A 72089-nucleotide genomic window follows, 5' to 3' on the forward strand; every position below is an offset into this window, starting at 1 on the left:
AGAGAAAACCAAGCAAGACTAACAAGAACATCATGCTGTCCTTGGCATCTAGAGGGTACTCAATATTTTCAAAAACTGCTGCGTCATTCCTGAAAAGCTGGAAAAAATCATTCTTTACTCCTCCCCACAGGGGCTGGGTGAGATTGTTGAGGCTCCAGACGTAGCATCCTAGACTAGAACAAGAATACAAAACTGGGTATATATTCTGAATAATGTTCATTGCCTCAGATTTTATCAAGCAATGGACATAATAGACCAGTAAAGCAATTTTAGTACCATACCCCGGTCTATGCAGGAGTATTAAGGCCGGCAGATAGTGCCCCACGTTCGGAAAAATATAGAGAGATAGGTATATGACACATGTAAGCATGTTGGGCATCATAACAGACAGGTGTCTTCTTCAATAAAATTGTAATTTCTGACTTTTTTATTGCCTCTGCCGCACGTTGGGCACCAAAAATATGTTGTGGTTTTGAAAACAAACCAAGTGAGAGGCTCTAAGTCAGAAATAAAATTTAATGAGAAGAAAAGGAAAATAAAATAGAATAAAATAAAATAAAATAAATACAAAAAGAAAAAACACTGACAGAGTCAGAATACAACCTGATCAGGGTGATGGAAACAGTCCAGACGAGGTGGTCTTCCTGAAACAGAAATCTTGTAGAAAGGTCTGGTAGCTCCGGTCCTCTGGGAATCCAGTGGGTGAGGGCTGCTTCTACTGTCCCAAATCCCAGCTTATATCCAGGTGAGAATGCTTGGCTCTTCCCCATGGGCGGAGCATCTCACAATGGGATGATGAGTCATGGAAGAGGGCCTTAATGGCCCATTAAAGAGAGAGTCATGCAAAAGGCATTGATGGGCCATTAACTGAAGATGGTGATAGAATACATCCTAAACTACAACCCAGGACACATGAGCAGAAAGTTTGCATTCCAGCTGAAGATATAGACACTCTCCCTTTACCATGAACAGACACAGACAGGCATTAGACATTCTAGCAGTAATAAGTCAGCAAAACACCTACAATCACGGTGCTTATAACAACATAACTGTTGTATACTCAAAAGAGGAACTCTAGATAAACTCCTGTTTGTATCTGCAGGCAGTCTTTAGCCTATATTCTGCCAAATTCCTGCTGATGCAGTTTCAAAACTGGGTAACCAGGAGGTATTTCACAGCTGCTTATTTTTCAAAACCTAAGCCTCAGGATTGCTTCTTCACATGCCTGATCTTTTCTCTTTAGAAGCACCAGGTAGGACGCACTGTATTTTTCCAGCAGACTCCCAAAACAATTTCACAACCCTTTTTCTGGGAGACCAGTGTCAAGCTGCCTGACTGAGGAATGCCCAGGAACAGCAATGTAGATGTACCCCAACAGGCCTCAGCACTTTGGCCAGGAAGCCTGACCCCAGAGAGCTTCTCAAAGGCAGAATTACTCACAAGACAGAAATTTTATCCAGCAGATCTAGACACTGTGAGGACATAAATGAACTTCAGGCATCTTTCTGCTGTGTGCTGGTAGTACCTAGGATTGGGATTCCTAGTAATTGTGGATAATAAACAAGCAACAATCATCACTGTGTGAATTGCATTAGCTCTGGGAAATCTGCAGGGAGCAGGCAGGGCAGCAGTGCCTCATGGCAGGGAGCTCTTAGCCAGGAGACAAGGCAAGGCTGGTCCTCCAGCCCCTGTACCATCATCATTCCAGCTAGAGACAGAGACTGGGAGGGAGAAAAAACCCTGGCCATGCTCGTAAGGGCTGCAGTTTCCCATCCTGCACTCAGAAACTTAATTAACAGCCTGCACAGTAAGAGGGGCTGCTCAGGGATTTTTCCTGGCAACCCCTTTCTGGTCCCAGTGAGGGAGCATCTAGTACACACTACACCTAATACCCATGGGTATTAGAGATTGTGTTAGCACTACGAATAATGCTTATATTCACTTAAAATGTCTCCCCTATGTAAGCCAGAAGGTGAAATATTGTGTGAGTAGGCAATGCACATTTTTTGATGAACCCATACTATATGGCTAATTGATCCCAAGTACCACAGTACATATCAGGGTTATCTACTGTAAAAATTTTCTGTGAGTTGGATCCAGCTTGAAAAGTGTAGGAACAGACAGTATTATTCTGTCACTTTACATCAGATGTCATCAAAGAATAAAGTGATAGTATTCTCTTACCTCCCCTAGGAGCTGAACTTTGACTCATATTTTGTAACCTTGCAGGTCCAGTCATACAAGCAGAACTTGAATGTTGCTTCATGGTGCATTCTTGCATGGATATTAAGCACCTTTCCTGTTGCAGAAGGCCAAGAAGAGAACTGTATTTCCTGTCAGAGATCAGCTCATCAGCTGCATAGAGGTCAGGGAAGATGTGAGGATACACTGAACTGGTGACACTGGGAGTCCCAGTTGGAGGGAAGGACCAGAAATCTGCAGGTTGAGCCGGATGACTATGCAGAGATGATCGCTGGCACTGGCCTACCACACCAGCAGCAGAAAAATTCAGAGCAGAATTTGCCATGCTTGTTGAAGAAGATGATGGATATGGTTTGTAGCAACATGAAGAGAAATACCACTGATGGGGAGACATGCTGTCTACTTAAAATAAGAAAAAAAGCATCTGAAGTCTCATAAATTTTTACTTTTTTCCCAAGGCAAATTTCAGTGGACTTCTAAGGGCATGCTACCAGATTTCATACTAATTTTTACAGAAATATATAATCACTTTACTATTGCTTATCTTAAAAATCAACCACAAATTCACACTAAAAGCAGATTAAACCACCACCACCAATGTTTCTACTAAGTATTAAATGTGTACTACACAACCATCAGCTTAGGCAGGTTTTTGAGAGCTGTAAGCTTAGACAAATATATTTTTGTGAAGATGACAACTTAAGTCATAATGCACTCATTGCATCCAGCAGTGATGGGGAACACTTGGCTGGAAAATGATGACCTAGTCCTGCCAACAGGCCCATGGAAAGCTTGGGAATCACTCCAGCAATCACAGGGATTTACCCAAGAAGTCCCAGCTACATAACCTAAGGTTTTACAAGTATGATTTTCTTGCTTTCTGTTTGCACACAATTCCAAATTTAAGCTCAGTTTTTTAGGATCTTAAATTCCTTAGTGAAAGCCAGTCACCTCCATCCAACACCAGGCTCACATATAGAAAGGAGCTCACCGTTTTTCAGGACAACAGTCTCACCCCTGTGCTCTGTGCTCAGGTCTTGGGGGTTCTTGGCATTGCTGAGAGCTCTAGAAAAATGTTCATCTACCATGCTGTTAATGTCCTCTTGGAAATAGGTGAACACCATGCTCTGAGATCCCCATTCTGTTTTCACAGGCTCTTTGCTTTTATTTAGCTTTGGGGAAAGCTTCCTTGTTTCTTCCATTTTCAGTGACCAGCAGTCCCTGTAAAAAAAAAAAAAAAACAAAAAAACAAAAAAAAAAAAACAACCAACCAACAAACAAACAAACCCCCCAAAAAACCCCCAAGCAAACCAAACCAAAAAAACACAAACCAACAAAAACAGACAGGTCAAAGAGACAATATTCAACTTCAAGTACCTAGTGAGTGGTGAGCCCAGCTTCCTCCCAAAAATGGTAGGGGCCAGAAAAACACTTATTAGTAGGATTAGATTCTGCTTTCTCCGTGCACCTCTTCTTTACTGATTTCCTTATTAAATACTTCTAAAATAAAATACTTGGGCAAAATGGGCACATCTACCCAGCAGCTTTCATTCCTCACCCTGACTGTATAAGTCCGGGCTTAAGACCTAGTACTGTGGGAATGTGCCCCCTGGAAGAACTGAAACACTTAAAAAAATAATTCAGAGGTGGCACTATCCCTGAATGAAATTCAGGGTGAACTTGTCAAAATGCTTTGTCCAATTTAGGTTTTTGTGTTGTTCAAAAAACATAACGACAGAGTGAAAAAGAAAACCAAAACAAGAGGAACAAAAACCCCAAACCCCACTATATGACATTAGAGCTGAAAATAATAATTTTAGATAAGGTAAAATCTGAAGTACCTTAATCACTGTCAGCACAGATCTCCAAAACAAAGACTTCTAAGAGTAATTAGTTGCTTCACCTGTTAGAAAAAGGCATTCAGATTAAATTATAGGAAATTCAAATCATAGCAAATTCAAGTTAAAAAAACCCCAAACAACAACAACAACAAAAGAAATAACCTTTTCTTGTTTGAAACAAGTTACCTAGGAATGCGGTGGGTCTGCCATCTGCTTAAAACTTTGGCACAAGACTGCTAAAACACACACTGTGGGTTGACCAGAATTTACAGGTTTAAGGTAGAAACTACACTAAAATAGTTTGCAGGAAGTCAACAGAAGACTATAAGACTCCTTTTTGTTCTCTTTAAAAATTTCTGCTGCCAGATATGGCAAGAGCAGAACAAGGAATGTCACTGCTTGCCTTGGAGAAGCATAATTTTCATGCATTTGTACGGTTTCTGGCCACAAGGGAGCAAGTTCCCAGCCAGAGCTCACAAGTCCTGCTCTATTCAAAATCATATTTAGCAAGGCTCAGGCTACAAATGCAGTGAAGTGCCTGCTGTTTCTATTCAATTTTCCATTCTTATTGTCAGCTCATGACACTGCATAGTGTAATTGATTTACCTTGGTAGCAAAAGGAAAGCTGTTATTTTCAGAGATCAGGACAACTTTTGGCCAATAGCCAGTTGTACTGCATAAAACCTCATGAAACATTATATATATTTCCATCCAACTAACCCTGAAATACACAGCACTGCTTAAACTAGTTCAACAGATTTATCTGATTTCTTTCCTAGTCATATATCCCCCAGCCCTCAGAAGCTTCCCAATAAACATTGGGCTCGTCTGTGTCTCAGGATACTCTGAAGAGTATCCAGTCTGTGAAGACTGCCTTCAAATGGTTTCTCAGAATTTTCTTACACATAAAAAAACTGCTCAGGCTGTAAGACAAGTATCCAGATATTAAGAAATATGAGGATTAAGACTGTCAAACCATAATCTATCCCCATTCTAATGCTTAAGCCTTCACCTACTAACTTCTTGTCCATGTTTATTATTTGCTTCCATGTTTAGTTTTGCTTGTTACCTCCATCTCCCACCACCATGTGCTCTGTTGAATTCTCCCTGACTCATGGTCACTTGCTCAACCAGCCCTAATCTCCTGTCACCAACTGCTAATTCATGTCTAAACTCAAGAGCTCCTTAGTCCTTATTTTAGAATTTCTATTGCTTTGCCCCATCCTCCTAGATTCACCTAAACACAGCAGTGGGAACAGGACTGCAAGGTCACACTATCTGATTCAGAAGACAATCTTTCCCAACTTTAAAACTGACCCAGCTTTCCCAGACATGGAAAACTTAAAGAAACACCTCCCCTCAATTTACAGGTACCTTCCCAAGGCCCATTAGGGGAAGCAGGAACTAGCACAACCCAATCACAGAACTGGAGGGACTCTGAGCACAGAAAGAGACACTGTTTTTTCCCACTCTTGTTTTAGAAAGCATCCCGCTGTTTGGGTTAAGGAACTTTATGATTGCTCAGCTGGGGGCCAACATTTGCCATTAAAAATTCCAACCCAAGGAGTGAAAGCTTGGCAAAGACATGAGCAACCAGATGGCCTGAGAAAGAACAAGTCATCTTGACAGCAAGAAGCAAAGCAGCTTTTCCTACTCTGCTCCAGCACTACACATCAACATACAATTTAGAAAGCATTAGCACCAGCCCAGAGGATCACTTTTCTCATTCTTCACTCAGTATAAACCATTATGTCTTTGTACCACTTTATTAACATGCTTAACTAGCTCCTGACATTAATTCTGCACTCCTTTAGCATCATTTATTTGTGTGCAGAAGCTTGTGTGATTGTGACCAGTTAAAATGCTGGAAAAATACTATATTTTAAAGAAAAAAAGGGCACCTATCTCTTTTTTTCCACTGTTTCCCTTAAAAATCTCTTGCACTTTCGAACAAGTAGCCAAAGGAAGGCTGGGTATAACCTAGGTGACATCAGTCCTCCCAGTGATCATATGGGCATAAGGATTCTAGCATCCCAGGAGACAGGATCTAAATTTGGAGCACTGTAATCTTCATTACCTGAACTTCCTATTATCCCATCATCCAGCACAAAGTCTGCAAAAGGCAGAAATCCTTCCAACTTGTGTCTGCCACAAACCATTGCCAAAACAGAGTACAAGTGGAGCTCAGGGTGAAATGGACTCAGCTCATATCACGCTACTCTTCAAATGGGTTACTAATAGCAAAATAGTGCAAGTATTTGTCCAAGTTATTTTTCCTTCAGGTGGACAAGGACCCATGGTCAACATAGGCTTAAGAGTGGTGGCTCTTGACAGCTCACCCACCAAAAGAGCTAATACTTAACAATGTTTTTCACATTCCCCACCCTTACCAGCAGTATTGATTTTGTACCACTGGAGCATCTGACAGGGAACTCTTCATTCTTGATTTCATGTAGCTCAAACCAGTTTTAAAAACAAAAAAATTCCCACTTCCCAAGTATTAAACAACAATTTAACAAGGAGGCATTCCCTCTCATCAAGTTATCCCTCAAATAATCGAACATTTGAGGAAGTCAGTGAATTCTCCTACCTTAACTCACTGTCAGCAGCAGTGTCACACCAGCCATATTTTCCAGATGTGAGACACTCATGTTGTGTCCAGCAGGTCAGGATTCTTCTTGGGCCCGGCCAGCTCTGAGCACACTACAGCGACTGCAGCAGAAGACAAGCCACATTCATGAACTCCCCACACTTTCTAGCCTCCAGTTGCACAGAACGAGGCGTTTCCTTCAGCCTATCTGCTAAGAATGCATGAAATGCACTCCAACGAGTCAACCAGGTTAGGAGGCTTCAGGAATGAGGAAAATAGGACTGCAAGTAGGTTTAGGTTTGTTTGTTTGGCTTTTTTTTACAACAATGTGTACACAATAAAAAAGACACTGAGGACTTTGGAAAAGTTTGGAATAAGTTGATAAACAAGTTATGGCAGAGAACCAAACTTGCCCAGGATAATAAAGGACTTTTCCTATTGCCATGTTACAGAATATTCACACTTAAGTTGGTAACTACAAGCACCTACAAGAAAAAGATGACCTGTTTCCAATCCAGATAAACTGGAGAATCAATTTTTTCACTTTTCTTTGCTGGATCTGTTTTAATAACTACAAGGGGGAAAAATTTTTCTTGTTCTGTAAGGGCTGTAGCAGGAAAGTTTGGGGTTTTTTGTGTCAAATTTACTAAAATTAGAAAATTGCAGCCATTCCAGAAATGCTGAAACAGGGTCAAACTTGCTAGTCTCAGCTGGAAAAAACACACTGGGGAATCAGTCACTAAACTGGTGACATTATGTCTTTTATAGAGTAGCTTAGGAGTTAGTTTACTCACCCAGAAAGCTGGAGAGCACAATCCAATTCCCTCTGCCTAAATTGGTATGAATCCGCCCTCTGCCATTCCCAGAATAACTTAACTACCAGGCTGGGAGAGTTCCCATGATGGTGCTTAGTCTTTTATTGACACACTGTTTGTGTAAACACATTTTCATTGTGAGACAGACTGGATTCCAGACCACCAGCAGGCCAAGAGCCCTCAACATCACCATCACTCTTTCTCTGACTCCCTTTTCTAAACTCTCATATGGCAGAGATTTGCTCTGCTAAAGCTTTTCAAGACCTTATTTGAGATCTTCCTCTCATACTGACAGTTTAAGATCTCCTCAGATTAAGATGGCATCAATTTAAAGCTCCTAGAAAGAACTACAGGGTAAAATGGGATTATAATCTCTATTCTTCAGTACAGGAACTGAATGACTTATTTCAGTGCTTTTGAAGCATTCGAAGTGTCAAAGCTTTGAAGAAAAAAAATTTAAAAAAAAACCTTTGAGAATAAAAATTAAAATTCTACTCTAAAATCCTTATTAAAAACATCTTCACAATCTCAATTTTAGCTATGGTGTCTGCAGTGATCTCTTCTGCTCCTTTTCTCTCCATGCAGGTCCATTAACAACACAAGCCAGGAAGAAGGCTGAGACCAAACCCATAAATAGGGAACAAATACCATATCCCACTTAGTTCCAGCAACGTGTCAACTGGGTCCAACTGGAAGCTCTGGCACATTAACACATGTGGTTTATAAACTGAAGCCCCTGCGCATTAAATGCTATGGTATCTTTTACTGAGGAAAAAAGACAAATATGTTATCTTAAAACTAATCAGTAAAGGCTTGTTCTGTTCATGAGTTTGTTTATTAAAAAGGTAGTATAAAACAAAACCCCTTTAAGAAACAAATTGAAGACAAAGGGTATTCTCAGATGCTGTCACAAGTCTAGATATTATTCAAATACCTTTTGCTTTGTAATGCTGCTTTTCTAAAGTATAAATAAAAATGATTAATTTATTGAAAGGAAATCATCTGTCAAAAAAAATTCCAAGTCTACTTAATGAAAAGTTTAATCTAACAATATACTTTCATATTACAGAATGAGCAAAAAAACAGTTTGCTGCAAAAGGTTTCATAATTCTATAAATATTTTACAGAACTTTCAGAGTATACTGACAGTAAGATGTCAAGCTATAATGAGCACTACAGTATACACAAGTCAAATCAACACAAATACACAACTCACAGAATTCATTTACCATACTGCAGTATGTTTCCTCAAATGCAGAAATAAAAATAAGAATTTAAAATCCAATTAAAATCTATAGGAATGTATTTTTTCCCCAAATGTGGTTTGGTTTAGGTTCAAGAATTCAGGGTATGAATATTGATGAAAGGCAAGTTTGGGTTTCTATGAAGCAACCAACACCTTCAAGTTTTCTTAAGTGAATTAAGCTAATTATTTGTAATTGCTAATAGGTTAACCTTAACTTAATAATGTCTAGGACATGTTTTAGCAAAAATGCACTGCATTTAACATACTAAATATTTTAAGTGAATTGCAATCCTTATACAAAACCTAAGCTGTATGAGGGACTGAAATTCAATTTAAAAATTTTTTAAAAGCCAGAAGGAGAAACAGATAAACAAAATGATGCAAAATTAAACTAATTCTCTCTACATCTGTATACAAACATTCAAGAACTTGCAAAGAAAGAGAAAACCTTCTAAAAAGCCTTTTATTTTGAGGCTTTTTGTTTCCAGGTTTCTACTCTGGCCATGCTCTTCCAGTCATGTCATCTCTGGTGAATACCTGTAACTCCATAAAAATTCCTTCCCAGCAAACCACTGAACAGCATTTAATTCTAAAGCAAACTACCAATTTATCCTGAAGCTAAGCAATTATTTTGGATTGTTCAGAAAGTGATACTGCCAAATTAAGCTGAAGGATCAGTTAATACTTTGTCATATTGTATTTAAGCAGCTTTACATCCATTTTGGTACATGGAAAATTGGTAGAAACAACTATTTCTCTAGCTCAAAACTGAGCAAAAATAATTATCCACAAATTGTTTCAACCTGCTGCTAGCTATTCTTTTCATCATACACAGAAGAAAGGAGACAGATTCTCTCAAAATGAACCTCTCAACAAAAGCACAGGGATGGAGGAACATGCAGTATACTGGAACACTGGAATGGGACCTAAAAAAACCTTAAAAACTGAGCAAAAAGGTTGTTTTTGTCACTTCTAATGAGCAAGAAAAGTAATTAGAAAACACTTTAAATTGAAAAAATAAAGTGAAAATTCCTTTAAGGTTTTAATTTCTTACCAATTTATGTATGATGCTGATCAGTAAGAAAAAGACAAAAGTTTAAAAAGCAACTCAGCTTGTTCAGATTTGTTAAAATTTCTTATTAAACATTACTGCTCTATACTATAAGAATTCCATAATCGTACTTCAAAACAGAAATTTTAACTTCTGTGAAAATTTTTGATTTTTGTTCAGACAGATTAATAAAAATTTCATAAATAATTCCAAAAAGTAAAACATCTAAAGAATTTGGTTTTAATGAAAATCTGCTGAAAAGAGTCACAGCTGCATTAACCTCTCCTTGGACTACTAAATGCCTCAATAACTCAATGAATAGTTTATAAAAATATATTTTTACATTTTACTGGTGAAAATGGAAGTAGACAAACGGAAAATACAAGTTTGAGTATAATCCCACAATTGAAAGCAACATATTTGCATGAAAAAAAAGCTTTTATTTCTTAAGAATCCTAGCTAATAGAAAAGCCAGTAAAGCATTTGGTCTCAGTCTTTGTTGGTGTTCTGCTTTAGTGTGAAGTCTAAAGGAGAAGGTGAAAAGACTAAGAGCACATTGAACTTCTGCAGAAAGCCAGTCAAATTTGCACATCAACTGGAGAAAGGAAGGTTTACTGCACATACAACTCCTCATTTATCAAAGTCTTATTTCAAACACTAACATTAACCTTGTTTTTCATATCTGATACCATGAAAAGGCTTCATAGAACTTTACAAGTTTTATATATAAATTACACAAGTTTCCCTATATCAGTTGTACTTCCACTGTAAAACAAGTGATTAAACTGTGTAGTGTTACACAACTGGGCTCCGTTTAAAAAAAAAAAGCAAACAAAATACAAGAGTAAGAGATCTAAAGCCTGGAGTCTAGAAGCTGGAAGAAAAAAATGGAGCACTGAAATCAATACTCACCACACTAAACTACATTCCTCATATGCAAACATTTCCAGCTCTCAAAGGTCTGTGGTGCATCATACCAAGAAAAATAACTAAGGCAGAACCAACACAACCCAGAAATGTATCTGAATATGCCACTACGTGCAGCTACTAACCAGGCAGTGTTCCAGATTCCCTGAATTTTTCAAACACCTGCTTTGCTGAAACACACAATCCACACACTTGGAAAGATGAGAAAATGGACTTTTTTAGCTGGCAAGAGCTACGTCTCTTCTTTATAATGCAACTCAAAATGGGAAATTTGTCATATCAGCGTATTATGAGCCCCCAGACTTTTAACCCCTGAATTCAAATATGACAGCTATTTTTGTCACAAAATATGTAATTTATAACCATGATGGCAAATGATAACTTAGATGTTCTTGTTGGCATAGCCACTCACACATATTGACTATATATCAAAAAAAACCCAACAAAATAAACTTAGACAACCATACAGAATTCAGAAAAAAAATGTGTATGGTAATCTCAGAGCACAAGGTTTGAAGATAACATTTTCAGAGTATTCTAATTACCTCATGATGGAAACACAGGAATTAGCATCTATAGTTTCTTGCAATCCAACATGAATTAAAAAAATTCAAAGGATCCTCCTTGCAAATGTGTACTGGTAACCATCCATATGAACGGTATGCTATACATTTTTAATTGCTTAGTGCCTAAAACCATGTTCTTCTAGCCTTACTTTTCAAAATAGTGGAATTCTAAATTAAGAATGACTATGCCCAAAACAGCTTCCCCCAGTTATTTTTGAAAGCCTGCCACTTATTAAGATATTTAAAGTTAGAATATCTTCTAAGTCCTTGTTTTTGGAAATATTTTGAAGAGGACTAGCATTTGCTTTTTCCATATAATAGCATTATTTGAAAGCATATTTTAAAGTATTCTAACTTTTGCACAACAAACTGCAGTTTGAGCTGCCAAAAGCATTTAAATTTTATGAAATAGGGAAGATCCTCCCCACTATGAAGAGCACACAGAGCTAAACAAAAATGTTGAGAACTCACATTCACCATGCTAACAAGTTAACGAAAAACTCTTTAATATAAAAGCATGAACTAACAAAGCCACCACAAAAATCAAAAGCCTATTTTGATACCTACTGCATACAGACCATGAGAGTGTAAAACCAATATTATTATGGCCTACAATACATGTGTTCATGCACTTCTAGTCTCCTTGACATAATTCCAGCCTCTATCCAACATCAACAGAAGATCTAAACAGGGGAAGGAAAAACTAATCTGCTGAATCCTGTGATTTAATAACCTCTCTTCACTCAGTTTGCCTTAGGGTTGCTATAGCAACACTGTCTGCCACTTTCTTTACGCTTATGACCTGATACTACTAATCATCTGCCACCTAATACATAGCAACACATCCAGTCCATTCACCCTATATGGATCGCAGCACCTGTTCCATAAAATGATCCAACATATCAAGACACAAATTATTGAAATACTGAGTTTCAAGGGCTACAGGAAAATTAACAGTACAATTCACAAATCTTGTAAAAGCTTTGCATTACATAAGTTATATAAACTTAAGGGTTGGAACATATTTCAAACTCACATGATGAAACACTGACAAGCATAGTTATAATAAAAGAAGCCTGATGAGTTTTACTGTGTTCTTGTCAACTTGAGTTAACTTTACCTGAACAGCTAATTAATACAAACTTTTAGAACTTCATTAAATACTGCTTTTAATGAAAACTTCAAAGCACACAGTTGATGACATTCTAATATATCTATAGTCATATAAATATTGTCTGCAGTCACCCTGAAGAAAGGGATACACTCAAACATCACCCTAAAAATCATGCTTTCATAAAGTATTAAAGATGTTATGTATCAGCTTCACCATCACTGCCTGCAAGGCTGCTGTCTGTGGATGGAGCCCCATCTTCATTAATACCCTCACCATTATTCTCCCTCTTATGAGCTTCATCATTTGCATCCTCCTTAGGTGTGTCATTAACCTCTGGAGGTTGTTTCCCTTCGGGCAGTTTAATACTACTTGATGCAGAATCCAAATCAGACATAGTTTGCTGCTCCTTTGCATCCGGATCCCCTAAAAATGACTCCCACACCTTAAGCCTTTCTTCCCTTTCTCTTGCAGTCTCCTCCACCTGTTGAAGAAGTGTTTATACACATCGTTATAGAGTCATACTTGTCAAAATGAGTATTTACACAGATAAAATTAAACAAATATTTATATTACAGAAATATCTCAATGCTGTCTATGAACTAAGGATCTGTACATCCAGTGGCTAATCCTCCAAGTTGACACTTTCAGTACTCAACAGGTCCTCTAGTTTTTTGCTAAGTTGAATAATTGAGAATGATTTTTTGAAGATATTCTACAGCTTTTGAAGAGAAGCAAGATAATGCAGGCATGGGCAGGGAGAGGTATGGGGACAGGAATGCCAAGCACTCCTAAAATTCAAGCAGATTTACTGTCTGGAAGACATATTTGATAAAACAGAACCATGAAAGGCTACCTGATAATCTGTTACACCATCCCATGTTTCAGCACTGAGCTGACGGCCACCAAACCACCTTCCATTTAGAGTCAGCTTGCATAGATCAGCTTCTGTTGCTTCTTTAAATGACACAGAAGCGATGCCATCAGGGTGCCTCTGTAAGGACAGGCAACTTGCATTTAATAATATTCTAACTAATGCATTCATTATATTGTCTTATAAAATCAATCAGGATATAGCTCCATTCTGATAATACATAATCATGTTTGAAAAGTTCAGTTCTCAAGTTTCCATACATTGTTCTATTGGCACACAGAACACAATTTTTTAACAATGACCAAAAAAAAAAATTTCAGCTAGCTTAGCTACAAATAATGTATCCATACACTTTCAAACTTCTAACATGTATCCAAACTCCTGGGAAGAGTTAGTTAGCCTTTACATAGTCTGAAGTCGACAGGTACTTAAGACATTAAGTTCCAAAAGTTTTAGAGTACTGAAAGATTAAGTCAAGTTTCCATGAAGTAAACACACCTAAATGAATGCTCCATTCATATTTAAAGCAGCCTAAATGTTTTGCACCTTTGCACATTCACATCAATTCTGCCAACACAACATGTAAAAATACCTACATCAAATATGAGAACCTTCTTTACTTGACCAAACTTTTCACACTCTGTCCGCAGATCTTCTCTTATCTCATTTAGCACTAAAGGGTCCTCCTACAAAGCAATTACACAGCATTAATTAAACACAAGCACTCACTTCTCTCAGCTTTTTGTTCCATCGCCAGTGGTACACATCTGTCAATCTGTTAAAAGTCTATAAATTGAGTGCTGTTATGCTGCATTTTCAAAGCCATGTGGGAGTTGGCAGACAGCTCTTATCTGAATTTAATAAATTTAATTTAATAAATTTAATACTTGTTAATAAAGCTATTTTGTGCTAGTTTCTCCATTCTAACCATTACTGCTGTTTATTCCTCTTTCCACCCCAGGAAGGAATATTGTCAGATAAACAGGTTTTTCAGACAGTGAAAAACCCTAACTTTTAAAATACATTCTTACCAACATTTTTTTCTTGCTTTTGGAGAGAAATGAATGAATTTAAAGCAGATGTTTGGCACAGGAGAACACCCTTCTGAAACAGCAAGTTTAATTTTGTTTTCATCTGCTTAAAATTTTGCTACAATTTGTATGGCAGAAAGTTCAGACATGAAAGTTCCTAACAGCACAATCTACAGAAGCAAACTGCATCTTCCTACCTCAAAGTCATTGGGGTGAAACATATTCCTGATAATAACGATGCGTTCGTGCCGCATTCGAGTTGCTCCATCTTTCTTCTCTGGCCTCCAATCCAGCTGTCTAATGAAATGAAGCAACAGTAAGAAGATATTGTTGCAGCTCTCTTCAGTTTCTACAAGTATTTATTGAAAAAAAAAAAACCCATTAATTTGGCATTTCTTGCAATATATTAGCATATATTTTGACACAAAGAGTTAAGTTATTCTTCTAAAAAGCACAGTAATTACCCAGGTTTACTACTGCTACAAAACATTTGAGGCTTTAAGGTACTTAAAGGCTCATAGAGCAAATATAAATAATTTTTCAAAGTACAGTATTTTTTAAAACACTGACAAAATATTTATGAAGTATTTTCCTAACTTATTCTGTAAAAAAAGGAGATCCACTATTCCCCTAGGTAAAATTTAACTGTTTTTATTTAAAAGAACATGCAAGAACACCTCAACTCTTACACAGGCATTACTACAAGATGTATTTTGTTCCCCAGTGTAGAGCCACTAACACAAACTAGTCATGTAACCCAGCACATCTGTTCTAGGACTCTGCCTTCTCACAGCAAATCTTACTCCTTGTAGAAATGCCTATTTCAGATCCTATTACGAAAAACCCCACACATTTACTTACACTTTTAAATCTCAAGATCATACATTGGGGTGGGGAAATCTTAAGTTACTTCTTGTACCTGCTACTTTAGCTAAAGAAAACTTGGATTTCCAATGAGAGTAGTTATACCAGTAAATTATGCTCTTCAACTCAAAAGGAACACAATCCTTTTATTCACACAAATTTCAGTCAAATGTAATTTCATAATTTTCATACATGTGCCGACACTGGAGACTTCTTACAGCAAGAACCGTCTGTGTATCTTTGGGGCAGATATACTTCTGGGTTTAATTGATAAGATATCAAGTAGCCTTTGCTCCCCTTAACTAGGGGAAAACATTTCTGCATTACTATTTCCAACGCTTAGTGGAATGTTGCTTTCATTGAAATATCAAAAGTATTCAAACTTTTTTCTTCTTTAATCTACATCTTCTTGGTTCCAAAAGGCAGAAGAACAATTTTTAAGTGACAAAGGCAATGAATCAAGGTACAACTCAAAACCTAGTATATTTTATAGCAGAGAGATGTCTGGGGGAATCTTCAGAGATATTTTAGTATTTGCTCCTGTGGCAGCCAGCAGTTATTTTCTTGCCCTTGCAACTTCTGCAGTATGGCACTAAATTTTTGTGAGCAGCCACAGTGTTATGACCTTCCAACAGTAAGCCCAGATACTGTGACAGAATTTGCATGCTCTTATCCACTGAAAGGGAAGAGAGTCTTTTATTTCCCCAGAGTTGTAATATTTTCTTCTACATCTGAAGACATCATTGCTCCCTATGTATTGTTTTAACGTGTGAATCACAAAGAAGTTCATTATATCAACACTTAATCTAGGAGTTAGTCCCCTTCAAACATGCAGTAGTTAAGCTATTGTACTGTCAGACAAGACTTTAACTTTTGCAAAACTTAGCACTGTGTTTGAAAGAAAGCACCCCTTTACTAATAGCACTTAGAATTCAAGCAATATTTTACTGAAATAAAAAATACAAACTTCTGCTGTTGCGACAACTTCTTCTTGTAGTCTTTACATTTCTTCTTCTTTTTGCTTGCATCATACTCCCCCTTCAATTGGAACTTTGCAACTTCCACATGCAATTTATAGCCTCGGATTTCTGCTTCATCCAGAAGCCTCAAAGCAAGTTGAACTGATTCTCTCTATTGGAAGATAAAACACAGCACAAACTTTAAAGCATGTGGCGAAATCAAATTGTATTCCAATAACATGTCATTAAGTATACTGTGCTAAGAATCAAATCCCTGTCACTGAAAACCATAATGCTGTCTTCTGATACACAGCTGGCACTGTTTTCTTGATCAAAACCCAGTATTTCTTCACTCCTGTTGTAACTGATTAATACTTCCAAAAGCAGCTGTATATATTTCATTCAAATATGTCATAGACACTAAACTGCAATATCCAAGCAAGCTGATGAACTTAAAAGCAAGAATAAAAAGGTTTCAGAGGATTGATTTCCTATAAAACTTGTATCACTTTTCCAAGAACAGCATATGTTGAGACTCCTAAGTAATTTTTCATGTGTTCCTAAAAGTCCTTTAGAGTGCAGATAGTATTTATGCTGGTGCACTCCACAGCCCTAATTACTACAATTACAAAAATAGCACAGACTACAAGCCATTTGATTTAGTACTGCCTGCTGCTTCTTGCAGAACTAAAGCTGGCTGCACTTGCAATCACCAACTTTCCAAATGATTCACAAGTGAAACACATAAGGAAATAGTACTGCAGCCTAAGCTTTTATAGTTTAATAAAGAATGAAAGCACAGTTCTGAACCAAACCAGTTCTCAATAAAAGCTGTAAATACAGGACTACATTATGTTCCTTCCTGGCTTGTTATTTCTGTATTCTTGGTTACACAGTGGCATATTTTCAAAGTAAAAGGTGAGGAGTCTCCCATTTCAGCCCATAATATAGGGCACCCAAGACAGGAGCATGTAGAGACATGTTCAGCAGGTATTATGGCCATTTCCAGGCAGAGGGTGAGGTTGGATAAGAGGAAACAAATGAAGTAAGTCAGCATTTCTGGAGTAAATCTTGAAAACAAACACCTATATTCCAAACTGTGCTTTAGATTTTCAAGAATCTTCTGAATGTGATTCCAAAACAATGGCCATATATGCCTTCAATGGGATGGAAAACTGCATTTCAGTGCACCACTGACCTTCAGATAACAACAGAGACCATCTCCTTTAAGATTTCCTTCCTTATCTTTGTACAGTTTGATCTTGTGTTCTTCTGTCTGAGGATCTCGCATGATGATACCACATTTTGACATGACTTGTAGAAATTCATGTTTCGTAATATCTGGAGGTAAACCTGCAAAATAAATTCAAACAAAAAGCTTAAATATGGTCTATTTTTAAAAAACATCATTAGAACAAATCTTCCCATAGCGCTTCTTTAAACAAAAGGTATCAAAATAAAGGACAACATTTTACATACACTGTAAGAAACCACTGCCCTTGGGCATTACCTTCTAAGCATTTACTTCATACCAGTATTTTGAAAATCCTTGTACTTTGTAATAGGTGTAATACACAGAAAAATCTCTGTGCTCCCTAATATGCACACCTAGAGATTTATTGTCACACATGTCATCAACACTGCAGAGGACACAAAGGCCTCTGCAAATGTAACTCTTCTGCCCAAGCTCCAAGATCCACTGCACTTTTAGGTATCAGAGACAAAAAAACCCCAAACATAAGAACATGACCTATAAACAGACAACTGTTTTCTACACTCACAAATTCAGCAAAAAGAGTAACTGATAATGTATAGAGATTTTAAGATCAGAACTCTGAACTAAGGATAAGAAAATAACCAAAATGGATGAGAAAATTATGTGGATGTCCCATGCTAGTTTGGCCTGAATGAAAATTTTTCAAAATGCAACTATGTGCACCCCTGTGACTACTCACAACCATCAAGTGTACCTAAGTATATGCATCTAGAGATAGCACCCCACCATCCAAAAGAGGTGGAAAAACACCATAATAAGTGCATGGATAATTTCATTTGAGCTTTCACGTTACTTTCTCACTCTGTTCCCAACTTTTTTTTACTGTTTCCTCCTTCTTACCTAATAATTATTTACTAGAGCAAATGAAAATTATAGATTAAGTGATGTGTATAGTTGATCCACTATTTCATCATAAACTTGTCATTATCTTATCCCTTAAAAGCCTGTGGAAATTGTTTTTCTTATAAAAGAATAAATTAGTGACTTGGCTGACAGCTCACAGAACACACCATTTAACAGATAAAAGCACGGAATATATCCATTCTACTTCTTTCCCACATATGCAATTTAAAGGTCACAAAGACATCATGCAGTCAGAAACATAACATTAAGCAGTTTGCAAGTAACAGACTGAATAGATAATATTAGAGGCATATATGAGTCTCTTTTACCATCGTCAGCTCAAAGTAGATAAATAAACACTATTACTTACCTGTCACATAAACATTTGTGTTTCTGTCTTCTTCAACATGAAACCACCCTAAACACAAGAATTTAATTCAGTTATGGTAATATATTAAACATGGGAGCATACATGTTTATATTCCATCAGATTTATAAGAATTTTTGCTTGCTCACAGAGAAGCTCTGAACATGCCTTAATTTGCTTTTTTCCCCTTTGTATACAGATTCAGGAGGATATCTATAAAGTACCACACAATTTTAGAACCATTCTGCAAATTACTAGCACAATCTTACCTTTGCTGTACCAGATAACAATCAACTGCCAGTTTTCCCTCAGTACAATACAGGTCACAGCCTACACAGAGCTTTGTCACTTACCTGGCTCTAGCTTCCTTTTTTCTGACTTTTGGTTTGGATCTGTTTGTTTTCGTCCTGTCTCATTTGCTGGTGGTTGCGTTCCTGATGTCTTAGAACTTACTGGTTGCTTACTTTCAGTGGCTGTACCAGAAGCAGACGAAGGATCTGCCTCATCTGCATGGAAGCCATAGTTGGCATGATAGGTTGCCAGGAAATCTTCTGTTATCTGAAAAGAAATTAGGAAAATTAATATAGAATTTCAAAGAACTATAAATTCAGGTTTGTATTTTAACGTTACTTAGGCAACAGTCATTTTCTAATCTGGCAACATAGAAAATAACAATATTTTAAAACTTTTTAAATTATCTTTGCAAAGCCATACATACAAGAAGAACAATCAGTTCAGGCATTACCTGAATTAGACCAAGACAAATTCCATACAGCATATGTAGTTTTTACACAAGCATTTCACAAGTTCTGCCATTTTTCAAACAAAGCTTTCTGCTTTACATGTGAATTGGATCTGCCTAAAGGACAGAAACCAAATGCTCCTGGCTGTGGTGAAGTGATAAAGTGATACTGATGGTAAGCCAACAACTTATCCACAGATGATGAATGACTGACATTTGCAGGCATCTCCCTTTTCATGGAATCATTTCCAGAGATGACATATATTTGTGTTGACAGGCAGTAAATATTGCACTTAAGCAGAAATGTATTTTAACATATTGCTTCTAAGGCAATAGTAATAATTACAAATTAAAAAAAAAATTACTTCATACTCTATGAATAGATAAAGAATTAGCTTGGTCTTTTACAGAAAGAAACTATTTTTGGATAAAATATAGGATTGGCCAATACCTATGTTTTAGAGGTCAAAATAAAAGAAAAAAAAACCCCACATATTACATCCAGTACTTCCAGCCACTAGCAATCACATGCAAAAGAGATACATCATAGCTGCATTTGTTAGCATCCCCGCATTATGAAGTATTTTCTGAAGTAGCACTCTGAAATACTTTTTCTCAAAACTGAGACTTAACCTTTGAAAATTTTATCTGATTCTGACCTTTGCTGCACTTGCTTCATCTGTATTCAAAAGGGAACAAAACTTAATGCCATTAAGCTATTGTAAGAGAGCAATTTCAAGTGTCAGTGATGAAAATGTAATCTCTTATCTTCCATAGTGATTTGAATCTTGATGTTTCAACTCTAAAATTTCATAATGACAAATCAGAAATGAAAAATTGACAGTACCAGGCTTGTCAGGAATAATGCAAGATGCCATAGCACCCCATAAGTTTCAAGTTTAGCACAAAATAGCTCTTAGGCTAAACAAGATTTGCCACACACCTCAACAAAGAATGTAAATGGCTGCTCATACAGGTATGACATAACACAGCATCAAGATAAAGTACAACCACATTTAGTGAAAAAAATGAAGACTGCTCTAATCAGGTTCATTATCTTTGACCTTAGCCATCTTAGCAAATCCTTAGTACCACAGTTGATGAGATCCAGAGAATTAAGAAGCTTCTATACTTACTGGTGAACAGCATTATTAATTTTCATCAGAAAACGTACTGGTAAATTAGTGATTAAACCTGCAACAGGATTATTTTTCAGCTTCTGGGGGAACTGCATTCTGTGTAAACCTCCATTTATTCTTAGAAAATTATCTACCATCGACTATCAAATTTTGCCACTCAGTAACAAAGATGTTTTTTGCATAAAATGCTATCATCCTACCATATAACCATTACCACTACTTCACCTTAAAATGTCTTTTTACAAGCACAGAGGAGTTTATACACGTATAAAGGCTTTTATTGGAACTTCTGTCATACCATGACAGCATGAGAAACAAGTAGTCACAGAACTATTTACTGGGGACTTCAATCCAATTCTGGTGGAGAACATCACAGACATCAGTCCTACCTACACACCCACACAGTCATGCAGTTTGGGGTGATTAGGCTTATAGGAAAAGAAACACTACAGGATATGTGAGTATGTAATTAACTGCTGGTCCCACTGAAATGGAAAGGAATAGATTAACCAAATGAAGAATGGATACCCTGTGTTTGCAGACAACAGCCAATGTCTGTATTTTCACAGCAAGTGATGCAAGCAGTAGATGAATTTCAAATGTTATTTTGTGCTATGTCTGTGAAGCACTAAAAAAATTGGTATTCATCAACACAGTACCACTGAAATAAAAATAATTAAATAATAAGGAATGAAACAATTGCTCCTATTAAATATTTTATTGTCTCCAAATTTTTCCGGGGAATGCTGGCAGATAATATCAATCGCTTTTTGCACTGCCTTGAAATATGCTTTAGTGGAAGTTCAGCAGACACTGTATTCCCAAAGCAGAGCAGCATGGCATTCCCAGTCTGTAGATAATGATTACTTAGACCAGTCAGAATATTTTCATCTTTTGTCAAAAAAATAGAAATTAAAAATTTCATTACTGCCCATGGAGAAAGAAGTACAGCTTCTGGTTTCAACAGTCTCCTCAGTTTATCTGGATAAAAAAATTCTAGTAGTAATCATTAGCCAAAAGAAGTAACCTGAAAAACTCGATGGCATCCAGCTGGGTAAAGAATCTTTGTGCAGCACTGTGGGTGATGGATAGGTCACCAATTTCTAATTTACTAATGAACTTTTCTGCTCCTATTTAACCTGTCCAATCCTTAATGGTATCTCCTCTCCAAGACAGAACAGATAAGAAAAGCACTAATGAAAAACATGCTACTGACAAGAGACACATTTCAAATGAGAGGTGAGAAGAAGGGGAAGAAATGGGAGCAAAACAAGAATAACCCTTTTACAAATTACTGTGCTTACTGGATATAGGACCCCAAAGGGAGCCAGGAATACTCATTTCTCCACTGCTCCACTTTGTGAGTCTGGATTTTACCCCTCAGAAAGCCATCTGCTCTAAAGACACCTTCCTAGGTTTACACACATTCAAACTTGGCACTACAGGCTTCAGTCTCACTCAGATGCTCTGAATTGCAATGAATTCACAGTCACAAACTAGAACTAGCACATTACATCCATCAAGCAGATACCATAAAATATCATAATATTAAATTAATTAATTGCCCTCATTAATTGCTATATGATAAAACTATTTCACTTGCAGATCAGTAGATTGGCTCAACATATTAAATTTATGTTTATTCTCCCCTTGAAGAGCCATGTCATTATAGCAAGATCATGTTTTATACTTAAAACATTTAATAAATTTAAAAGTTAGAAATTGTACCGTATTTCCATGCTGAGGAATGCCACTAAGACAAAACAATTATTTTTCAATTATACTTGTAAGACTGAAGGAGATGGAACAACACATCTCTTATTTTACATCATTTTCAGATAACAATAAAAGAGACATAATACTCTTCTATTTTCATCTACACCTTGTAACATACTAATTCATTTCTACACTGCCCACAAAGAGATCACCACAGCTACTGTGACAAAAACCTAAACACATTCCGGGCACCTCCGATCAACATCTACAAATATAACAGTGACTTCATTCCAGGCCCGAGCAACTCAACAGATTCTCCGCCAAGGCAAATAGCCAACGCACAGCTCCTCACAACAGCGCAGCCGGTCAAAGACGGAGACGACACCGTGGTTTTGCCTGTAAAAAGGTGTGTTTTGGTGCTGCTGAGACGCAGCAGACACGATGTGGCTGAATGCGAACACCTCCGTACCGACGAGATCCGGCATCACCTTCTCCTTCTTCTGCCCCTTCCTCGGGGCTCCCCCGTACCCACCTTGGGGAACCAGGCTTTCTTCTCCAGGTCCCACTCGTAGGCAGCCCCGTCTGCTGGGTCCACGTAGGTAAAGGAGTCGGACTCGCCCTCGCACTCGGCTGGCTTGGCCTCGTACTGCTGCTGGAGCTGCAGCTGCCGGTAGAATTCCTCGTTTCCGTCCTCGCCGCTCATCCTACCCCGTTCACTGGGCCTCAGGCACCCGTGTCCCTTCCGCCGCCGCCGCCTGAAGCACGCACGGTACGGCACGGCACGGCACGGCACGGCACGGCACGGCACGGCACGGCACGGCACGGCACGGCACGGCACGGCACGCCCCGTCCCTCTCGGTGGCGGGAGCGCGCGCGGACAACCCCGCACCGCGCGCGACCGCCACAACCGCCCCGAGCCCCGTCGCGCACACAACACCAGAAACACCCCACCCACCGCCGTAGCTTCCGCTCGCCCCGCCCCTTTACCCCGAGCTGTAGCCATTGAGACGAGCGGTGGTGGGTCATGCAGGGAGCGGCGGAGCCAATAGGGAACCTTTCCTGGGGAGGGTGGAGCGGGCGCACGCAGGGGGCGTGGCAAGGGCGGGGCTGGGGCGGGACATGTTTTCCCGCCTTTGGCCGGGCCCTGAGGTCAGTTGAGTCCGCCATAGGACAGGGGCAGTCGCTACAGTGGCCCTGCCCCTTTTTCTCTTGCCGTTTTTCCCCCCCTTTCCTTTCACCCTCAGGCTGCAGCGCTGTTTCACCACAGACCGGGGCTCTGCATGGGGGCAGCTGCCCCTGGCGCGCCAGACTGCTTTGGGCGAGAAGCTGTACCTTGATGGGCTCTGCATGGGGACTAACTGCAGCTTTACTTACATGATAAATAAAACTTTGGGGCACAGAAAGTCCTCCCTGCTGCATGCTTTTCCCTGTTGCACCTACGACAACACTGGACAGTGAAGCAGCTTGCTGCCAGTGATGCTGTGCAGGGCTGGCTGTCGTTTGGCACTCGAAATGTACTCACGTCCTACTAGAGGCAAAGACCGAACCAAAAATAGAAAAATGAGACTGAAATGGGACTCCAAATGTCAAGAAATCACATTGCTTCTCTCTGCCCTCTTGGCTGAGGGTGTTCAGCGGTTGTGTTCCCTTAGGAAAGGGATTGTGAAAAACGGGATTCACTTTTTATGTAAATTTTAAGAAATAGGTTTTAATAAAAGATAAGACAATTAGGAGATAAAAAAGCAAAGTACGGCCGGCCGGGTGACTTGGCATTCAGCCAAGTCCACACACTGCTATTTCAGAGACTTTCTTTAAATACCCTTTCTATTGTATCAATCTGTTGAATATTCATATTTTTCTATAAACTAGTTTCCATATTCCAGGAACTGTTTTCCATGGCCCCTCCTTGGGTCCGCCTTTTTAGAGAATGCGTGTTTCTTGGCTGTGTCTTCATTATCGCCTCCAGATTGGGCCTTGGTCCATGCTTTCTTCAGATGAGAGATGCTGATAGTTGGTGTATCAATAGCAGAGTCTTCTTTACATGTTCACTGGATGTTATCCCAGCCAAACAGACAGTTTAGGCATACTATATCACTACTACCACTATGCCTAATTTTCTTTACTAACAGCAGAAATAAAAACTTATATCCTTACCACAAAGTTATTAATCATACAGCACACATCTTGCGAAAAGCCAACTTGATAATATGCATTTATAACAGGATGGTACATCATATTAGTGGGATGAAGCTTGGCTTCAAAACACTCAATTAATTTTGCATTAATTTTGCAATTAGTACTCTGTGGATACTTAAATATTTTAAATACAAATTTCTCTCAGTTCTTTTAAAAGCCCTTCATCTAGTGCCATCTAGTGTTTTTTACCGTGTAGCCCAGACAGCATTACATCAAAACTGAATTTTAATTGCTAATGTATTCTAAAGTATTTCTGTTTAGAGGATGATGCAGCACACTCTTCATGTTTTCTTTTGGAAACCTTAACCTAGAGCTCTAAAACCCCATGTATCAGTGTACATGTTGTAAATGAAAATTGAGCTGAACAGTCCCAGCAACGCTGGCAGTGGCTGGTTGCCAGGGGCAAAACAATATTTCCACTCAGAAATAAAAAATATAAACAGATGTTTTCTGGAAATTACTATACCAGGAACAAATATATGTACTGGAATGATAATAAAATCAAAGACATGATTGTGAAGCTCTGCAGGGAGAGACGAACATCAGCTCCCTGTCTGGGCCCCAGGCTGTCAGATGAAATTGCTGAGGATATAGAGTTCTAGTAACCTTTGGCTGTTGAACAAAGAACATCCAGTCTAGTTAATGACATCTCTATTGCTTTGAGAATATCCAGCCTAGTTAATGACATTTTTGATGCTCCAAGAATTTTCTCTTGACAGGTCTATTATGGTAGTTTTCCAAAGATTGCTTTGTGATCCCTTATAAACTTGCCACCTAAAGGACATTTGTCTTCATTTTCAAACAGTTATTGGATTTTGGAGTGGACCATGAGAGGCTTGACATAAACTGCGCTTGCTTATAAAATTTGGGATTGAGTATATGTAGCTCTGGATCGTGCCTGAGACGTTTGGTTTTCTGTAATTCCTTTCCCAGGGAATTTTCTGTAAACAAGAGACATATTTACATTCTTTCCCTAGGAGAGACGACTTCTTGATGTCCCTCTGGTCTGACCGGTGTGATTGAAGAGGTTTGTCTTTGCTTCACCAATCAAATTGGTCTGTGTAGAATAGTATAAAAGGGAAGACACTTCTTGAGAATAAAGGAGTCACTTTTTCAGCCTTCTGAAGTCAGTCTTTGTGTTGTTGTGATGTACTACAGTTCAGGTATATGTTTGGAAATCAGATAATGATAGCCTTAAACTTTATAAGAGAAATACAATTTAAGTCTTAAACTGCTTGTTTTATTTTTTCAGGGTTTTTAATGTTTATTACCTGAGTAATTGCAGTACAGTCTATACAGCTTTCCCTACTGTGCAGATCTACCTACAGCAAGGCACTGGGATAATCCTGGGGAGCAGGAAATCCAAATTTATTCTCAATCTAATGGGAATGAGAGAGTGCTTGTGTGCAGCAGGGTTAATGCTCAGTAAATCTGCTCTGCACACATTGATGTAGTTATGAGGACAAACTGCCTCGAGTTCCCTCACACTTCCTTCACATAACAGAATGTGTGACAGCAGCTGCTGCAGCACAGCCTCCAACGGTGCTACTGCCATCTGTTCCCTCCTCCTTGGTAAAGACACAGTGAACAGCCCAGGGAGACAACTCAGCTGGAAAGTCATCATTTTGTGGGGTCAAGATAACTTTTCTCTCAATCTCACCCTTGAAATTATATAGATCATGGCTGCACAAGCACTGCTGCTGCAAGCAGTATCTTCTGTGGAGGGTGGAAAGAGCTCAAGCATTCCATAGCTCAGATCAGTCCAAGGTGTCAAGAAATGGTGTTTTAAATCCTGGCAAAATGTCTCAAAGTAAATATTAAAAGGAGGCATTAGTACGATAATTCTGTATCTGTGTCTGTGTGATACAAGCCAATTTTGCCTCATCAGAGCTGATTGAAATGTGTAAGTGCTGTAGGTGTGTGTAGCTTTGGGTTATTCTTTAATTGTAATATTCTCAGCAGAAACACAGGAGTGTCAACAGGCAGCCCATGTAAAATAAAACAAAACAATTTTTATGGGAATAGGAGCGGGAGCTTTAAAGTTGCTATATTTGTGTAACTAACTTTTATACGCCAGTCACTTGCACTGTAGCAGTGCCTTGACATAGGTTTCTTAGTTTTGGTGGATTTGGGGGGGGATTAACTAACTACTGATATTAAAACTGTTGCTAATGTAAACATGAAATGTGTCCACCTCATTCACAAAACAAGCTATAAATAAAAGTATGTCCTAGAAATTGTATTTACTTTCTCAGTATGACTCCATATGGACACAACTTTTGAGGGAGTCTTCCTTTCAGTACTTTGTGCCTTTTTTTCTACCTGTTCTTACACTGTGGACATAAATAGTGAACCTCTAATTATTCATCTCTTTTATTTGCTAGAAAACATTCAATATTTATGTAAATAGATGGTATTCCCATACGCTCTTATACAATTACACTTGTATTACTTAGGGGTCAAAGAACCTGGTTTTGGAACACTGAGAAAAGATTGCAAAGGAAACAACCCTTTCCCCCTAAATCCACTTATGGTAATGTGGAGACTTTTTATCGATAATGATTTTGTGGGGAGTAGATGGAATGAATAATATCAGATTGGTTAGATAAAAATATATGTTGACCCATATATCACTCCAATACATCATGCCATGAAGATTTGAAAGTACAGAATTATCAAAGCATAAAGTACACAAAATATAACTAAATTGTGGCTTGAAATATTGCCAGTTTTTCAACAGAACATGTGCAGAATATAGCAAAACCATCAGTTTTGTAACAGGATATATTAACAACAGAAAAACAATCCAGTTAGAGGATTAGTTACACAGGCTAAAAGTAGCTGCATGTAAAGGAAGAAAAATGGTGAATTAAGAAACTGGGTTTTAAGGGCTACTGTGAGGTGTAGCCAAAGATTTTGCAGTGAGAAATTTTGTCTCTGATAGAGACAAATTGTGAAGTCCAGAAACATGTAGATCTGTTTCCCAAATGCATTACTAAGCTATAATAAAGAATGCTATAAGCAGTGGTACTGTTGGTGTATATTTCTTTTGTTTAGAATTCCCTATAGTAAGATCCAGGAAGATAAATGTAGGTTCATAAGTGTGTAGGCTTATCTACTTATTTCAGTCTCACCCTGCAGCTCCATGAAGGAAAGAGAGAAGAAGAAAATAGCAGTGAAACATGTTTCTTATATTTGTAAATAGCTCTCTACCAGGCAGTGTGTTACATTGAGACAAAGAGAGTAAAATAAAGTCTCTGAAGTCTTCTGTGCCATAAATTGTATTTCCGTGTGTTGCGGAGTTTTTAATATTTGGAATGAGGTGTGAGCAATTCCAGACTGGGCCCTTGGCCTGCAAAACCTGTAGGCCTTTGTGGCGCAGTGAAAATTCAAGTTGTGGCGCAGCAAAAAATTCACCTCTCTCTCAAGGTATTCCGGGTTCTAACGGGTGCTCACATGTAGATCAATAGTGTTAACATGGAAACCTCCTTAAGGCAGCAAATGTGTACATTCTTTAGGTGCCTTGTAATGTCAATAAAGTTGTAAGGGAATAAATATGGATGTGCGAACAATAAACGTCAGTGCGGCACGAAACACGGTCTCAGTGTGAGTGTTGTAGCTCAGCCCAACCTCTCATAAGGGACCCCAACTTTATCTGGTGCCTGGAACTGGGACCCTTTGCTTTAGTTACCGTAACCCTCCCCCCGAACGCGGGTGGTACGGTCCGCTGGCCGAAAGAAGGGGCTCAGCGGGGCTCCCCTGATTTGCGGTATCGGGGAGCTGACTCAGACGTGGGTCGTGTGGAATCGCTACCTTGCACGGGTCGCGGAGCATTCCACAGGATTCATCGAGCGGATGAATCTCGCGCCGTCCCCAGGAAGCGGACGGTTTGCGGTGTCCTGGACGCAGGAGTGCTGGCTTCGGAACCGTGTTCGGCTCAGTTAGGCCGGGGAGGCAAGCGAGGCAGAAAGCTCGAGAGGTTGTGGGGGGGTGGGGTGTTCGCGGTAGCAATCCGTTAGGCTACAGCGACACACCCTGGTGGAAGGTAAGACTGCGTTCGCTGCGGAACAAAGAGATCGTGGGAAAAAACATGGATCAAGAAATGCAGGCAGTGACGCGACTTCTTGTCAATATTATTTCTAAGAGAGGGGAAAAATTAAAAGAAGCGGACTTAGAACAGTTGGCCCTATGGGCCAGGAAGCGGGGGAAGCTGAACAAGCCGTCGCTTGTTTTTAGTGAGACGGAGTGGCGAGAGATAGGAGAACTGCTATGGGATTGTGTGATCAGTGGCGGAAAAGAAGGCAAGATAGCTCAAGAACTAGGAATGGTGTGGAAAAAGACCTTGGTTACCTTACAAAAGCTTGCGGCCGAGCGGAAGGCTGGGGAGGCTGCGATTCGGGCTCTGGAGGGTGAGAGATCTGAAAGCGCGGAGGATCAGAAGCCCTCCAAAATCGGCGCGGGGATCGAGAACAATGAGACGCGGAAACCCTCTAGGCTGGCGAGATATTTCAGTATTTATAGCGCCTGCCCTGTGAAAGGAACCCGGGCTCCAGTGTGCTCCACACTACAAGATGTAATTCAGCACGTTCAAGGACCGGATGTGGCCCCGGCCGCTCCGGCACGAACTGACCCTGCTCGGGACGGAGCGCGCCCGCCAGAGTCAGGGGGCGTGGTGAAAGATGAGACAGCAGGCGGAGCCGGTGACGAGAGGGGGCCGGCCACAGGCATGACGCAAGGGGGAAGAGCGCAAGGCAGAGACAGCGGCGCAGCGTCATAACCCCTTCCCTCCCCCGGAACTCGGGAAGCGGCGGCGCTTGTGAAAGGCGGGGCGGCTCCGTCTCCCCTGGCAACGGCGGCTGGCGTCCCGGCGGCACAAACTCAAACCTCTGCAGCTGCCGCGGATTTCCCTCTTCCCTATGACCATGCGTTTGACTCTGACAATGACGGACTTAATGACAATTTGCATGGCGAACAGCAACCTCACGTAACTTTGCAGCATGGAAAGGACTTACAACAGATAATAGCTAAGCTTGCTGAGCTTTCAACTTGACAAGACTTGCTGGAAAAATGGTCACAGTCACAGGGAGGAGGCAATTCTTCCGCTGTACCGACAGCAGCCCCTGCACCGGCAGTTCTCCCATTGACCCAGCAGGTGTCGCTACCAGCCATGTCAAGTAACCCTATTGAAAGGCGCTGGGCTGCAGTTTGAAAGAATGCTATGCTGGAGGGAGAGTGGGAAACTGCAGGTGCCTTGTCTTGTCCAGTTATCATCAGTAATGGAAACGCTACCTGGGAGCCTCATGAGTGGAAGGTTCTGCAGTCAGCAAAACAGACAGTCACAAATTATGGTATTAGATCGGAAGCAGCCAGGAATATCATTCAATACATCTTTACAGCAGATATGCTTTGTCCTGCAGATTCTACCAGCATTGCCTCATTGCTGTTGACTCCATCACAACTTCTTATTTTTGAACGTGAATGGAGACGATTAGTGATTGAAGAAGCCAACCGACACCAAACTGTGGGAGATCCACTATATGGCGTACAACCTGATATGTTAATAGGTCACGGACCCTATGCAATGACCAATGTTCAGCTGACCTTCCCATTGGAACTCCATCAATTGTCTCAGTCACTAGCCCACAAGGCATTGCTTCTAGTTCCAGATAAGAAAAAACCGGCACCCTATGCCACAATAAAGCAGGGCGCCACCGAGCCATATGGACAATTCATTGATAGATTGTCAGCTGCTCTGAAGGATGCACCAGATATGACACCAGAGGTACAAGAACATTTGCTTCGCTCTCTAGCCTTTGAGAATGCCAATGCAAGTACAAGGACCATTTTAGCCACTCTTCTGCAAGGCAGCTAAGTGGATGAAATGCTGGTCGTTGCCATGCGAGCCGAGCAAACTAGTCAAATTGCAGCACTTGCAACATCTGTCCACGATGCTGTGGAAGAGCAAAGTCACATCATTGCGGCTGCCTTGTCAGGCGGATCCAGTGGGGAAAGCGAGTGTTCTAACCACGATGACGAATTGCCGCATCCAAGCAACATCACCTGTTACAAATGTGGTGAATCTGGTCACATTAGGCAGACTTGTCAAAAGGCTGTATGGTGCCAAAAATGTAATACGGACACTCATATGACAGAACTTTGTCACAATTTGTGAAGCTTTTGTCGAACTTCAGAAAAATTACAGCATGGCTGGAGTGCTTGTCGTTTGGAACAACTCCCTTTGTCACTTTTTCTGTCTAATGCCTTTAACTGCCCATTTGCCATTGCTTTTCAATGGCAAAAAGAAAAGGGGGAGACACCAATCATCCTCGAGTGCTTGTTTTTGCCTGTCCAGCCAAAAAATCAGGTCGTGAACAGATCAGAGGCTTTTGCTGAGTTGACCAGGAAAGGATCTGGACCTGTCTGTGTAGCGAGTCGCTTCACCCATGCATGTCCCCAGTCAAAAATACCATGAAATAGTGTCAACAACGTTGACGCCCACTATTTGTCTGACATGCTCTGTGCTTATAAGGTGTAACAGTTACAAAGTAGTCATATAAATACAGTCATAGAATTAAGTTACATAGAGTTAAGTTAAACAGAGTTATAAGTATATAGTATAAATTATAACTTGGCCAAGTTATACCAGTTAAATAAGTTAAATAAGTTATATCAATTACATAAGTTAAGTTATGTTATGTTAAGATAAGCTAAGTTAAATTAAGTTATAAATAATATTTAAGTTACCATTCACAGTCCATCTATAAGCAATTCGCGCAACTGAGGAACGCTCCTTTTGACCAATGGTTCGATTCATGGAGTTTTGACTGGTTGGGTCAAAGACTTGGTTTGTTTTAGTATTATGTGTGGTATTGCAATTGTAATTGTTTTAGTGTGTTTTGCTGAGTCGTGCCTTTGATTCAGTCTGAATTGCTCAAAAAGAAAAAGGGGGAAATGTTGCGGAGTTTTTAATATTTGGAATGAGGTGTGAGCAATTCCAGACTGGGCCCTTGGCCTGCAAAACCTGTAGGCCTTTGTGGCACAGTGAAAATTCAAGTTGTGGTGCAGCAAAAAATTCACCTCTCTCTCTTAAGGTATTCCGGGTTCTAACGGGTGCTCACATGTAGATCAATAGTGTTAACATGGAAACCTCCTTAAGGCAGCAAATGTGTACATTCTTTAGGTGCCTTGTAATGTCAATAAAGTTGTAAGGGAATAAATATGGATGTGCAAACAATAAACGTCAGTGCGGCACGAAACACGGTCTCGGTGTGAGTGTTGTAGCTCAGCCCAACCTCTCATAAGGGACCCCAACTTTATCCGTGCTATTGGACTTCCATTTATTTCAGTGATCCTAGCTTGGTATGCAATTGATACAATAAAAGGAGGAATCCATTTGAAAATTACTGCTTGTAGCCTTGCAGCTCGTAACATGAGGACTGTAGTAAAACAAGGCCAGGTTTGATGGGATTAAACTGATCTGTCATTAACTGGTTTGCGATGATGACAGAGGTTGTATTGCAATACCCCTGGGATTAATAGTTTGGCTTTATTTTTCTGATTAGAGCAGGCAACAGAGAGAGTCTGTAAATATATTTTCTCATCTTATAATCAACTTAGTTAATGGTGCATGAGTGGATGGATTTCCAGCCATATGTTGCTAAGGGGCTCTGTGCAGTTGAAGGGGGGCTATACCATCAAGAGTTAATTAAAAATGAAGCTTCTATGACTGACAGAATTATTTTAATTCATATGTTGCAACTTCTGTTCTATATTTTAGCGCACAAATTCTTTTCTGGAATAGAAGTCCCTTAGTTTAAACAATGGAAAATCTATTTTGTTTTCTATCATCAGCTTCCACAGAACAAAATTTTGGTTCAGGGAACACAATTCATAAAAATAAGTGTCACTCAAATATTTTGTAACATGGGGTAGGAAGACTTGCCTCCTGTACTTCTTGATGGGAAGGCAGTCCCTGTCAGCAGTGCTGCTGGGTGTGGATCAGGCTGTCCTGATTTGCCTCTTCAAGCCCAGTCATAAAATCAGTGGATTTGAGATTAGAAGGCCTATGGCATTAAGACAGCCTATCCTAATATTAAAAAGGGATAAAACATGAAGAATAGAAAAATCCATCTCTCCCAGTGTGCTTGAATATGTGTAGACTACTTAGATACAACCATATACACTACAGCAGGAGTGGATCTGTGCAGGTAAAGGATCAGACTCTCCACTCTACATTTTTCACTTCAGATTCACTCTAGTCTGGTTCAGTGGATTGGACATACAGTTCCATCTGAGAGAAATCCAGGTTGTGCACTCAAGACCACTTTGGGATAAAGGTAAAGTAAGGCAGGAGGGGATGTTTGAGCACTTCAGAAGTGCACCATAAATTCCAAATAGAACTCTTGATACAGATCCACCCCAATTTCTTGAAAATAAATCACTGTAATGATAAAGAATTCTGCACTATTGAGATATTTTACCCATATATCACAAAGAATTTTACAAGTGTGGTCAAAGGTGATTATAACTTTCTCAGAGAGATGATCACCTGCTTGTTCCCTTTGTTGGAGTCCAGGGCATTCCTTTGGATGCCCTGGAAGGTCACAGACCTCAGCAGAGAGGTTTGGGACCCGAGCAAGGGGGCTTTGAGATGTGTACAGAGGGGTACAGACCCTGGCACAGAGCCCAGGAGGACACTGCCTTTGACTTCAGCCCATGGGAATGGCTTCCAACATTGAGAGAAGAATTACAAGTCACAAAGGTGTGACAGACAGTAGTTTATCCTAGCACAGGGTGGAAAATTGTGTAGTTTTGGGTTTTTGGAATATAGATGCATGGGAGACAAGATGGAGGATTTAGGGCGGTACCCTGGGTTCTTCTTCTCCCCTGGCCTCCATCTTCTGATGTGATGGTGGCACAAAGTAGTTTAAGGAGATTGGGTCAGAGTAGAGTTGACCCCTTTAATATAGGGGATAGGCATTGGCACATCATAGTAAATAGGATATATGTAATTTTCTGTATAAAGAGGCTGTGACATCCCACCGTGGGGGGAGTCATCCTGTGTCTGAGCAGCTGAACACCTTGGCCAGGCACTGAGAGAACACTGTAAGATAACAAATAATAAACAACGTGAGAAACCTTAAAAAACAAGACCTTGAAGACCCGTTTCATTCTTGTGGCTGGCTCAGGGCCTTCAGAGGGCAAAAGACTCTAACCATCTGAATCTCGGATGAGAGAACTGAACATGAGACCCTTGACTTTCTTAGGAATATCCATCTCACTACAAATAGTCAGCTCTTCCTCAGAATTTCTAAGTCACAGAGCAACAGCTACTGTGGATCTGGCCCATAATGCTTTTTCTTTTTTTACTTCACAGTGCTACAAACCTTAGCCTTCTTTCATTTTAGCATTCTTTCTCATGTGTTTACCCATTTTTAACATTCAGGAAAAGAAAATAAATAAGTCAAAAATATGCCTGGTTGATTATGTGGCTTTGCTTTCTTGCGGTAGATGCAAGTAGTTGTCAGACGGAGCTCTCAGTCATGACTCAAAGAGCAAATCATCAAAAACAAAACCATCCTTACTGCCAATTCTTGCACCAACTCTGCTAAGTCCTTTCCTGCCCAGTCCAGGAATTCCAGCTAGGAATCTGTGTTCATGTCTGGGAACATGAGTAATTCCTTTGAGCTTATGCTGAAAAGTTCAGCTTCTTCCCCCACAGAGTTTGATTTCTTTATTCTGAATTTTGAAAAATGAGGGACTCCTGAAGAACACACTTTCACAGACAGGGCAAGTCATGGCACCTCTTTCCAAGATTCCAGTAGCAGTGACTTGATCACAATGACTCGGTTTCTGTCATGCTTCATCCCACATAGACTAAACACTTTCCTCTTCTTTTGTGATGCTATAATCTGTTAGCAGTGTAACACTGACTTCTGAGCCATGCATGCTGCCTGAGACTGACAGGGCTCTGGTAGGAGAACTCCTCTGGGGAGCACTGGGAGGCTTTGCACAGAATGCTGCCTTGCAGCATGAGACTTGCTTTTTAAAATGTCGCCAGAAACTTTTACTCAGCCAATAAAGAGCAAAAGGATTGACGCAGGAATTGCTGAAAGCCGAGGTGGGGGAAAAAATAGTTGCTATCAGATGAAAGGTGGAAGCATTGACAGAAGTGTGGTACATGAAAGAGCGGTACAGATAGAGGATTTGGTTGGGCAGCAAGCAGAAAGCAGAGACACAAGCATCAGCACTGTCTTTGCAACTCTCTTGCAGGATTCAATCTACAAGGAAGCAATGCATAGCTGGCATTAATAGCAATTAGTAAAATGTTTGTGTTGTTGGTGCTGATTTGCAAAGCAGTGTAAAAGTTTAAAAGCATGAGTACCCAAAAAGCAAAAAGTAAAAAGAAAACGAACAAACAAACAAAAACTCTGTCATTGGTTGAAACAGTATCTCCCTGCTAGGACCCTAGAATTCTCTGGAAAGGACAGGGACCTATGGGGTGTCAGTGAGATATTAATTTTAAAGAATTAAGGACTTTAGTTAAAGTAGACGTGGACTTGCTGACGTAGACTTCCCTTTACATTTTGAAGAATAAAGGACTTTAGTTAAACTAGACATTGCTGACGTAGACTCCCCTTTTACATTGAAACTTCCTTTTTTTAACATAAGCCGGATTTAAGGAACCGATAAATCAGGAGACCTGTCAACTTAATCAATAGACTCCAAGAACACAATGTGATCATAAATCAGATAGTCTTGAGAAAACAGGATCCAGGTGTCACCAACACTAAAAGGTTAAAAAGGCAAAGCGAGGAAGACGCATCTTACTTCATCATTTTGAGACCCCACCCCCTAAAAAGGACCACCGACCCATTTCAAAGAACAAACTACGCATGCTTAATTGCTTTTTGGCTAATTACCATACGAAGCGGGGAATGGGATGGACCAGAGTCATGAATACGCATTTGTGTTTTGGGTATTCAACACTTGCACATAAAAAGACCCTGTGATCATCTGTAAATTGCGCGTGTGTATTTGGGAGCTATCCCTCACGCTGCCCGGCGTCGTAATAAACATACACTTTCTAACTTCAAACTGTTAGAGAGTCTTTGTCCGTCATAGTTGGATATTGGTATTAGATCAATATCCATATTTTTTTAACAAATCATCAGGTTATGGATTTCACATGAAGTTCTGACCATTCAGAAAACGGAAGGCGACTTTTGGTAATACCCATATAAAAGCTGAAGCTGGGTTGCAGACTTCCTCTTTCTTCCCCATCCGGCGAGCAGGTAACACGTGGGCTGGCTGAGGAGAGCCCGGCTTAGGCTCTGGCTGCTCCCAGGGTGGCTGGGGCCAGCCAGGACTCTGAGAGCTACTGCCCGCAGAGGAGGCAGGGCCGGCTGCGTGCCTGGGGCTGCAGCGGGGATCGGGGCTGGTAGTGGCAGGACCGTGCCTCGGGCCCCACTGGCTGCCGGCACCCCTGGCCTGGGGGGGAGGGTAGGATCTCTCCCACTCTACACTGGGCCTTACAGAGCAGCTGTGAGCCGCTCACACCATCAGATCAAGGAATGGAAGACAAGGTATCCATCAGCCTCCCCCCCACGGGCATGGCTTTGAAACATTTGCAGCTGCCGCGGCAGAGATCACCTGACCACAGCAGGCCTGGGCAAGCTTTAACTCTTTCCTGACACAGATTGAGACTTTAACCCTTCTTGGAGATGAAAGAAAAGGCCAAATTGGAGACACGTAAAGGGACAATATGGAGATGTCAAAGTCAGTAAAGGAAGAGTGACTTTTAAGTGGTAGAGATGATGAGTTGCCTTGGTTCTAGGCTGAAAATCTCCTATGGATTTTGGTAACAGGATTATCTTTTAAATCATGGACAATATAAATTGGGGAGATGATTTGTGGATTTGAGCAAAGGTATCTGTGATGAACTGAGCGAACATTTTTTGTGCCCCCATGAGAGGTTAAACAGAAAGAGATGAGAAGAAGCCCTCTGCCAGTGAAGAAGTAAGAAGACCATCTCTGTTCCCTGAGTTGAAAAAGAGCCTTTGTTTTTTTAAAACAGCTCATTTTTAAAAGTTACCACCCCAGTTTGTGAAATCCACGGTCCATAGGTAGTCATGGGAAAGGCTACATGATATGGGAAGTTCCACAGATGCAGATTCTCCTGGGCAGGCTGCTTTTGTGTGAAAGTTGCCAAAACACAGGAGTGACTTCTCTCTCTCAAAGACTGAATGAAATAATGTTTTATAAGTGGTACTGACCTGGAGTTCTGAGTTTTGCCTCTTTACATCGTTTGTAGAAAATAAACAGTCTGAAGTGGGAGAAAGGGTTGGTTTTAGAAATTAAATTGTTTTGTTTTTTTTTTGGTTTTTTTCCTTTTCTTATTTTCTTCTCTGGGTATATGTTAATAAAATCTATCTGTTTTGTTGGTGGGGTTTTTTTGTTTTTTTTTTTTTTTTTTTTTTGCTTCTAAGTTGAGCCTGCTTTTGCCTTTTTCTCCCAAAATTCTATCTCTCAGTTAGCAAACAAATTCAGCAAATGTAAAACCACCACACAAATGGTGCTGTGACTCGAACAAACAAATCTAAACCACAAAAAACCCCAAACCAGAAGAATTAAACAGGAAAATAAATCTATTTCATAATTTTTTAACAAAGTATTCCCAGTGCAAAGCACATTTCCTTTCCATTATAAATCATTTGACACTCTCATGTAGACTAGGATTCAAAAATACAGTAAATAATGTGTCAGCTCACATGGATGAGGTCCTAGTGTTTAAAATTCAATGTTTTAACTCTTGAGTTTACAGGGTCATAATAAAGCATGGCAGACTCATCTCTCTTTAGGAAAGTGTGGACACTCACAAATGATGAGTCATGAGCATGTGCCTAAATGCACAGCTGGGTTTGGATTCAAATTTGGTATGGGCTGAGTTTGTGGAGCTTTTTACTCCATTATCAGGTAAAGTTTTGTACTTTAGAATTTGGATTTAATCAACACAATAGACTTTGGAAAATTGGAGAGTTTAGTGCTTGATCAGAGCTTACCTGCTTATGGGCATGACCGTGTTCTTCAGCTGGCATGTTGGATGTACTTTTATATAAAGTTCTGGATAAGAAAGTAGTAGACAGAAATGGCAGGTAAAGGCTCAATATACAACACTAAGAAGCAAATCAGGGAGTGAGCTTCCTGCAGGATCTTCTCAGATACAGGATAAGGAGCATACATCTCAAAAGTTACATTTTCCTCTGGATTGCTGAAAGAATACAAATCTGAAAAAACAGCCTCTGGGATAGTCAATATCATGAAGACAATCCAAACACAGCAAGCTTTACAGCAGGACTTCAGGAGTGCATCTGAAGTCTGCAGTTCCAAGGGTTTAACAATGGCTCTGTACCTAAAATGACCATCACTGTCAGAATAAACACAGAAATAATGCCACTGCTTAAAATTCTTAAGGCTAAAGCCATTACTGTTCTTGCTAAACAAAGGGTGCTGGAGTTTGCCTTGAAATTAAAATAGACACTAGCTCTTTGGAATTAAAATGAAAATGTAAAAATTAAATTCAAGCATGTATTTTAATGGATTGACAGGCAGGAGTTGCCATTAAAACCTGCCTATGCAAAAATGACTTCTAAAGTTTGGAATGGGATCACTAAGGGCAGTCATCACTTCTAATTTTATGACACTGCCTTGAAAGATAAACAAGGGAATTAGTATACAAAACTGATGAAGGTATGAAACAGGTTAACTATTTTATAAATACATGAAACCAAGCATGTTTGCCCCTCCTTTCTTCTGTCTTCATAGGACCCCTGCTGAGTGCAGTGATCTTACTCAAAATAATGCTCCAGGATTCATTCATATTTATAAAGCAGGAAAGGGCACTGCTGTTGATTCATGCGTGTGATTCTGCAGCATATGGACTTGTTCTGGGTTGACCTGCCTCCTATCCCATATATCCCATATCTTGGATACATTGTTGTGTCTGGCAGCTGCCCCTCTGGCGGGGCGGGGCCTGCTGGCTGGCTTGCTTTGCTGCTGCTGGCTTGCTGGCACTGGCTCTCTGCTCACTGCTTTTGCTTGGTCTGGTTTTTTTTCTTTCCTGTTGTTTTGCTTTCTTCTTTTCTTCTTTTCCCTTCTTTTCTCTCTCTCTCTCTCCTGCTGCCCTTGCCGCTGGTTTTTCGCTGCTTCTGTTTGGTTTTTTTTCCTTCCTTCCTTCCCCCCCCCCCCCCCCCCCCCCCCCCGCCACCACCCAAGGTTTGAAACAGCTCCGGACCTGACCTGACCTGAGAAGTTGGAGAAGTCCCGGGTCTGCAACAGACGCGTTGCACCCTCCTCATTCACAGTAACCCCTTTCCCACTTTCGGTGTTGGGGAGTGTTCTTTTTCATTGTCAATAAACAGGTTTTTCCACTTTTCCTCCAAGGTATTTTCCTTCCCGAACCCAGGGCTGGGGGGAAGGGGTGGTGGAGGTTTTGGTTTAGGGGACTCCTTTTGGAGGTTCTTCCCTAATTTATTCCAAACCAGGACATTTCTTGGTGCATTGGCCAAGAAACAAGCCAGAGAAAGTGGAAAAAACCTTAATAATAATATTGGTGGTTCTAGTTGTTTTGTGGGTGTATTGGGATGGTTTTTTCTGGATTCATAATGTCATTCAGGGTGAAAGCCTGCCAATATTTCTGGTCCCCATTGGTTTTTGAGGTCTTAATACCTCTGAGGTACCTAGGGTTATTCCCTTACTTAGAAAAAGCTCTGGTATTGCTACTAATACATAGTTTTTGGGGCCGTGGGGCACTAACCAGAATATTCATTGGGCTGGGCCTTGCTTGTGATGCTTTATAGGAGGGCTGTTAAGATGCTTAAATCTGTTCCAGGAGTGTATAGTTCGTTGTTATGGTGGTGCATTCCGTTTGTTAGGGGAGAAGCAGGGGGAGAGTTTTTTCAGCCTCTCTTCCCTCTTCTCCTTTGAATTGTTTACATCTCTATTAGAAAATGTTCAGTTTCCCCTGAGTGTTAAAGAGACCATCTTTCTGGCATTTAATCTAGTAAGTTTTCTCTATACTGTCTGCAGTTTATATAAAATGAAAGCTGAGATTTCTAAAGGGGCTAATGAGACTTCTGATTTAGGGGTAAAGCCCACAGAGAGGAATCTTGAGTGGAGTGGGGAATGGAAAGATATGGGCCAAATTTTAAAGGAATTTTCTGATCCTATAGTCTGGGACTTCCCATCTGAACAAATTCAGAACCCAGCTGAGGTGGCAAAGTATTTGAAAGAGAAGTGCCGTGGTAATACTAAGGAGAAAAGGATTATTGCAGTGAGCTGGGCCCTGGCATATGTTTACCGTACTCTGCTAGATACTGAAGGACAGCAGATAAAAGAAAGGGAACAGGGAGATAAGCTAGTTACCACCCCAGTTACTCAGGCTGCAGCTAATATCCTGGGCTCCAGGCCAACAGCTAAACCAGATAGGGAGTCTAAGACACTGGTAGTTGCCGGGGCAAAGAGAGCACGAAAGACTGATCGACCAGTGGAGGATGATGATGATGAAGGTGAAGGGCCCTCAAGGCCTCCTGAGGACACCCAATCAGAAGCTGGACAAACTGATATAAAATCACAAGCTGAACCAACTGACACCCAATTGGAAGCCGGACCAACTGGCCTAAGATCAAATGTCCAACCAGCTGGCACAAGATCAGGACCCACTATTGATTCCTTTTCCCTGAAGGACCTTCAAGGTTTGAGAAAGGATTACACTCGACGACCAGATGAGTCTATAATTAGTTGGTTAGTCCGTCTTTGGGATAGTGCAGGCGAAGCTACAATTCTGGATGGCACTGAAGCAAGGCATTTGGGCTCCCTGTCACATGATCCAGTTATTGACCAAGGAATGATGAGGGAGGCTACCCCTTGCAGTCTCCGGGAACGGGTCCTGGGAAGTGTGGCACAAAGATATCTGTGTGCAGACGATCTCTACATGCAGCAGACCCAGTGGAAGACCATAGAACAAGGGATTCAATGCTTGAGAGAAATGGCAGTGGCAGAGATTATCTTCTCAGATGACCTAAACACTAAGAACCCAGACTTGGTACCATGTACGCCCGTGATGTGGCGAAAACTTGTACGACTTGGACCATCTGAATACGCTTCTGCTCTAGCAATAATGAAGCAGGAGGAGACATATGAAATCGTGCTCGATATGGCAAGAAAGCTTTGAGCATATGCTGATGCAGTACATGGCCCAACTCATGCCAGGATTGCAGCTGTGGAAACACAACTGCAGAAATTGGAAGATAAATTAGAGGAAAATCACAAAAAACTCAGGGAAGAGATTAGGGAGGACTTCCTCCAAATTTCGGCCGTTCAAATTAGAGGGCCTGGTGTTCAACGCGGGCGTACCTCTATTGGGGAGAGAAGGCACACTCCGCGAATCGAGTTGTGGGTCTTCTTGCGTGAAGCTGGGGAGGACATGAGGAAATGGGATGGAAAACCCACGGCGGCTCTGGCACAATGGGTGCGTAAATTGAAACAAGGTAGGATTCAAAGAGGAAGTCCTACTAAACAGAGAGCAGCACCAGTTGTCTGCAGCCGGGACGATGATGATATGTCTGATCCCCAGGAGGGAACCTCTAGGACATATGTCCAAGGGAAGAAAGATAATCAGGCTTAGAGGGGCCCTGCCTCTAGCCAGGTAGAAGTTGGGGAGAATAGTGTGTTTTGGACTGTGTGGATTTGATGGCCTGGCACATCGGCGCCACAGAGACATGAGGCTTTGGTTGACACTGGATCACAATGTACTTTGGTGCCATTGGAACATGTGGGGGCAGAACCAATTTCCATTGCCGGGGTGACAGGGGGAGTACAAGAGTTGACTTTGTTGGAGGCTGAGGTGAGCCTGACTGGAAAGGACTGGCAGAGACACCTGATTGTGACGAGCCCAGAGGCCCCGTGTATTCTGGGCATAGATTTCCTTCGGAATGGGTATTTCAAAGACCCAAAGGGATTCAGATGGGCATTTGGAATAGCATCTGTAGAAACAGAGGGTGTTAAGCAACTGAACACCCTGTCTGGACTATCAGATGACCCATCTGCTGTAGGATTGTTGAAGGTGGAAGATCAGCAGGTGCCAGTCGCCACTTCTATAGTGCATCGACGGCAGTATAGAACAGTTCGAGATGCAGTGATTCCCATCCACAAAATGATTCATGAGTTGGAGAGCCAAGGGGTGGTCTGTAAAACCCACTCACCCTTTAACAGCCCCATATGGCCTGTGCGCAAGTGGGACGGAGAATGGAGATTGACTGTGGACTACAGGGCATTGAATGAAGTGACTCCACTGCTGAGTGCTGCCGTGCCGGACATGTTGGAACTCCAGTATGAGCTGGAGTCCAAGGCAGCAAGGTGGTATGCCACTATTGACATCGCCAATGCCTTTTTCTCCATTCCTCTAGCTGCAGAATGCAGGCCTCAGTTTGCTTTCACCTGGAGGGGTGTGCAGTACACTTGGAATCGACTGCCCCAGGGGTGGAAGCACAGTCCTACCATTTGTCATGGATTGATTCAAACTGTATTGGAAGAGAGTGAGGCTCCAGAACATCTGCAGTACATCGATGACATCATTGTGTGGAGGAACACTGCAGCTGAAGTGTTTGAAAAAGGAGAGAAGATTATCCAGATTCTCCTGGAAGCTGGCTTTGCCATCAAGAAGAGCAAAGTCAAGGGACCTGCTAGAGAAATTCAGTTCCTGGGAATTAAGTGGGAAGATGGACAGCGTCAGATTCCCACTGATGTCATCAACAAGATCACTGCGATGTCTCCACCAACCAACAAGAAGGAGACATAAGCTTTCCTAGGTGTCATAGGTTTTTGGAGGATGCATATTCCAGAGTATAGCCAGATTGTGAGCCCTCTCCACCTGGTAACTCGCAAGAAAAACACTTTCCAGTGGGGCCCTGAGCAGCAACACGCTTTTACTCAGATCAAACAGGAGATTGCTCACGCGGTAGCCCTTGGCCCAGTCAGGACGGGACCGGACGTAAAGAACGTGCTCTATTCTGCAGCCGGGAGCCACGGTCTGTCCTGGAGCCTTTGGCAGAAGATGCCTGGGGAGACTCGAGGCCGACCACTGGGATTTTGGAGTCGAAGTTACCGAGGGTTGGAAGCCAGCTATACTCCAACAGAAAAGGAAATGCTAGCAGCCTATGAAGGGGTTCGGGCCGCCTCAGAGGTTATATGTATGGAAGCACAACTCCTCCTGGTACCCCGACTACCAGTGCTAGGGTGGATGTTTAGAGGAAAGGTTCCCTCCACCCACCATGCCACCAGTGCTACCTGGAGCAAGTGGATTGCCCTCATTGTACAACACGCTCAAGTTGGGAAATTGAATCGCCCTGGAATTTTGGAAGTAATTACAAACTGGCCCAAAGGTGAAAGTTTCAGTGTTGCAGATGAAGAACAAGAACCAGTGACCCGGGTTGAGGAAGCTCCGCCATACGACCAGTTGCCAGCAGAGGAAATATGTTACGCTTTATTCCCTGACGGTTCCTGCCGTGTCATAGGGATGGGTCGGAGGTGGAAGGCAGCTGTATGGAGCCCCATACGACAGGTCGTAGGGGTTGTTGAAGGAGAGGGTGAATCCAGTCAATTTGCTGAACTTAAAGCCATTCAACTGTCCCTAGATATTGCAAAGAGAGAGAAGTGGCCAAGGCTCTATCTGTACACTGATTCTTGGATGGTAGCCAATGCTCTGTGGGGATGGCTGAAGAAATGAAAAGAGGCGAACTGGCAGCCTAGAGGGAAACCAATTTGGGCTGCTGAAGAGTGGAAAGATATCGCTGCCCGGTTAGAAAACCTACCTGTGAAGATTCGCCATGTAGATGCCCATGTCCCCAAGAGTAGAGCTAATGAGGAGCAGCAAAATAATCAGCGGGTAGATCAAGCTGCAAAGATAGGGGAGTTGAAGATAGATCTTGACTGGGAGCACAAGGGAGAGTTATTTCTAGCACGATGGGCCCATGATGCCTCAGGTCACCAAGGTAGAGATGCCACCTATAAGTGGGCACGAGACCGAGGGGTGGATTTAACCATGGACAGCATTTCTCAAGTTATCCGTGACTGTGAGACTTGTGCTGCCATTAAGCAAGCCAAGCGGATGAAGCCTCTCTGGTACGGAGGGCGGTGGTCTAAGTACAAGTATGGGGAGGCCTGGCAGATTGATTACATCACACTGCCTCAAACCCGCCAAGGCAAGCGTCATGTGCTGACCATGGTAGAAGCCACCACAGGATGGTTGGAAACCTATCCTGTGTCTCATGCTACAGCCCGCAACACCATCCTGGGCCTTGAAAAGCAGGTCCTTTGGAGGCACGGCACTCCTGAGAGAATTGAGTCAGACAATGGGACTCATTTCAAAAATAATCTTATTAAAACCTGGGCTAGGGAACATGGTATTGAATGGGTATATCATATCCCCTACCATGCACCAGCCGCAGGTAAAGTGGAGAGGTACAATGGGCTGTTAAAAACCACCCTGAAAGCATTGGGTGGAGGGTCCTTAAAAAATTGGGAGCAGCATTTAGCAAAAGCCACCTGGTTAGTTAACACTCGAGGTTACACCAACCGAGCGGGTCCTGCTCAGTCCCAGCACCTTAATATAGTAGATGGAGATAAAGTCCCAGTGGCCCATGTTAGAGGTTTGTTGGGAAAGACAGTATGGATCAACCCTGACTCGAGTACAGGCAAACCCATCCGTGGAGTTGTCTCTGCTCAAGGACCGGGTTGTACATGGTGGATAATGCAGAAAGATGGAACAATACGATGTGTACCTCAGGGAGATCTGAATATGGGGTAAGATTGATATGTGCTGAATGTTACTACCATGGTCTGCACCTTAGATCAGTTAGACATAAAACAGAAGGAAACGTATAAGTGTTGAAGGTCTGAGCAAGTAAGATGGACGGAAATGTATAAGTGTTAAAGGTCTGAGTAAGTGAGATGAAAGTTTTAATTGGATGGATATATGGGATAAGGGGTGGAATGTTCTGGGTTGACCTGCCTCCTATCCCATATATCCATCCCATATCTTGGATATATTGTTATGTCTCGCAGCTAAATCCCTCCCTCTTGGGCGGGTGCCTGCAGATTTTTTTTTTTTTTTTTCTTTCTTGCTGGTTTCGGCTCTTTCTTTGCTAGCTTGGCTGCCTTTGCCTTGGCTTCGCTTTGCTTTGCTTTGCTCTCCAGCTGCCCCTGCCGCCGGTTTTTTTTTGCCCCCCACTACTTCTCTTTGGTTTTTTTTCCCTCCTTCTTTCTTTCCCGCCCCCCCACCCAGGTTTGAACCGGCTCCGGACCTGACCTGACCTGAGAAGTTGGAGAAGTCCCGGGCTTGCAACAGACGCTTCACACCCTCCTCATCATCACAGTAACCTGTCTTTTCCCACTATTCGGTGTTGGGGAGTGTATTTTTGTCAATAAACCGGTATTTCCACTTTTCCTCCAAGGTATTTTTTTCCTTCCCAAACCCAGGTCACGGAGTGGAGGGAAGGGGTGGTGAAGGTTTGGTTTAGGGGACTCCTTTTGGAGGTTCTTCCCTAATTTATTCCAAACCAGGACACCCTGTTAGATTCAATACCTTTCCGCAATGGCCAATATCAGTCATGTTACATAACCCTACCATAAAACTTGGAGCCCCTACCGTAGTAATGGTTTGTAATATCTGGGAGTCACCCCATCTTGTCAAGGACCACTTAAATGGGTGGTGTGGTAGAGTATCTACAGCATTGACCCCTCCTAAGTATAACATTAAGAAAAGTAATCTGCTGGATCAGGTGGCAAGTGTCATTGGGGGCGTAGGGATGGAAGCATATCTGAGGATTTTTCCATTTCATAGACTGCGACCTGTCCCCCTGCCCAAGGTCCTTGCTTCTATTCCCACTCTTGAGGCAATTCCCCGAATATTGTTTTGTTGTCCCACCCTGGAGGTTCCTTTCTCCACAACCTTTTACCCCTCGGCCTCGCTCGTCGACTCGGTTGCCTCGAGCCATGAGGAGTACCATCTTCTCGGCAGCAGGGATATTCTTCAGGAGGCCCCCAAGGACGATTCTGTTGCCTCTTAACGTAGGAATCCCAGTTCCAATATTTAACCGGGGGTGTATCACACCGGATTCCCTTTAGGCGTGTATGGCAGGTGCAGTCAACAATTTCAGCTATGAACGGGATGGGTTCATTAGGGTGATAACAATAATATTCTGGTTCAACCCCTAATGCAAAAATCCTCCACCACTCTTCCGATTCTTCCACTAACCCCTCATGTTCAACTTTATATTTTAGAATCCAATCAGTTATGTTCCACTGCAGTACCCAGCAGGGGCTGCAAATTCCTCTAGGGGGAGTTCCTCGCCCACAATGACTCCACCACCTGTCCCTGCAGACCTTACAAATATAGAAAACAAAAGGATGACAATTGCACTCTGGGTCTTTACACCTTATCTTAACATCAGAATTACAAATCAGTCCTTCCTCCGTATAGTGTGGTTCTGGTGCATATTCCACACGGTGTTTACTCATTGACGATCTTTCCTCTGGATCTTCAGGCTCAGGTCTCCAGGATTGCTTGTCACCTTCCACTCTGGAGTCGGCTCATTCACTGGCCCTTTAATTCTGTTAGCATGAATCCACCCCTTTTCTGCTGTCCTGATTGCAGTTTCTGTGGTAAGCAATACAAGGTAAGGGCCTTCCCATTGTGGGGCCAAGGTTGCTTCTTTCCAGGACTTTATCATTACCCAATCTCCTGGTTGCACCTGGTGTAGTTTCAAATCTAGTGGGGGTCTCTGGGCTAACCTTCCTTTTCTCCACAGATTTTCCCTATACTTCATTAGGCTAGTAATGTATACATTCATATTTTGATCCCTCAACTTTGGATGATCTTGTGGTTCCTCCATATTGTAGGGCATTCCATACAACATTTCAAACGGGGATATTCCCATGTCCGATCTAGGTTGTGTCCGGATATTTAGCAATGCTAAGGGTAGGCATTTTACCCATGACAGTTTGGTCTCAATCATGAGTTTGGTCAATTGTTTTTTAATTTCCCCATTCATTCTTTCTTCTCTCCCCGAACTTTGGGGGTGCCACGGAGTGTGATAATCCCACTGTATTCCCATTATTGCCATGGTTTCTTTAATTATTTTGGATGCAAAGTGAGGCCCTCTGTCTGAGTCAATGGTTTCTGTGACCCCATATCTGGGAATGATCTGCTCTAATAGGATCTTGATCACTGTTTGTGCTGTTGCCCTTGCTGTAGGGAATGCCTCTACATAATGGGTTAGGTGATCCACTATTACCAATAGATATTTATACCTCCCGGTCTTCGGCAACTCAGTAAAATCTAGTTGGATATTAGCAAATGGCCGGTATGCTGTCGGTCGTCCCCTCATTAAGGATTTTCTTAAATTAGCTCTATTTACCTTCAGGCAAGTAACACACCCCCTCACTACCTGCTTTGCCAAGTCATCTACCCCGATGCACATGTGCTTGGTGGCAAATTGATCTACTAATGCTTGCGCCCTCCAATGTGTTTTACTATGTATTCTCCTCATAATGTCCATAGCTACGGATTTAGGCAGTACAGTTCTATTATCTTCCAGGAGTCACCATTCCCCTTTGGAGTTCTCCCTTAATCCCATCTTTTCCATCTTTTCTTTCTCCTGTATAGTAAAGCTATATATTTTCCAAGCTTTTTCATGAAAAAGGCAATCCGTTGCTCTTGGGTTTCTACAGGCACATTCTATAGCATCTATTCCCCAATTCTTCCAGCAAGCATAACAAGGGGGTTCTTGCAGATTCCCTCCGCAAGTCCTACACTTCCTCCTTTCACCCCACTGGTCCTTCTGGGGTACAGATTGTAATGTCAGTAACGCAGCCCTTTTTGCCTCCTGATCTGCTGCATTATTTCCTCTGCTTTTAAAATCTAGTCCTCTTTGATGCCCTTTCAGGTGAACAACAGCAATTTTCCCAGGTCCCCTCAGGGCCTTCAGCAGTTTCCTGATTAGATCCTGGTGAATCAGGTCTTTACCCTGGGAGTTTACCAACCCCCGCTCTTCCCATATTTTCCAAAAAGTGTGTATAATCCCATAGGCATATTTTGAGTCGGTATAGATGGTACCTGATTTATTCTTCAACAACTGCAATGCCCGTAGTACAGCATAAAGTTCACAGGCCTGTGCCGACCAAGATCTACTTAGAGGGCCTGATTCTATAACTGCAAGTCCTTCTCCCCCAACAATTGCATAGCCAGAGACTCTTTTTCCATCAATCACTCGCGATGAGCCATCTACAAACAACCTATCCCCCTCTTCTAATTCTTCTTCATCCAAGTCTGGTCGTATTTTGGTTTGTTCTTCTATGGTAGATAAGCACTCATGGGCCAATCCATCCTCACCTGGCCTTCCGTATAAGAATTGGGCCGGATTTTGTAAGGCTGTCACCTCCAGGGTTAACTTTGGGGAGTCTAACAGGATTCCCTCATACTTCAAGAGTCGGGCATCCGTTATCCATTTTTCTGCCTTTTGTTGCAAAATTCCCTGGATATTATGAGGAGATAATACTCTCAGTTCCCCGTTGAAAGTGATTTTATTAGCCTCTTCCACAAGCAGGGCGCAGGCCACTATAGCCTGTAAACATGTAGGCCAACCCCTGCTTACAGGGTCTAACAGCTTAGATAAGTACCCAACAGGTTTCTTTTTCCCAGCCCACTCCTGGGTCAGTACCCCATAAGCCATCCCACTATCTGTATTTACAAATAGATAAAAGGGTCTTTTCGGATCGGGTAGGCTCAGTACAGGGGCATTGACCAAAACATGCTGCAGAGCTTTCAGATGTTTGTCATCTTCCTCATCCCATTTCACTAGCCCTCCTTGGCTCAATTTCTCATATAAAAACTTAACCTTGATGCTATAGTTCTCAATCCACTGTCGGCAATACCCCATGAGGCCTAACAACTGCCTAATTTGCCTCTTGTTCCTTGGAGGCGGTATGGATAGTATCCCCTTTACCCTTTCAGGGTCTATTTTCTTTTCCCCCCCTCCGTAGGTAGTGCCCGAGATACTTTACTTCTTCTTCTACGAATTGTAGTTTTGCCTTAGATACCTTGAGCCCCTTGGCACTCAGGAAGTTAAGTAATCTAATGCTTTCTGCCCGTACTTTGTCCTCTGCTTCCCCAGCAATCAGGAGGTCATCTACATATTGGATAAGGGTCACTCCTTCCCCAGTCTGATATTCCTGCAAAATCTGTTCTAAAGCTTGTCCGAACAAATTCGGAGATTCCGTAAACCCCTGGGGGAGCACGGTCCACCTCAGCTGCTGCCTCCTATGAGTGACTGGGTCTTCCCATTCAAATGCAAAGTAGTCTCTACTCTTTTCGTCTAGAGGACATGTCCAGAATGCATCTTTAAGGTCAATTACACTGTAATATTGTTTTTCGGGACCTAATCTGCTTAGCAGTGTGTGAGGGTTGGCTACCACCGGAAAACAAGCTACTGTCCTTTTGTTTATTTCTCTTAGGTCATGCACCAACCGGTAGGATCCATCTGCCTTTTTTACTGGCAAAATGGGGGTATTAAAAGGGGACATGCAAGGTTCTAAAAGTCCTTTGCTTAGTAGCCTCTCGATCTCAGGCTTCAACCCATTCTTTCCTTCCGGGGAGATGGGGTATTGTTTGACCCTTATCGGTGTCTCTGGGTCTTTAATGGTTACCAAGAAGGGGGGTATATTCAACCTCCCTACACTATAAGTAGTGTACCATACTTCTGGGTTAATCTTTTCCTCATCCTCTACCCTCAAGGGACAGAGTTTTATTTTTATTTCCTCATTTACTACTTCTATATTAATGCCCATTTCTATAATCAAGTCTCTCCCTAACAAATTATACTCTGCTTCTGGTACCAGCAGAAGGCTCCCTATTCCCATTTTGGATTTGGATTCTACCAGTACATCCTTAATAATAGGGACCTCAAAGGGCTCCCCCTTCGCCCCTACCACTTGAGCAGTTTCTTTTGATATCTTGCATCCTCCTGGTAATACCTGGACTGTCGATCGTTCTGCTCCAGTGTCCACTAAGAACTCAAATTCCTGCTGCTGAGGACCTATTTTTAATTTTATCAAGGGCTCCTGATGTTTCCGTGTCCCCAGCAAATAGAGCCCCTGAACCCCCCTAGTCTTCCTTAAAGGCTCTCTCATCCCTCAGCCGCTTCCTGCAGTCCCTCCGAAAGTGTCCTTTATTTCCACAGTAGAAGCATACGCCTACTTCCTTTTTCTCTGCCTGAGGAACCCCTCCCCCATTTCTCTGGGCCCCTTGACTTGTTTTTGGAGGGGCATCCATTCTCTTAGTTTCCCTTACTGCTGCCACCATCATTCTTACTTTTCTCTTGTGACTCTCTTCATCCCTTCTCACATATACCTTCTGTGCTTCCCTCAATAGCTCATCCAGGTCTCTATCTTGCCAATTATCTAATTTTTCTAACTTCTTTCTGATATCTTCCCATGATTTAGCCACAAATTGTGTCTTTAATAGTGCCTTCTCCAACGGTGTCTCAGGGTCTAAGCCCGAGTACATCTGCAGGTTTTTTCTCAAGCGTTCTAGCCAATCCGTGGGTGTCTCCTCCTTTTTCTGTCTCTCATTAAATGCCTTGTTGATGTTCTGCCCTCTAGGTACCGCTTCCCGGATCCCCTGTACTATTATCACCCTCAGATCCTGCATGTTAGTTCTGTGATCCTGCTGCTGCTGATTCCAATTGGGATCCTGCAAAGGCCACTTGGTGTCTGCTAAGGGTCCTTGTGCGTGTTGTGCATCCCATATTCGCATCCCCGCTCGTCTAATCATATTTCTTTCCTCGGCCGTGAAGAGAATATTCAATATGGCTTGCAACTCACCCCAAGTATAGATACTGGGTCCCAAAAATTGATCCAGTCTCTCGGCCACCCCCAAGGGATCTTCTAGGAGGCTCCTCATCTCCCTCTTAAATTCCCAAACATCCCCAGAATTCAAAGGTACTGAGACAAATCCTGTCGCTAGGTGAGGTCCCTGGCCCCCTATGGGCATTTCTCTTAGGGGGTATAAGTTATGCTGTCTAGCCTGACCTCGGGTTATGGGTCCCTTCTCTTCTTCGGGGGGCTCGGGATTACCTCCAGTTCCCTGTGGCTCCATTGGAGGTGCATTCGGGATCTGGGGGTTCTGAGGGGGTATGTAAGGGGGTGGGATCAGTAAGGCTTCTTCCTCCTTACTTCTGTCTCTCTTCTGCCCTCCCTCTTTGAGGGGAAACAAGAGTACTTCATTCCCAGGTCCTGTAACCCAGACACTAGCATAGTCACTTTCTTCCTGACTGAAGGGGGTTTTGGTATTTACCCACAAATTAAGTTTCTGTCTTACCCAATCTTCTAATGATCCGAAGATGGGCCAAAAAACACTTCGGGAAATTTCCTTCCCACGCCATACTACCACACAATAGTGGATCATTTTAGCCTTATCCTTACCCCCTGTGTTAGGGTAATGTTTCTAATTATCTAACATAAACCCCAGTGGGCTGTCTTATGGGAGTAGAGAGCCTGCTCTTCCCCTGTCCCATCTTCTGGAGTGCCCTCACACGCTCTTGTGATGCAAAATCACTCGCTTCCCCTTTTTCGTGGCTCACGCCCTCGCAGGCAATGAGAACCGCACTACTGAGGGTCCACAATCGCTCGGGGAATCCGAGCTGCCGGTTCCCCTCTCACACATACATGCACTCGCAGCACTCCAGGATACCCGACCCCGACCGAAAGGATTCTCCACACAGATACTCACGTGTCTTGCGTCTTCGTCCAGACCTTTGTGCACAAAGTTTATAGGGTCTGCCGGCTTCCTTTGCCTAATGCCTTGAATTTAGGTTCGTCGGTGAAACTGAGACAAGAATTGGAACTACCAGGGCCGCCGACTGATCTGCGGGGCGCCTCCCCAGGCAGAACCAAAAGCCCTATCATGCAGCTTGCATCCGAGTCACGGCACCAAATTGTAATAGACTGGGACTCAATAAAAGGTTCTAATAGGAATTTATTAGATTACAGCAGGCAAGGCAAAGGCAAACACAGCACCGGGCAGCAGGAGAGTCTCCGCTCTGCCAACTGCCGCCTCGTGCAAATTCCAGTCCACCTTTTTATCTTTTCTTTTTAGCTGATGTGTCCTTTCTTGTTGTACTTTGACCTGTTGCTAGGGGGTCTTTTTCTGCCTCCCGGTGGTCCTAGCGATGAAGGCGGTTAGCCATCCTCCGGTTGCCTTTTTCCTTATATGGCAGCTGTGCTCAGGTTTCTAAAACTTAAAACTAATTAAGCAAGTACAGAAAAAGGATTGAGCAAGAGCATGTTTGCGTATGGCTTTTCTATAGGCTTAGATAGTAACATAGTAACTTTCTGTTATTTGAGTTGTTTGACCTCTAGTGAACAAAAACAGTTTATGTTTATCACACAGGGGAGAAAAACTTCTCGGCATTCCTGTTGTTCTTTCCCCATCTTGTTAACCACCACTGCAGCGCAAATCTGAAGCGGCCAGTGCATATATTTTGCAGCTTGGGAATCTCCCGTTTTAACTAACTCCATAAATAAATTACGCACCGTATCCCATAAAGAAAGACTTCCTATTACCGCAGGGGAAGTCTTAGGGAAATAGTAAAATAGAACTTTGAGAAACTCTTTCAATTCTCTCTCTGAGAATTTAACTTTTTCAACAATTAAAATACAGCATATTTGATGAAAAGTCCCTTTACATTCCGCCGACAGCTTAGCACCCATACTGTCTTGATGACGATCACGCGGACACACACACACACACCTACCATGAAAAAAACAAAATTCCGAAGGCAAAGGTAAAAAGCTGAAACACGCTTAAAATGGGGGGGGAACCCCAGACTCCCGCGCCCTCAGGGTGTCACTTTAGAAAAAATGAAAAGCCCACATGCTTGCGCCGACTCTGCACCGCCGCGCAACGGGAGAGCTTTAAAAGCCCGAAAGCAAACCAAAAGAAAAAAGATCGTCATGGCCGGATTTTACCACTGAACGAACACTTAAGACGTCTCGTTTGGGACTGTCTCAGCTCGGTTTTCGAGCGTCCTTCCACCACGGAAGCCCTCGCTCCTCCCGCAGCACCGGCAGGGAGAAGAGAACCTGAGACTTAAACCTTTGTTCCTACACGTGAAATATGGGATTAGAAACTAGACGATATTAAAACTCAAATACTAATTAAAGGATAGGCATTCAGATGGTGTGTAACAGCAGGGGGTAGAGTGCAGGTGTCTGATAAAGATAAAAGACAGGAAGGCAGGATTACCAAGGACACTGGAACTGGCAGGCGCCTCAAGCACCAAGGACTAGATAACCCTGGCTTCAAAGCTTGAAATATGACCAGAGGATTAGTGGGCATGCGCAAGACAGCAAAGTCAGAAGTTCATCTCCGAGGAAGACTATCCTTCTTCATCTCTGAGACCCCCAGGACGACCACCAGAGACACCTGCGCAGGCGTAAAGGACTGATAAGACAATTAACATACGAAGCAGAGAAAGGAGAAGCCAAGGAATGAATATGCATAGGTGTATTGTGAAATTTGATGCATATGTAACATTCTAGAGAATAAAAGAGAATGGAAGTAAGTGAGGGGCGCGGGTGCCTTTGGGGAACTACCCTGCATCCCGCCCAGCGCTGAATAAATTACATACCTACTTTAAAACTCACTTTGTCTCTGAGTTTTAGAGTTTTTCCGCGTGTCATTTTGGCGACCATGAAGGGACGTTCTCTGCCCAGCCGTAGGACCGGCCGGCGTGCGGAATTCTTAAGGCACCCCCGGGGATTTTCCCTGGAAGGAACTCCGCTTCTCGAGTCGTTCACTGCGGGGGCAGACAATGAACTCCTAAACAGCGGAGAAACGGTATGTATTTCTTTAAAAAGGGGCCTCATAAAGACTATTGGTAAGCCGCCCAGAGATGTCTGGGGCGCACAAAGAGAGTCTTGGTGGGTTTGGGCTTGCAAGCAACTGCTGGGTCAAACGTGTGACCAGCGGGAGGAACCGCTGACCGAGGGAAAGGCAGCGGGCGGGGGGGGGTTTCGTTGACCGTGGATCGGCTGCTAGTGATTCTGGGGGTGAATCGGGAGAATTCCTGGTTTATTGCCGCTATTTGGTTGAGTGTGCGAATTTCTGGTTTATTGCTGCTATTTGATTGAGTGTGCGAATTCCTGGTTTATTGCCGTTATTTGGTTGAGTGTGTGAGTTTTCCTAAAAGTTGAGATGTGTTTTGTGTTTGGTTTTGTGAGTGCCTGAAAGTGTTTGTGAGCTAACTGTGGGTTTGAGGGTTGCGATGTGTTTCTGAGGTAATATTGCCATTGTTGAAAGGTGTAATTGCAGTCAATTACCGCTTATATATTCCTTCCCTAATGTGTGCATGAGGAAACTCTTTGCATTTTTACTTTTTGTATTTTCTATTACCGTGTATCTTTTGGGTTTGTTTAGTGTGACTGGCTTGGAGCTCTGCTCTTAAGGATGTTGGTTAAGTGTGTGTCTTGTGGAGAGCAAGTGGTGGTTTTTTTCTTGAGTAGAAGATTTAATACTGGTGCTCATTGTGGCATACAGGGTGGTGAGGGCCATAAATCAGAGATTTTAGAGGACTTTTGTGAAAGATCACAAGCAGTCCCGGAGGTTTGGAATATAAAATAAAAGACTGGGAAGAGCCTGTACAAAAGTGTGAAAAAGATTTGAGTGTAAACGGAACAGGAAAAAGAAATAATAGGATCAGGAGAGAGTAAGGGAATCCCTAAAGCAAGCCCTCTGGGCTATATTCTAACTCACTGGAAGGAGATTGCAAGTTCGGGAGGTGCAGAATCTAAACGCACCCTTGTAAAGTACTGCACACAGTGGTGGCCTTTGTATCGGCTAGAAAATGGAACTAAATGGCCATCTACTGGGACTTTAGAATATAATGCTTTATTGGAGCTTATGCTTTTCCTCAGACGTGAAGGGAAGTGGTCTGAAGTTTCATATGCAGAAATGTTTTTCTCCCTCCGAAATCATCCTGAATGGCAGAGGGACTGTGGGATCAGAGCCCCCTCTGATCCCCTGGTATTAGCCCTTGAAAAAGAAAACAAAGCTAATAGAAAGCAGCCTAAACGATGCTGTAGTACCTGCTCAATAAACCAGCGTTGCACAAATCGTGACAAGGTTTCCCAAGCAGAAGCACAAACACAGGAGTTACTAGCTTTATCTGGGCCACCCCCTGAGGAGCAAAGAGGACGAAGGGGAGCAGATTCAGCTCCCTTGGAAGGGAGACAAGCTGGGCCGTCTGCTCCTCCATGCACCTCTGACTCACAAACAATATTATATCCCCCATTGCCTGACAGTGATAGTGATAATGAAGAACCTTCCACTATCACAAGCGGTCCCATAGCATCTTGGACCAGAAAACAAACAAGAGAAATTATACAAGCCCCTTTAAGGGCAGCAGTGGGACCCGGGAGAGAAACAGTGTTAGTTAAAGTCCCTTTCTCTACAATTGACTTAGAAGGCTGGGAAAAAGTTGCCAAGAATTATAGGACTGACCCAATAGGAACAGCTAAAAGGTTAAGATATATGATTAAGCAGCATAACCTGGACTGGTCTGACCTCCAGTTATTATTGGATGCACTAACAGAGACAGAAAAACAGTTAGTTTTGAAAACAGCAGGGGATTTAGCAGAAAACTTTTGTAGGACAACACAAGAGGATGTTAAGGATGTTTTTCCTCTCCAGGATCCAGGTTGGAATCCAAACAATGAAGGGCAATTAGTAAAAATAAAAAATTATCAAGAATGGGTAGCAAAGGGGATGGAACAAGCCATCCCCAAAACTATAAATTGGTCAGCCTTGTATGCAATTAAGCAGACTCCCTCCGAAACCCCTTCTGAGTTTCTAGATCACCTGAGAAATGTGATGTGCTGCCATACACCATTAAATCCTGAATCTGAGATAGGGATACAGCAGCTGGTAAATTTATTTCTAGGGCAATCTACAGGAGATATTAGGAGGAAACTTCAAAAGCTCCGGGGACCGGAGGGAAGGAATTTAGAGGCCTTGTTAGATGAAGCATGGAGGGTTTTCAGCAATCGAGAAAAAGGATATAAGCAAAGAATGAGAAAATTAATGGCAGTAGTAAAGGAGGAAGGGAAAGGGTGGCAGGGACAAGGACCACCTAGGCAAGGACCACCCCGGCTGAGCAGAGACCAGTGTGCAAACTGCAAAAGGATTGGGCACTGGAAGAATGAATGTCCTGAACTAAGAAGAAATGGGAAGGGGAACCAGAGGAAGGAGGTGGTGGTCGCTGAAATGAATGAAATGTAAGAAATTCCCTTTTTTGACACAGTCTGTCATTTGTTAAGAAAGTTATGCTGTTTAAAATGTTATGCCAGTTGTAACCTGTCTGTTAAGAAAGTTATGCTGTTTGTACCAAAATTTGTACCCTCAAAACCTTATTCCAAGTTGTATACCCCCTCTAAAAACCCGGGTTCCCTTCCCCTTCCGTCGGGTTAGGCTGTCCCCATTCCCCACCAGCTCCTCGAACTGCTGGCCCCGCCTAATAGGAAAATCCAAGGACTTCCATGGTGCATCGCTCCAAACCGAAGTGCAGTTGCCGGCAAGCGGACCCAAAAGCCGAGACCCAGCACAAAATCCAGATAAAAGGGAAACACTACAACACCGAGAAGACCCTCAGCTACCTAAGGACTGAATTCTGCTTCTACCGCCTCGCCATAACCACAAAGAGACTGGGAAGAAGTGACGCCCCTAGACCACACGAGCCCAGTTGGGTTGCTGGGGATTCCCGCGAGACCGGAACCCCCGACTCTGCTGCGGGGAGAGCAGCAGATTCGCCTGACACCTGATCCTCAGCGGCGACAGGAGCGAGGGCGGCGACAGGAGCAGCGGCGGCGCAGGCGACCCCTCGAGTTCCCCCTTTAAAGAGCTGACTAATAAAGGCTTTTCAAAGGAGCAGGTCTCCTGGCCCATTTATAAAAATTTGGGGACTCGTCCGGGATCTAAGCCACGCCCAGAAGAGGACCAGGACGGGAAGGCGCAGCCCGACCTCGGACCTCCTGGACAGCTGGACATCCCGGACCAGAGGACGACGCTCGCTAGCCTCGTGGGACGCCACTGAGGAGCATCGGTAAGAACAACCGGTGGCGGGAGTGGAGACGAGCGAATGTGGAGTGAATGGGGGGAGGCCGGCAGCTCGGACCCCCAAAGCAGGAAGCGAGTGAACTGAGAGAGACTGAGGCGTCTCCAGGGGCATAGGCGCCCCCCTCTGGACGTGCGGAGGAATTTAGAGAGTAAGTGGCACGTCAAAGAAGTAAGTGACAGAAAAGGCTTGGGCCAATTTCAAGCTTGCGAAAGGGCTCGAGCAGTGTAAAGCACGCACCGCACTGGCTGAGGTTATAGCCCGGGGTGTCACAGGAGACTAGCGCTGGCTGGGGTAGCGGCTGGAACCCTAAGGGCGGGTTGCCCAGGCTACTTTCAGGGCTTGTGAGTTGGCACTGGCTGGGGTAACGACCGGGGTGTGGGGAGAGAAAGAGAGCACTGGCTGAGGCTACGGCCCAGAACGTCTGAGTACTGGCTGGGGTAGCAAAGATAGGCTGCTTTCGGGGTGCTTTGGAGACTGGCTGGGGTAGCTGTCGGGGTGCTAAGATAAAAGAGTCTGCATTGGTCAGGGGTACCCAGAGAAGAGGTACGCTGTCCGGGTGCAGGGGAGTAAAGGAGTGCTTGCTAAGGGGTAGTGGCTGAGGCCCTAAGGGCGGGTCACCAGGCTACCTGTGGAGCATTCCGAGCACTGGCAGGGGTAGTGCCCAAACCCTAAGAGAGGGTCCCTGGGGCTACTTACGAGTGTTCACAGAGTGAGTGGGAGTTAAAATTTGGGCTGCCCGCCTTTAAACTTATGTGTGTGTAGGGGCACCTTAAAGAAGTTTAGTTAAAACAAGGTCAGATAATTTTGCTTTGTGTTGCCCTGAAGTAAAGTTTCTGTCAGGGTAAGAGCACCGTAGTTTTTATTTGAAACCCAGTGAAAATGGGGGCGTACATAAGTAGAGTGGAGCCAGTTGAGGAGAAAAGAGAGAAAAAGATAAGAAATATTCCACCTGACAGTCCACTAGGACAAATGTTAGAACTATGGGAGGTTGATGAGGCCACTAAAAGCTTAGACAGAATCAAGATGATCCATTATTGCATAGAAGCTTGGCCTAACCTAAATTTACCTGCAAAATGGCCATGCTGTGGAACTAGAGACCCCTGGATGTGTTCACAATTAACTCAATACTTGAAATCTCGAGGAGATTCAAGTATTGAACAAATACTCTATGCTATCTGTTGGCAAAAACAAGTAGTCAAAAATAAAACAACAAAAATATGTAAGTTACAGCAAGGGAAACAAAGGAATGAAAAGCAGAAGAACCAAAAAGAAGCTAGCCATAATTGGGACCCCTTAGAACATTTGCCTCCTCCTACAGTTTATCCCGAAGTAATCCTCCAACCTCACCTAAAAATCATACCTTCCCAAACTGTAATCCCTGTTCCTTCCCCAGCTTACCCCCCTCCAGCTTATAACCCCTCTTACCCTCTGCCATTCCCTAACACTGGTCTAACCTCCTCTCCTTCACCATCCACAATCCCTGCACCCCCTCACAGCTGGGAGTTAGGTCTGGCACCTAACAATGCATCCTGTCAGGCAATAAAAAACCCAGAAAGTTACCCTTACAGTAACACCAGGTCAAAAACCAAACTCTTTCCCCTAAGGGAGGTCCCATTGGGTGGGGCAGTTGGAGGAATAGGATTTGTCAATACACCTTTAACAGCGTCAGAAGTCAGAAGTTTTAAGAAAGAGCTGGGGAATCTAGTTGAAAACCCAGTGAGAATTGCCAACCAGATTGACCAGTTTTTGGGCCCAAATATTTATACATGGGGAGAACTAAACTCCATCTTAAATATACTATTCAATCCAGACGAGGTTCGGCTGGTTAGGGCAGCAGGAATGCGCATCTGGGAAAGAGAAAACCGAATGGGCCCCCCCGGTGACCAGAAGTTGCCAATAGCTGACCCAGGGTGGGACCCAAACAGAGGAGAAGGGAGGAGAAATATGGAAGATTATAGAAACCTAATGATAAGAGGTATTAAAGAATCAGTTCCTCGGAGTAGCAACACCAAATTAGCTTTTAACAGGACCCAAGAGAAAGATGAAACCCCAGCAGCCTGGCTGAGCAGGCTCAGATGGAATTTCCAGCAATATTCTAATTTGGATCCAGATAGCCCAGAGGGACAGATATTATTAAAGTTACAGTTTGTCACAAAATCCTGGCCAGATATCAAAAGAAAACTTGAAAAGATGAAAGACTGGCAAGACTGAGAAATAAATGAATTATTAAGGGAAGCCCTAAGAGTATACCTTAGGAGAGAAGAAGAAAAAACAAAGGCAAAAACCAGGATTATGGTAGCCGTGGCCAGGGAAAGTGTAAAGGATCTCAGAAAGGATACTAAGAGTGAAAGAAACACAAAATCTTTACCAGGAAAGGTAAGAGAAAGGAACCCACCACCTTGGGATACTCTTCAGAGACCAGGAGAGACCCGAGCCTGTTTTTATTGTAGAGAAATAGGACACTTTAAGAAACATTGCAAAAAAATGTCATTTGATGAGACTGTCATGAGGGAACAAGAGGCATTAGAAAAATTATTGAGGAAAGAGGTCAAGGAGGATTGGGGGTGTCATGGGCTCTATGCGTTAGGGGACCCCATGAAACATCAAGAAGGGCCCATAGTAAATTTTGAAGTAGGTCCCCAACATGAAGAGTTTGAGTTTTTAGTGAATACTGGTGCAGATAAATCATGTATTAACCGACTTCCAGTTAAAATTGCTATTAGAAGAAAGACATGTGAAGTCCTAGGAGCAGAAGGGGAGCCTTTCAAGGCTTCAGTTATAAAAAATGTAGAAATTAAAGAAAATTCCAAAAGATGTGTCACTAATTCGATATATCTACCCAAAGTAGACAGTAACCTGCTGGGAAAGGACCTGCAAGTTCAGTTAGGAGTAAGGATTCTTCCTAGAAAAGGAAGAATGGTGCTACAAATCATGAGGCTGACTGTTAGAGACTTAGGGGAAGTCAGGCCAGAGGTCTGAGCTGAGGAGAGAAAATATGGATATTTAGATATCCCACCTATAGAAATAAAAATACAAGAAAAGACACCTCCTATAAGGGTCAGGCAATATCCTATTTCTCTAGAAGGGAAAAAAGGACTAACCCCAATTATAACCCATCTACTCACAGAAAGAATATTAAAACCTTGTATGTCACCCCACAACACTCCTATTCTGGCTGTAAAAAAGGCAGTGCAAAACCTAAGAGAAGTGAACAAAAAGACAATTACCAGGCACCCGGTGGTACAAAACCCCTACCCGCTCCTGAGCAGGATTCCTGGAGAGCAGTCCTGGTTTACTGTAATAAATCTAAAGAATGCTTTTTGGACCTGTCCTTTGGCAGAGGGGGGCCGAGATTGGTTTGCTTTTGAGTGGGAGTGCCCTGAAAGTAAGAGAGGGCAGCAACTGAGATGGACTCATCTTCCTCGGGGGTCCACTGAAAGTCCAAACCTCTTCGGGCAAGCCCTAGAAGAGTTACTGAGACAGTTTATCCCTAAAAACAATGTGCAAATCCTGCAGTATGTAGATGACCTCCTAATGTTGGGGAAAAAGCAGGATGAAGTGAAGGGAACCAGTATTAATCTACTGAATTTTCTGGGGGAAAAAGGCATCAAAGTGTCAAAGAACAGACTACAGTTTATAGAATCGTGGGTCACCTGCTTCAGACACCTCATTGGGGAAGGGTGTAAGAAATTAAGCCCTGAGAGAATCTCAGGTATACTCTCAATCCCAGCTCCAACCACAAAAAGAGATATAAGAAAATTATTAGGACTATTTGGTTATTGCAAGCTATGGATAGAAAAATATTCCCAAAGTGTTAAATTTCTCTATGAGAAGTTAGTCCAACCTGAACCTGTAAAATGGACAGATAAGGATGAAGAACAATTGAAAGACCTAAAGACAAAATTGTCTTCAGCCCCTGTCCTGAGTCTCCCAGACCTTAAGAAAAAGTTTGACCTATTCATTAACTCTGAAGGGGGAATAGCTTATGGAGTATTAACCCAAGAATGGGGAGGACACAAAAAGCCTGTCGCATATCTTTCCAAACATCTGGATCCAGTTGCAAGAAGGTGGCCAGCTTGCCTCCAGGCTGTAGCAGCCACAGCTGTTCTTGTAGAAGAAGCACAAAAGCTGACACTGCAAAGAAAAATCATTGCACACACACCCCATGATCTCAGGACAGTGTTGAGCCAAAAAGCTCAACAATGGCTGACTGACTCTAGAATTTTAAAATATGAAGTGATTTTAACCGGCACCAGTGATTTGGAGCTAATCACATCAAAAAGTCTAAATCCTGCCCAGATCCTCTCAGGGGAACCCACACCAAACTTAGAGCACAATTGCCTGGAAATCATAGATTTACAAACAAAAGCAAGAGAGGATCTTGAAGATATACCTCTACCATATGGGAGGGTGCTATTTATTGATGGATCATCTAGGCTGACTGAAGAAAAAAGGATATCAGGCTATGCAATAGTCAAAGGTAGAAAAAGAGACAATTTAAAAGTTACAAAAAAAAGAAAAACTACCCCCAAACTGGTCTGCCCAGTGTTGTGAAATCTATGCTCTCAAAAGGAGATTAGATTTATTAGAACAAGACCGAGGTGCAATCTACACAAACTTGCGATATGTATTTAAAATAGTACACACATTTGGAAAGATCTGGAAAAAAAGAAGCTACCTAAATTCAAAAGGGAAAGATCTGATACATAAATAATTAATTAAATTAATATTAGAATCTCTTACGAAGCCCCAAGAAATAGCAATTGTACATGTCAAAGGATATGAAAAAAGAAACACATTTGAAGGAAGGGGCAACCAAGTAGCTGATCAAGCAGCCAAACTAGCAGCTCAAAAGCTGGGAGAACCAATAAAAATTCTTACCTTGAATGATATACCAGCTGAAAAAATTAATAAACCAATGTATAATAAAAATAAATTACAAAAAATAAAAAAGTTAGGTTTACACCAAAGGAAGCAAGGGGAATGGCTGACCCCAGATAGAAAGAAATTCCTAAATAAAGCAATAGCTCGAAAAATGCTGGCAGAAATACACAACTTAACTCACTGGGGCACCCAAGAGTTGTGTAATGATTTTCTGAGAGAACACCTATGTGTTGGAATCTATAACCTGACTAGAGCAGTTACCGAAAGATGCCTAATTTGTCAAAAAGTAAATCAAAAAGTAATAAGAAAGCCCACACCAGGGGGAAGACAAATAGCATTAAGACCCTTTCAAAATATACAAACAAACTTCACAGAAATGCCTCCAGTACAAGGACATAAGCATCTTTTAGTTATAGTTGATCACTTAACGCATTGGGTGGAAGCCTTCCCTACAAAAAGGGAAACAGCACAAGTAGTAATAAAGATACTACTAGAACACATCATCCCCCGATATAGACTGGTAAATAACATCGTTTCAGACAGAGGTCCCCACTTTGTAGCACAAGTCCTGCATGATATTATTAAAGCCTTAGAAATAAAATGGCAGTTACATACACCCAGGCATCCTCAAAGCTCAAGAATTGAGAGAATAAATAAAACCTTCAAAAATGTATTAACTAAATTAATAACAAAAACTGGAATGAATTGGCTAAAATGTTTGCCCCTAGCACTCTTGAAAATCTGAGTTCGACCAAGGTCAGACATAGGGGCTTCACCATACACAACTATCCCGAATAAAAAAACCATTGCCACTTCCCAGTGACTCTGATACCCAGACACACTTAAAATAACCTTCAAAAGACAACCAAAGCCCAATTAGAAACAAACAAACAAGAAAAAAACCAACAAAAAAACCCGTTGTTCAAAATCTTTCCAAGTTGTTATCAAAAGCTGTCATTTAAAAATGTTCTCTGTAAGTTGTTCTAAAATATCATGAAGTGTTAAGCTGTTTTAAAAAATAAAGTTGTGATAATATCATTACAGATCTCTCATAGGGCACACCACAGAAGGGCTAATCAAAAACTGAAAAAGAAGTGGGAACACACTGAAAGGAACTCCATAAGGCCAGCTAAATACCTTCCCCAACCCAAGAGGCAAGACCAGGTGAGATCGAGACAATGGTTCATACTGGACTCTTGGGAGAACTACACACCATCCCATCTATGACGGGGAGAACCTGCAGTCCCTTATAAGAGTTCACACTCATGTAAATCCCATGTGTTTTGATATAAAGCAGTATTAGATTGCATGAAATGCTGCAACATTTAAGCAGGGCCTAACTGGAAAGTGCCCTATAAGAGAATAGTTCTACTTTAGTTAGAACCTCAAACTAAAAAAAACTAAATAAAAGATATTCCCATGAATCAAAAACTGCCAATTGATGCGGGCAAAGGCCCGATCAAAGAAATAGAGGAGGGACTGAAATGAATGAAATGTAAGAAATTCCCTTTTTTGACACAGTCTGTCATTTGTTAAGAAAGTTATGCTGTTTAAAATGTTATGCCAGTTGTAACCTGTCTGTTAAGAAAGTTATGCTGTTTGTACCAAAATTTGTACCCTCAAAACCTTATTCCAAGTTGTATACCCCCTCTAAAAACCCGGGTTCCCTTCCCCTTCCGTCGGGCTAGGCTGTCCCCATTCCCCACCAGCTCCTCGAACTGCTGGCCCCGCCTAATAGGAAAATCCAAGGACTTCCATGGTGCATCGCTCCAAACCGAAGTGCAGTTGCCGGCAAGCGGACCCAAAAGCCGAGACCCAGCACAAAATCCAGATAAAAGGGAGACACTACAACACCGAGAAGACCCTCAGCTACCTAAGGACTGAATTCTGCTTCTACCGCCTCGCCATAACCACAAAGAGACTGGGAAGAAGTGACGCCCCTAGACCACACGAGCCCAGTTGGGTTGCCAGGGATTCCCGCGAGACCGGAACCCCTGACTCTGCTGCGGGGAGAGCAGCAGATTCGCCTGACACCTGATCCTCAGCGGCGACAGGAGCAGCGGCGGCGCAGGCGACCCCTCGAGTTCCCCCTTTAAAGAGCTGACTAATAAAGGCTTTTCAAAGGAGCAGGTCTCCTGGCCCATTTATAACAGTCGCCCACACAAAAGATGACTGAAGGGGACCAGGGGACCTTACCCCAGGAGATCCACTGGTTATAAAAATGAAACTGAGGAAGGAGGGGAAGGAAGTGGAACTTATGGTAGACACGGGGGCAACATTTTCAGTTTTAAATAAAGCCTTGGTGCCAGTGGGGAATGATTATGTTAGGGTGTGGGGAGCAACTGGCCAATCTGAAATAGCATATTTTTGCAAGCCACTCAAATACAAATACAGAAAACAGTGGGGTATTCATAAATTTCTATACATGCCCAACTCCCCGGATTCACTTTTAGGGAGAGATCTACTGGAGAAATTAGAGGCAACCATTTAGTTTAAAAATGAGGAAGTTACTCTGGAGATAAATGATCAAAAGTATATAGGAGTACTGAGTTTAATACTAACAGCTACTGAAGCTAAAGAAGAAATTAGCGAGGAGATACTAAACCAAGTGTTTCCAGAGGTATAGGCCTCCAATGTACCAGGAAGGGCGAGGAATGCATTCCCAATACAAATTAAGCTCAAGGAAAGAAAAGAATCAGTCAGAATCAAGCAGTACCCCCTAAGAAAGGAAAACAGAGAAGGAATTAGCCCAATAATTGAAAATTTCTTACAGCTAGGGTTGTTGAGGGAGTGTCAATCTGACTTTAACACTCCTATCCTGCCTGTCCGCAAACCTGATGGTACATACAGGGTTGTACAGGATTTACGGGCAGTTAACAAGATAACTGAGGATCTCTACCCTGTGGTGGCAAACCCATACACCTTGTTAACATGTCTAACACCAGAGCTAATTTGGTTTACCGTTTTAGATTTGAAGAATGCCTTCTTTTGCCTCCCTCTCCATGAAGCCAGCCAGAGAATTTTTGCATTTGAGTGAGAGAGTCCTAAAAGCGGATGCAAAGCTCAGCTCACATGAACGGTTCTTCCGCAGGAGTTCAAAAACAGCCCCACCCTGTTTGGAGAACAACTTGCAAAGGACCTGGAATCCTGGGAAGCTCCACCAGGAGAAGAGAAACTGTTGCAGTATGTGGACGACATCCTAATAGCCACCCCCACAGAAGAAGGATGTGTGGCCTGGACGGTAAGCCTCCTAAACTTTTTGAGGCTTCAGGGGTACAGAGTAACAAAGAAAAAGGCTCAAGTGATAAAACAAAAGGTGATCTACCTGGGCTATGAAATCAGTGCTGGACAACGGACTTTGGGGAGAGAGCGCATAAAGTCAATATGCCAAACCCCGAAACCCCAGACAATAAAAGAACTGAGAACCTTCCTGGGCATGACGGGATGGCGCAGACTGTGGATTTACAACTATGGATTACTTGTGAAACCCCTGTATTCACTCATTGCAAATAGGAGTAGAGACCTCCACTGGACAAAAGAAACCACACAGGCCTTTGGTCAGCTGAAAAAGGCCCTCATGTCAGCTCCTGCATTAGGACTGCCAGATGTGAGTAAACCATTCTTTCTTTTCTCTCATGAGAAACAGGGAATTGCCCTGGGAATACTGGCACAGGACCTGGGCCCATACAGAAGGGCAGTTGCTTATCTCTCCAAGCAGCTGGATACAGCAGCTAAAGAATGGCCGGGTTGCCTCAGGGCAGTGGCTGCAGTTGTGCTGAACATTCAGGAAGCTTGTAAGTTCACCCTGGGCCAGAAAATGACTGTGCTAGTGTCTCACACAGTATCCTCAGTGCTGAAAACAAAGAGAGGCCACTAGTTTTCCCCACAACAGTTCCTAAAATACCAAGCTATCATGGTAGAACAAAATGATATAAAAATAGTGGTAACTAACATTGTCAACCCAGCTTCTTTCCTTAGCAAGAACCAAGGAGAGCCAATTCATCATGATTGCCTGGAGACCATTGAAGCCACTTACTCCAGCCGCTCAGACCTGAAAGACACCCCTTTAGATGATGCAGAAACCTGGTTCACCAATAGGAGCAGCTACATCATGAATGGAAAACGACATGCTGGGTATGCAGTTGCCACATCCAGAGACTTGATCGAATCAGGATCGTTACCAGCAGGTACCTCTGCACAGAAGGCAGAAATAATTGCCCTAACTCGTGCATTAGAGCTATCAAAAGAAAAAAGGATAAACATTTACACAAACTCAAGATATGCATTTGGAGTAGTACATGCTCATGGAGCCATCTGGAAAGAAAGAGGACTGTTAAATTCACAAGGGAAGAACATTAAACATGCACAAGAAATAATACAGCTGCTGGAAGCAGTTCAACTGCCTAAAAAAGTGGCAATCATGCACATTAAGGCACATCAGAAAGTGAGTTCAGAATTGGAAGGGAGAAATGAGCTGGCGGACAAAGAGGCAAAAGAAGCAGCAAAAGGTGAGGTGACAGTAAAAGGAGCCCTGATTCCCGATGGCCAAATCTCCCTAGAAGGTAAGCCTGTGTACAATAAAAAAGACAAAATGCTAATTGAGGATCAAAAGAGAACATATAACCAGGAGGGATGGGCAGTTACAGCAGAAGGAAAACTGATTATCCCCTCTCATTTACTATAGCCATTAGTAAAAGAAAAACATCAGAAAACACACTGGGGAATTGACGCTTTGTATAATTACTTGATTGGAAAGATCACTGTCAGTAACTTATATGCCACTATCACTCAAGTGGGCGGCAGTGTGACCTTTGCCTCCAGACTAACCCTAAAAATACCCCTAAACCAAACCTGGGTCAAATTGGAAAAGGCCATGGACCTGGTCAGCAGTGGCAAATTGATTTTTCAAAATTACCAAGAAAAGGGGAGTATCGATATTTATTGGTATTAACAGATACCTTTTCAGGGTGGCCAGAAGCTTTCCCCACCAAGACTGCCAAAGCCCGGGAAGTAACCAAGGTGCTGCTGCAAGAAATAATACCACGCTTTGGAGTTCCAGCCACAATATCTTCAGATAGGGGACCACATTACATTTCAAAAATAGTTCAACAGATCAGTCAGCATCTGGGCATAGACTGGGAACTTCACACACCATACCGTCCACAGTCAAGTGGCCAAGTTGAAAAAATGAACCATCTGATCAAGCAACAAATTGTAAAACTAGGGCAAGAGGCTAATTTGCCTTGGCCCCAGTCCCTCCCGTTAGCATTGCTGCAGATTCGAACTAAGCCCAGAAGTAAAGAAAAGCTGAGCCCTTTTGAAATGCTTTATAGGAGACCATATGGTGTACAGAAAGGGATATCCACCCAAATTGGGGAAGAAAGGCTGACTGCTTATATGATAGCCTTAGATAAACAACTCAGAAAAATTGAGAAACATGTGGCTGGAACTTGGAGCAGAGAGCTAGATGGGCCAGTGCATGACATACAGCCTGGGGATTATGTATATGTTAAGTCTCTTACAGAAAAGACCTTGAAGCCACAGTGGGAAGGACCATTCCAAGTGCTTCTCACCACTTTCACTGCAATTAAGATCCAAGAGCAGAACGCCTGGATTCACCACTCCCGAGTAAAGAAAGCTCCTAAAACTTCTTAGAAAGTAACACCAAGAGATAAAAGACAAACTAAAATTCACTCAAACAAAATAAGTGCATGATGGGTGAGAATGTTTTGTAACCTAAGCTGCAAGAGCTTAATTAAGAAAATTTTCTTTTTTATAATCATAATTACAATCCAAAAACTGGGAAATGCTTCTAGCCAGAACGATGCTGAGTGACCCTGGTCCCAAGCTTTTACCTGGTACACTGGATCCATGGGAGAGTATTCTAATATAAAGAATCTAAACCTATCAACTGTGGTTATGCATGAAAACCGAGTATATAAAAGACAAGAGTGGCAGAAAAAACAAAAGTTGTGGTCACTCCAAAGGACTGTAGGAGAGAGAATCAAAGTTGGATGCCGGCTAATTAATGGAACTACTCATAAGAAAGCAATGCAAATTAGTGCTTCATCCACTCCCACAGACTAACACAAGGAGGTTTGTAGTCGTTCAAGTGAATTGAACTGTTGGTATAATTTCACCCTAGTACAGACTGTTGAAGTGGTCTGCTGTTGTGGTTTGAAAACAAACCAAGTGAGAGGCTCTAAGTCAGGAATAAAATTTAATGAGAAGAAAAGGAAAATAAAATAGAATAAAATAAAATAAATACAAAAAGAAAAACCACTGACAGAGTCAGAATACAACCTGATCAGGGTGATGGAAACAGTCCAGACGAGGTGGTCTTCCTGAAACAGAAATCTTGTAGAAAGGTCTGGTAGCTCCGGTCCTCTGGGAATCCAGTGGATGAGGGCTGCTTCTGCTGTCCCAAATCTCAGTTTATATCTAGGTGAGAATGCTTGGCTCTTCCCCATGGGCGGAGCATCTCACAATGGGATGATGAGTCATGGAAGAGAGCCTTAATGGCCCATTAAAGAGAGTCATGCAAAAGGCATTGATGGGCCATTAACTGAAGATGGTAATAGAATACATCCTAAACTACAACCCAGGACATCTGCCTTTAAGCCCATGATAAAATTGGGCTCTCCTTCAAATTTAGAATAAATGCCACAGCTAAACCCATTACAGCCGACACTAGCACTCCAGCCCAAACCCAGATCACACCACCCAGGTTTAGACCCAAAATTTATGAAATAGGCCCATATGTGATAAAGAACATGGGTCAGCAACAATTGTTGTCTAATCCGGAATGGTCTCTCAAGCGTGTTGAACTATTGATGCAAACTAACATCTCTGAAGTCCAGCCAGCCTGCTCTTCCTTCCTAAAAACATCCTTTGAGGGCTGGACAACATGGTTGCAAAAACAAGCATACACCAGGGGTAGAATGCGGAGAAATCTGACCAGAATGTTAGAGACAAGACTAGGAGTTCTGAATGGAATCAATTCGGAAATATTAATGAACAAATTGGCCACTGCAACAAGTGATCTAACTAAATTAAAACAACCTTTACAATCATCTTTGTTGGCATTGGGAACTAGTCAGTGGCAGGTTTCAAAAGTGTTACCAAGTTGAGAAGAAGCAGAAGACCAAAACCATAGATTAATCATAGATGCACTTGGTACAGCTCAGAGTAATACGTCCTTAGCTTTTAGCTGTATACAGGCACAGTTGTGGTTGCAGTCAACAGCTGCCTGGGTTATAAGAGAAGGAAGCGAAAGAACCTTTCCAATTGAGATTCGAAAAGCTGTCTGGGACAACACTACTGATTTTGAAAAGAAATTTCAGTCCTGGTGGACCCTGGTAAACTTCACCTATGATCCAACCATTAACACAGCTACTGCTTTTGTGCTCACCATCCGCAATGCAACAGTTTATATTATTCACCCCATTATAGCATTAGGACTGAATCATGAGGAATCAGTGCTCTACCCTTCAGAACACAGAACATGGGCACAGAGAGTGGGTGAAAAATGGCAAACTGTGAATCTGGAATCTTGCATTTCCCAGGAACAACAAGGGTTCATTTGTGAGAGTAACACAATCGATGCTCAAGATATATGTCTTGATACTGAACAGGGTGTTTGTCATTTTGAGGTTCATTCAAACACCAGTCAAAGAACTGTACTTGTATATATTGGTCAGGGTTGTGTATGTTTAAGAACTGCCTGTGCTTTTATAGAAATAAACAAAGATAATGTAACTTTGTTTAACAAGGATCATTCTAACCACTGTATTTGTAACTTCGTTAAGATTTTAAGGTGTGACTTCCTGTATTTAGCACCAGTTGTTTCTCACCAACTAGTCAAGTCTGACAATACAATATATCATAACTTATCACCCACACCTATTGAGATGAATCTCACTTTAGTAAAACAATTAATTGATCATCAGGACCTTGCCAAAATTCTGAAAGGTTTTCAGAAAACTGGAGAGCAAACTTTAATTACTGTCCATCATGACACAAGAGAAATAAATAAGGTTCTGCAAAGAGTGAAACAAGATGCAAGTTACAATAAGTAGGACTCACTCTTTGGATGGTCACCCACTGCGACTGAGATCCTACATACAATGAGTCACCCCATTATTGTCTTATTAATATTGGTTGGTGTAAATTTTGTCCTGTCTTTTGTAATGCTTATTTGGAACTGGAAACTGTTACAACAAGTAGTAATATTAACCTCTTTATCCCAAGTACATGGCAAGGCACTAAGAGACACATATCATAAAGACTGGAATTCATATTGAATAAAAGAATTTACTGCCTTATTGAAAAGGGGGGACTGAAATATGAGGTTAGAAGCTAGAGGATATTAAAACTCAAATACTAATTAAAAGATAGGCATACAGATGGTGTGTAACAGCAGGGGGTAGAGTGCAGGTGTCTGATAAAGATAAAAGACAGGAAGGCAGGATTACCAAGGACACTGGAACTGGCAGGCGCCTCAAGCACCAAGGACTAGATAACCCTGGCTTCAAAGCTTGAAATATGACCAGAGGATTAGTGGGCATGCGCAAGACAGCAAAGTCAGAAGTTCATCTCCGAGGAAGACTATCCTTCATCTCTGAGACCCCCAGGACGACCACCAGAGACACCTGCGCAGGCATAAAGGACTGATAAGACAATTAACATACGAAGCAGAGAAAGGAGAAGCCAAGGAATGAATATGCATAGGTGTATTGTGAAATTTGATGCATATGTAACATTCTAGAGAATAAAAGAGAATGGAAGTAAGTGAGGGGCGCGGGTGCCTTTGGGGAACTACCCTGCATCCTGCCCAGCGCTGAATAAATTACATACCTACTTTAAAACTCACTTTGTCTCTGAGTTTTAGAGTTTTTCCGCGTGTCACATGGAACCCAAAAAAGGTGCTCCAAGGGAGCACCTATACTCACCGTCCGACGCAACGAGAAGAAAAAGTCCACCATCTTGGGGATTTCTCGCTGGGGAAAACTGCTCAGTGCAGGCAGCTGCTTTCCCCTCCATTGGAAAGCGCTGCCTCAGCTGAGAGAGCTGCTTTCTAATGGTGTAGAAACACACCAAAAGTCCTCTTCTCCAATTCCAGCCAGGCAAATCCCAAAAGCTGGTCCGGGGAGTTTCCTTCCGTGATGTCTGGTGACGATCACAAACAAAATTCAAGGTGGCTGCCTCTACGAACATGCTTTTTGGCTCCCTCACGATGACACGCCTGCCAAACTGCTGAGGTTTGCCCCACGAGTGGGCACCAGTTGCAACGGTGCGGTGCTTCTCTCGGGGCTTTCACCCTCTTTCCCTGGCTAGCTCTGTCATCGGCATCGCAAAAAGGTACAGTCCTGTATTCTGGAATACAGTTCCGATCCTGTAGGTTCTTGCCTCAGCAGAAGCGTGAACAATGTGAGAAATAAAGGGATGGAACTCCGGTGGGGGACTTCAACTGGGTTTTATTAAATTCTCATGACTTCCTTTCACCCAGGAGTCAGCCCGCTGAAGCTGACTAAACTCACGGGTTTTCACCTTAAATATGGGGAAGGGGGAGTGGGGACGATACAACTTGGAACCAGTCGAGAATGGGAAGGGAGTGACCCCGAACATAAATGACAACTTATAGGACAAATCAAGGGACAAAGGGGGAAGGGGGACTTGGACCCCACTAACCACTCGACGTCCTCACCAGAACTTTCTAGAGATCAGGGTGAGGCTTTGAAGTGACAGGCGTCACATAAATGATGATTGATTAATAACAATACCTGGGGTAAACCATAATGGGGTAAAACATGGGGTACATGGAACAAACCATTATAAAACAAAGAACAAAAGCATGCAGAAACTTGGTAAAGTCCAAAATGCACCACAACATTGCCCCATCCTATGAACACAGAATATCCACAGGCTGTGAAGAGGACACAGCAGTGGAGGTTTCCAGGGAATATTGCTTCTCCTGTGCCATGCAAGAAGGGTCTCCACCCTGTGGTATGCCCCCACCTGTGCAAAGGGATTGTAAACTGTGCTTCTTCCCAAGTCTGGAGAGAGATCTCTCAGGGTTTTGGTAAATCTGCTTAGAGCAAAGAGTGATTATCCACTTCTTTTCTGTGTGATAGTGCCTTTGGCCATGACCAAAGAGAACCTGGAGAACCTGGCGTGGATATCAGTGGGGACAGTGGCAGCTCCTGAAATGAGCTAAAAGGATAGTGTTTGTCTCAAAAATACCCGTTGCCTGCTGTTGATCAAATCTGGCCTTTCCATACAGTTCTTTCCAGGCACCTTGGACCTCAGGCTCTATTCTCCTGGGAGATGCCTGTCAATCCTTGTCGCCGTTAGGAACACGAAAGAATGAAGCAGGCAGCAGAAAGGTCAGCAGGAAAGCTCTTTATTTCTCTGACTCCAATATATACACTTTGACAAGCAGGTCAAAGATTGGCTACACAGGTACATCACCATCAATTATCTTTCTCCTCCCAGAGGAGAAAGATGTAAACAAAATAGATAAATTCTAAAAGTATCCATAGTTTTCTTGAAGCTGCATGAGAACAAGATGCAAACAGTGAAAAGCAGGCAAACTTGAGGCAACACATGCTCACCACATAGG

At 42.4% G+C, this 72089-nt stretch overlaps 3 protein-coding genes across 3 annotated transcripts in view; all 3 read right to left on the minus strand.

Moving 5' to 3' along the window:
• LOC136373442 (transcription cofactor vestigial-like protein 1) overlaps positions 1 to 3474 on the minus strand; it is a 9981-nt gene extending 6507 nt beyond the window's left edge. Inside the window, exons 1-2 of the mRNA XM_066338339.1 lie at positions 3194 to 3474; positions 2185 to 2601 (exon numbers count right to left, since the gene is read on the minus strand). Coding sequence (XP_066194436.1) covers positions 2185 to 2601; positions 3194 to 3404 — 628 coding nt within the window. The 5' untranslated portion in view covers positions 3405 to 3474. The remainder of the gene's footprint in view (positions 1 to 2184; positions 2602 to 3193) is intronic.
• An 8721-nt stretch (positions 3475 to 12195) lies between these two features.
• LOC136373373 (17S U2 SnRNP complex component HTATSF1-like) lies at positions 12196 to 23070 on the minus strand. Its single transcript, XM_066338281.1, has 10 exons — positions 22969 to 23070; positions 22693 to 22915; positions 18917 to 19121; positions 18567 to 18614; positions 17276 to 17430; positions 16086 to 16249; positions 14452 to 14551; positions 13820 to 13909; positions 13206 to 13343; positions 12196 to 12833 (listed from the first exon to the last, which is right to left on the minus strand). Exons 2-10 carry the CDS (start codon positions 22861 to 22863, stop codon positions 12549 to 12551), a joined length of 1356 nt encoding a protein of 451 aa, XP_066194378.1. The 5' UTR covers positions 22864 to 22915; positions 22969 to 23070; the 3' UTR covers positions 12196 to 12548.
• Positions 23071 to 34112: 11042 nt separating this feature from the next.
• Positions 34113 to 37840, minus strand: LOC136373444 (phe13-bombesin receptor-like). The gene is given in 5 exon segments (XM_066338340.1): positions 34113 to 34588; positions 34591 to 34636; positions 37418 to 37481; positions 37483 to 37771; positions 37774 to 37840. Coding segments are annotated over 5 exon segments (822 nt in total). The 3' UTR covers positions 34113 to 34232.
• Positions 37841 to 72089: the final 34249 nt, after the last annotated feature.

This window comes from Sylvia atricapilla, chromosome W, assembly GCF_009819655.1.
Source record: "Sylvia atricapilla isolate bSylAtr1 chromosome W, bSylAtr1.pri, whole genome shotgun sequence".
Classification (NCBI taxonomy): Eukaryota; Metazoa; Chordata; class Aves; order Passeriformes; family Sylviidae; genus Sylvia; species Sylvia atricapilla.

Excerpts from the sequence above, each read along its gene's own strand:
- LOC136373373 (XM_066338281.1), bottom strand. The coding sequence starts at position 22,863 with ATGAGCGGCGAGGACGGAAACGAGGAATTCTACCGGCAGCTGCAGCTC. Across the intron at positions 16,250-17,275 it reads GTCTCTGTTGTTATCTGAAG|AGAGAATCAGTTCAACTTGC; the intron begins GTCAGTGGTGCA and ends ATCTTCCAATAG. Across the intron at positions 14,552-16,085 it reads AAGTTGTCGCAACAGCAGAA|ACAGCTGGATTGGAGGCCAG; the intron begins GTTTGTATTTTT and ends TCATTTCATTAG.